At 42.5% G+C, this 72,089-nt stretch overlaps 1 non-coding gene across 1 annotated transcript; it reads left to right on the forward strand.

Moving 5' to 3' along the window:
• The first annotated feature begins 21,925 nt into the window (after positions 1-21,925).
• TRNAK-UUU (transfer RNA lysine (anticodon UUU)) lies at positions 21,926-21,998 on the forward strand. The gene has a single exon. It is a non-coding gene; the product is annotated as a tRNA-Lys (tRNA).
• Positions 21,999-72,089: the final 50,091 nt, after the last annotated feature.

The following is a 72,089-nucleotide window of genomic DNA, read 5'->3' on the forward strand; positions in this document are numbered from 1 at the left end:
CACAGCACATTTTACTTTGGCACTTCTGGTCTCCAAATGTGCGGAGGTTTTTCCCCACATCAAGCAATTCTCTGCAGCACCAGCTGGGTGTCCTACAATTTAACTCAGTTCTAACCCTGTCTACCTGGAGCCAGCACCAGATGCCACAGGCGAAGGGCTCAGTCCTACAGGAGGGCATCCCCACGCCCGTGCTTCAGATGCCAGTCACACGCCCATGTTGTCACCTGTGCTTCTGACCAACTGGCTAGAGATGGAAGGTTTCCACAACCCCCTCCTTGGGTTGGATTAATTTGCTAGAGCGGGTCGCAGAGCTCAGGGGAACGCTTACGTCTGCCCGTTGATTAAAGGATATGATAAAGGATACCGATGGACAGCCAGATGAAGAGATGCGTAGGGCCAGGTCTGGGAGGGTCTTGAGGGCAGGAGCCTTGTCCCCCGAGGAGCTGGGGTGCGTCCCCCTCCTGGTGTGGATGTAGACTCACCAGCCTAGAAGCTCTTGGAATCTCGAGCTTCTGAGATGTTTGTGAGGGCTTCAGCACGTAGGCATGATCGACCATTAGCTCCATCTTCAGTCCTCCTCCTGCCTCGGGAGAATGGGGGGGCGGGGTGGACTCTTCCAGTCTTCTGACCACGGCTTGGTCTTTCCGGCAACTGGTTCTCCTCCTGGAGCCGTCCCACCATCCACCAACCATCACCCCATTAGAACCAGAAACGCTCCTGTTACAACGTTTTCAGGAGCTGTGTGTCAGGGACAGAGGACAGAGACCAGTACATACAGTTTCTATTATCTCCCACTATGGGATAGAAAATGATTTGTTATTTCCTCATTTATGAATGCCAAAACTCATTTGAGCCTTATACCAACTCCGTTATATGGATAAGTCAAGTATTATTATGCCCATTACTAGGTACTTTCTGTGGGCTTTATTTTATTTTATTTTTTTAAACTTTATTTTATAGTGGAGTATAGTTGATTAGCAATGTTGTGTTAGTTTCAGGTGTATAACACAGTGATTCATATACACGTATCTATTCTTTTCCAAATTCTTTTCCCAATTAGATTGTTACAGAATATTGAGCAGAGTTCCCTGTGCTACACGGTCTGTGGGCTTTACATATATTCTTTCCTCATTTAATTTTCTCATCAATCATATGAGCTAGAAACTCTATATGATTATCCCCATTTTAAAGATGAGAAAACTGAGGGTCAAAAATGTCAAGTATTTTGCCGGAGCTCGCACAGCTGGTGTAGCTGTGCTGAGGCCTCCATAGCTCAGACACTGCACGGACTGCCTTCTGTTAGCCAGCTGCAGGCTCAGAGGCCCACCCACAGTGACCTCATCTCATTCTGGGTCTCACTTGCTTCCTTTGCCACGTCCAGGGAAACGCATTCAAGAGCCAGTTCATTAGTCCAGAAAGGCCTTAAAGCTGACTGTCTCTGTCTCTGGCTCACCATTTCTGCAGCAGTTCCTAAAAAATGTGAGGTTGGCTCCAGAATCCTATTCCCTAGCAGCTGTCGCATTCACAGTGGACCCCGGTGTCATCTCTGAAAGACCTTCACAGCACCTAGTAATAATAATATACTTAATAATGAGCTTATCTCAAGTATTTACTATAATTCACTGGGGGGCAACATTTTCCCACAAAGCCAGGGGACCTAAGAATAAAGAAAATTTACTTTCTTCTTTCTCCTTAGCTATTCTACCAGAATATTTTTCTGCTGTTCCTTCCCAAGTTCATGTATTAAATCTTTCTTGCTTGTAGGACTGGTTATTGAGGTTAATAACATCCTACATTTCCTTTCCTTTTTTTCATCCAGTCCCCCAAGTAGATCTGTGAAGTAAACTCGGCAGTAGTTGTTGGAACGTGACACTGGCTTTCTGAAGTCTTCTTGCTGGGGCTGAGGGCCTGAGTTGGGGTTTCCTATAAGTCAGGAATTTAAGAAATAATTTAGCTGCCCTTGATTCAAGGAGAAGGCATGACTTAGGCAGTCAAGGTTCTGAATTGAATGATGACACACAGCCTGGAGGACTGAAAAAGAGACAAGCCATCTCAGGAATTAAGAATGCAGAATTCACTGGTGCATTCCAATTAGCTTTGTTAAGATAATTGAGTGTGATAATTAAGTATATACATGGAGAGATCTTCTCAAAAACATGTCAGCAAAGTGTGCATTTTGAATGATTATGTAAGAATCTGGATAATTACCATATAACTTGTAAAAGTCATAATAACCTTTTAATTGTCCAGTAAACAAGATACTGTGTAACTAAGGAAGCCAAGTATTTTACTCGTTAGAGCAGGGCCTATATAACCTAGTAGATTTGAATAAACACTAGACTTAAGCCTCTGATGTTTGGAGAAATGAGGAAAAATAATCATCCTTGTGAATGAATGAATGAATGCACGCATGATCCTGGGTCTATCTAAAGAAGAATTTGGGTGGCAGCCAATATGGAGGAACATTTATGACTCTTAAATCAGGGGTCTGCTCCTTTAGCCTTGATTTTAAAAATGAGATGGAAGAAGTCCAGAGGCCCTTAAGCCTAAGTGAAATCTCTGCAGCTTATTTTTCAAAGTAAATCCCATAGAAGAAGGAGGCATTGTGCAAAGAGATGTAGTGAATTGAAGGCATGTGTACAGAGTGACTTGCTCCAGAGGGGTGGGATCGAGGATGGACCTAAGAATGGCGTGGAATAGCAGAGGAGCAAAGACTGAGGAGTTGGACCAACTTTTGAATCCTGGCTCAGGTTTTTACCGGTTCTGTGACCTGGATTAACGACTTGACTTCCTGACCTTCAGTTTTCATGACCCAAAGGGTGTGGTAACATCCACCTCTCTGCAAGATGGCTCTGGGTACCAAATGAAGTTGTGTATGTCAAGTGGCCAGCAGTGAGTGTGACTCTGTCCCTATTAATAACTTTCTTCATTTCCTTTTCATTTTCTCTTGTGATTGGAGGTTGCGTCTTAATCAAAATTATATTCCATTTTTGTATCTAGCTCTGCTTCTGGTCCTTAATAAAGGGTTCATTGAATGCTCGCGTTTGAATGAATGACCCAATGAAACCACGTAAAATGACCGACAGTGATCTCGGGAGTGTGACACTAGGTATTGGGAAAACTGGCTAAGGGCAAACCTGCACCACTTAAAAGCTGGTTCCCTTTTTTTAAAAAAAATATTTATTTTTAATTGTGGTAAAATACCTATAACATGAAATTTACCATTTTACGCATTTCTTTGGTCTTTTTTTCCCCTTTTTAAAGAAACTGAGGTATAGTTGATTTATAATATGTTTCAGGTTTTCAACCTAGTGATTCCCAATTTTTAAAGGTTATACTCCATTTATAGTTATTATAAAATATTGACCCTATTTCCTGTGCTGTACAATATATCCTTATAGTGTATTTATTTTATACACAGTAGTTTGTACCTCTTAATCATTTTACCCATCTTTAAATGTACACTTCAGTGGCAATAAGTATACTCACATTGTTGTACAGTCATTACCACCACTGTTTCCAGAGCGTTTTTCATCTTTTTGCAAAGCTGAAATTCTGCCCTCGTTAAGCAATAGCTTCTCATTGCCCTGGAAACCACCATCCTTTCTGTCTTTGCAACTTTGATCAATCTAAGTATCTCCTATGTGTGGAATCATATAGTAATTGTCTTTATGAGACTCTTATTTCACTCAGTGTAACAGCGGCAAGGTTCATCCACGTTGTAGCATGTCAAACTTTCCTTCCTTTTTAAGGCTGAATATTATGCCATTGTGTGAATATACCATGTTTGGCTTATCTATTCATCCACCATCCATCCACCGATAGACATTTGGGTTGTTTCTACCTTTCGGCTATTGTGAATAATGCTTCTGTGAGCGTGGGTGCACAGGTATCTTCCAGTTCTTGTGGGTATGTGCCCAGAAGTAAATCGCTGGACCACACGCAGTTTATTGAGGAGCCACCATGCTGGTTTCCAGAGTGGCTGCAGCAGTTTGCATTCCCACCAGCAGCGCGCAAGGGTTCTCATTTCTTATCCTTACTGCCCCTTGTTGCTTTCTTTTTCTTTTTTTGGAAGTGATACCCATTCTAATGGATCTGAGGTGATATCTCACTGTGGTTTTGATTTGCATTTCCTTAATGATTAGTGAGGTTGAGCATCTTTTCTTATGTTCCTTGACCATTTGTTTTATCATCTTCTGGTTCACTTTTCAAAATCCAGAAATTCAAACAGTACTGTTTCTTCTCTTTTCCCCCACCTGTTTCCATTTTCTCCAGAGAAAGCAAAAACCACTTGCCTTCAAAGTTCTAGGTAACACAACATCGTAAATCAAGTATACTTAAATCAAAAAAAAAAAAAAAAGTTGTAAGTGTGAATGTAGCAGCCAGAGCCACTGAATGGTCTCCAGCCTTGTTATGCTGCACCAACATAAGTAAACTCACACAGTTGACAACCAGAATGTAGGAGCAAATACTCAGCTACATCTCCAAACCCACACGGCTCTCCATCTTTCAGCTTGAGCAGCTTCTTCAAAGGATCGCAACTCCATAACTCCCCTAAATATGAATCACTATCAATACCTAGGCTTTTATATATTCTTTCTGTCTTTGTAATTAAAACTCGATATAAGATCCTTTTTTAGTGAAGTCCAAAAAAATCGTCTCAGTGGAGGAGGGTTCCCCCCAGGTATGTGAAATGTTTTTCTGATAAGGATAATGTACAACTTAAAAAACAAATCTACACTGTAGAAAGTGATTTTTAAATGCAGCAGGAGAGATTTAATCTTGATATGAGAGATGTCTCTCCTCCAGAAAACGCTAAATACTGAAACAAGTTTAGGAGAAAAGTTATAGACTCTTGTCCTTGGAAAAGATGACATCTATTTAAAATCTATTAAAATGTAGAATTTCTATTGCCCTCTGAACAATGGTCTCTAACAATTTTGATTCAGCACACCCATGTTTGAGTACGGGGCCCTGTTGCAGAAAGCATAACGCTGCTATCTGTTTGCCACCTCAGGAAAGTGCAGATAATCAAAAATAATACAATGTAAATAATAAAAGAAAAATATAAACAATAAAAGAGAAAAATCCCATGCCTTAAATTTAAATTTGACAATTATTTTAAATAAGGCTCAAAACAATGAGAAAGACTCTGTGTGATATAATATTTTAGAAGTATTTGCTGTAAAAATAAGCACATTGATGACATCTGGTTGCACTTTGTACATTTTGACTCCGATTTCTTTGCTGTGAATCTATTTTAGGTGTCATGCTATCTTTGTAAATTTACTCTGGGATCTTTCATTCCATTCAAAGCATCCTCTCCCTCAGTGTTTCCTTATGCAGTATTCTCTTAAGCTATTTTTAAAATTTGAGTAGTTATTTATTGTTGAGAATATACTTTCTCAGTTACATCTTGCCTTTATTGGTTCAAAAAGTATATTTTATTATTGAAGTATAATTTATCAAGTACATGTCTAACTGAGATCTGTTAGTAGTGGGGGTTTTTTTTCCATTCAACCTGTAGTAAATTTCTCTAACAATAATCTAATAGTAATTTCTTCTCATCTTTAGCAAAGTTTTTCTGTGTATATCAAAAGAATTTTCTGATGAAAATGCTTCCCATGTATCATTTTAACCGTTTTTACCCTGTTAGAAACAACACTTGTATTCCCGTGGAATAGGAGTCTTTTATTATTTGCCATCACATGAAAAGGCCCACGTGGGGCCTCTGAACGTTCATCATCAAGTTTCATGAGATTTTTGTAGCGTTTGGATTGCGCATTGTATGACTTTACACACACTGAAAAAATGCAGGTTTACCTTCTTATTCCAAGTGCTTAGTGTTTTTCTCTCTCTCTCCCTTTTTCTCATACATATATATATACACACATATATAAGAAACGAGAGTTTCTTATCACATCGTATGTGACAGGGAGAGACTGATACACAGTGAGATTAAGTAACTTCCCCAAAGTCACCTACTTAGTACGTGGTAGTGTCAGGAGTCTGAGCTCAGGGAGTCTGGCTTCAGAACGCCTTTCTTACCCTGTGCTATCCTTTTCCACCACTGCCAGTGGCCGTCGTTCTGTTCTTGTGTTTGCATTAGCAATACAAGTTGCTAATGCAACTTGGTTTCCAAACCATGATGGATTGTCTAACCCATCTGTCCATTTAGGGAAAGTGAGTTTAAACTAGGTAATAGAATCCATAATTCCAGTGCATGGGGTGCAAGTAAACAGTAATAAGCTGCAGTGAGATGAAAGCACAGGAAGATGAGGGTACCCATCCCCCTCCCTCTGTCGCTGTAGAAAGCCTCCTCTTTCTCTGGGAATCCTTGCATTTCCTAGCTGAGATCAGCACTTTTTTTTTTTTCCCTGTAATTATTGATTGATTGATTTTTGGCTGAGTTGGGTCTTTGTTGCTGCACGCGGGCTTTCTCTAGTTGGGTCGAGCGGGGGCTGCTCTTCGCTGCGGTGCACGGGCTTCTCATTGCGGTGGCTTCTCTTGCTGTGGAGCACGGGCTCTAGGTGCACGGGCTCAGTAGTTGTGGCGCGCGGGCTTCAGTAGTTGTGGCTCATGGGCTTAGTTGCTCCGCGGCATGTGGGATCTTCCCGGACCAGGGCTCGAACCCGTGTTCCCTGCACTGGCGGGCAGATTCTTAACCACTGCACCACCAGGGAAGTCCCTGAGCTCAACACTTTTTTGATATAAGGCATCACAGAGTTTACCAAAGTCTGTTCTGTATTGTGAGTATTACTAAAACTTGTTTCCTTCTTATTCTTAGGTTGAAAATAAATATAAATACAGCTTCTAATATTTTCTTTCCATACTCACAATGAATTATGTTGGACACCTTCTGGACTGTAAGTAGCCCACTGGGGAGACCATTACAGTACTGCAAGACGAAAATTTAAGTGAGATTAGAGAACAAATGATCACTGAACTCTGGACTGAATTTTTAGGGAAGAGTCAGAATTTTAAAACATGAAAGAGGTCAACTAAGATTAACACTTTAAAATCTCCTCTGGTCTCCATAGAAACAGCAAATTCAGGCAAGCAGTTCAGCTCTCCAAGAGTTTTGAAGGATAAAATGTCTCTAAATGTCAAAAACTATTATCAGCCTCAACTGGAATTGGCTTTTGCGCCTCAGCCTGTGGTTACACAACACTCATCCTTCAAATACCCTTTCCGCAAGTGGCGGCTGACACTTGAACCTGTGAGAACTCCACTGCTCTGCTGGAAACTCAGATTCAGTGGCTCTTTCAGAGGGTCAGTATTTGCTGGTAATGGAAGGCTCGTACGTGGAGTAACATGAGGCCGAATTGTTTATTAAAGTTAGTTCACGGTTAAAACTGTACGTTTTTCCATTGTTGAACCTTTTCTGTTTTTTGGATATGGAAATAGCTGATAATTTTATTGACCTGAACATTCACTCTCATATTAAACAGCTGAGAGATTTAAGGGGTATTCAGAGAATTACAGTGTCTCAGCGTAATGAATGTCTTATGTTACTGGGTCTGAGCCAATACACCCAGTACCTTATAATTTTTTCCCCTGATTACTTTGCTTCAAGCCCTTTTTGTGTGCGGCTAACAACAACTGGATTTCACTGCTTGCTCCAGTGGGATGTTTCAAAAATTCCTGGAGGCCATTCTGGCTTACTCTTTCAAGTAAATCTCCCCTTTCATAATTTATAGCTGTCTGTAGAACTTCTGGTCTTACCGATGACCCACTAATCTGCCTTACCAGGGAACTGGGTGCTAACAACCATCTAGAGACTAGTTGGAGAGACATTCAGTGATGTTTAGACATGCTTAGAGTAGGCCTTGGTAAGTCCAGTTGACTTTTCCATTCCATTTCCATTGCAACTTTCATTACTAATTAACTCCTTTTGGAATTGCGAACTTTTTTCCCTTCCCTCTCATTCTTGGTCATCCACAGCATAATCAGCCCATGGAACTCAGCTCTGTGAGTTTTTGTTTTTATTTTTTAAATGTTTTTATTATTTTTTCATAGACTGGATATGTATTAGCGTCAGCAGAGTCATGGGAAAGTAATAGTGATCAAGAGACACCATTTTCACAAAGTCTAAAGTCACAAAGTAATGAGATTGATTTCCATGATTTGCACGAAACATCAGCTTTGGTCCTGTCTAAGTATAGTTCATAAATCTCGGGGCACATGAATGACATACTGCATTCTAAAGAGAGCTTGGTTTATACACACGCATTTTGTGGGTCATATCTGATATTTAAAGTTGATACATTACTGGTGTTAATCAACGAAGAGCCTCAAATTTTTTCCAGTGAGCATTTTAATTGGATGAAGACTCGAGGGTCTGGGGTAAACTCAACCCCAAACTGAAAGACGCAAAGTCTGTGAAAATGAAATAATAATGATGTAATTTTGAATTGTTAAAATGCATTTTTACTAGGTGTTTCAAAGCACTTCTATGTTGGGACTCATTTAAAAGCAGTAATATAACAATGGTATAGTGCCTGTTACTTTGTAAGTACTTGAAATACTCAGTAAATAATTTGGATGCGTTATGTTATTGAACACTCCTGCTTATCTTAGGAGATTGATGCTATCAGGTCCCCATTTTAAAGATGAGAAGAATAATTAAATCACTCATTGCAGTGTTGCACGGCTGGAAAACAGGCAGGGGGGGAAGTTTTAAAGCAAGGTCACTAACCTCAAAGCCCCAGATCCTTATCCCTCTGCCCCCTTCTGCCTCTCCTTCCTTTTGGGTTTCTGGCAGGAAATCAGCAAGCACCCCTTGCTTTTTCCCAAGGGGAAAACAAGTGATTTGTTTCAAATCGCAGTTTATGGAAAGCTCAGGTTAGTGTGCGATTAACAATAAGCCAAAACCAATTCCGTTTAGAAGGTAAGAATTTTCTGTATAGTTTTTACATATAAGAAATAGTAACTAGTATTTTTACGGCACTAATCACCTATCAGGCACGATATTAAGTACCTTACTCTTCAACTCTTAATCCCCACTTAATCAACCCAATGAAATAGGTACTGTTACGAAACTCATTTTATAGGTAAAAAAACTGAGGCACAGGGAAATGAAGTAAGTTGCCCAAGATCACACTGCTCGGAAGTAAGGAAGTTGCCCAAGATCACACCTTTACATCCAGGTGGTCCTGCTCCAGAGTCTGTGCTTCATTGTACCTTTTACTCTCTTACCTTTCCCCTGACATCTAGGTAGCTGAATACCACACCTCTTGCTGAAACTCCAGGGCTTTAGCTGAAGTCCCTTATCTTTTGAGTAATACAGACCAAATAAATAATGCGTGAGCTCAGCTAATAAGAGATCATGGAAATACTGAGTAGCAGACAGAATTGAAGACGAAATTAGTACTTTTATCATGAGAATATGACCTAATCTGGAGCTACATATGGTTCAGATTGAATCCAAACTCACAGAATTTCAACGGATTCCTTCCCCCCCACCCCCTCTTTTTTTACTTTCACTGTGAAGTCTGTTGGTGAGACAAGTATTACTCACTTTGTGTGTGTCTGTTTGATGCCATTCCCTTCCTTCTGTTCTTTCATGCCAGATTCATAATAGAGAACTGCAGGTACTCAGGCAATTTCTTGGATCGTTCTGAGTAGAATTTTGTGGTTGATGTGCTTCTGTGTGGTCAGATTTGGAATTCGAGATTACGAGTATGGAAAAGACCACCATATGTTCATCCTGATACCAAAAAAAAAAAAAAAAAAAGATGGTTTAACAACCTTGGACCATCTAAGCTGCAGATACTGGGTGGGTGAGACTATGCGATAGACTTGCCTGGTGTAATAATAAGGCAGGTCAGAGCAGCCACAAGCTTTCCAACTTCTGGGCGACTCATTTTGTCCATATGGCTGTGCAACTGACCCAGCACTATTTGGTGATAGGCTGTTCTTCTCCCTCTGCAGTGTGGTTTTGCCTTTGTTGTTAATCAGGGAGCATATATGTGTGGGTCTGTATCAGTACCACTCTGTACTCTTTAGTCATTTGGTCTGTTTTTATACCAGTACTATATTGTGTTAATTACTATGGCTTTATAATAGATCTTTCAGATCTTTCTTTTCGTTTATAGCTTTCTTGAAATGGACAAGACCACTCTTTCAATGCCGAATATAAATAGTGTATTTATTGTCTCATTTTTGCTAGTGGGGAAAATTCTCCATATTTACCATTAAACATAATGTTTGTTTCGTGGGTATTTTATCGGTTTAAACAAGCTTTCTACTTTTCCTAGTTTTCTATGAGTCTTTAAAATCATAACTATTTGTGTTAAATTTTGTAAAAATTTTTTCTGCATCTATTGATATGATTACATGATTTTTCTACTCTTAATGTAGTGAATTACATTAAGTTTTTAATATTAATGTACTCTTGCCTATCTGGAATAAACCTCACTTGGATTTAGTGTATTATTCATTTTCTGTATTACTGGATTCAATTTAGTATTTCCATAAGAATTTTGACATATAAGTTCATGAGAGAGATTAGCCCATACTTTCCCTTTTTTTGTAATTTTATTGTCAGGTTAGGGAATCAAAATTTTGCTGCTTCCTCCACCTCCTCACCCGCCCACCCCCACAAAAAAAAGAGGAAGTATTTCCTTTTTTGTCTAGTCTCTAAGAGTTTATGTAAGGTTGGTATTATTTTACCTACAAACGTTTGGATGAATTAACTAGTGAAATGCTCTGGGCCTGGATCCTTCTTGTGGGAAGGTTTTATAATTACACATTTAATTCAGATTTTCTGTTTCTTCTTTTTATAGTTTTGGTAGGTTGTGATTTTTAAGAATTTAAAAATTTTTACTTTATTGCTAATTTCATTGGCATAAAGCTGTTGACAGTTATCCTCTTATTATTATTATTATTTCTAGTATCTGTAAGATCTGTAGTGATGTCCCCTTTTTCATTCCTGATATTGGTAGCTTGTGTTTCTATTTTTTCCCCTTTGATCAATCTTGTCACTGTTTCGTCAATTTTATTAACCTTTTCAAAGGAAACACTTTGGGCTTTGTTGATTTTCTCTATTGTATGATTGTTTTCTATTTAATCAATTTCTGCTTTTATTTTTGTTATTTCCTTCCTTCCACTTTCTTTGTATTTATTAGGCTGTTCTTTTTCTAGCTTCATGGTGTCTTAGAGCACTGATTTCACTTTTTTTCTTTTCTAGTATATTTATTTGAAGCCACAAATTTCTCTGTTAGGACTGCTTTTGCTGCACCTCATAAGTTTTGATACGTCATATTTTCATTATCATTTGGTTAAAATATTTTCTAATTTCCATTGTTACTTGTTCTTTGATCCATGAGTTGTTTAGAATTTTGCTGCTTATTTTCCAAATACTTGGGAGATTTTCAAACATTTCAAAACATTTCTCTGTTATTAATTCCTATCTTAATTTCACTGTTTTGAAATATTCTGCTTAATTGTTAATGTTTTGAAATTTGTTAAGACTTGCTTCTCTGCTTTTTATCTTGTTAAGTACTACTCTATATGCACTTGAAAAAGAATTTGAAACTCTGCAGTTGCTAAATGCAGTGTTTTATACGTCAATTAAGTTAAATTGGTTAATTTGTAGTGATTATTCTAGAAGTTAAAATGTGCATCCTTGCCTTAAATGACATTCTTTCTTAATTTAATGCTTTCACCACTTCCCGAGCAGTGTACGAGCTCCATTGATCCTGTTCTCTTCTGTCTTTTGAGCTGTTTTGTCATATTCTACTTCTGCATATGTTGTGCACCTCACGAGATATTATTGTTGTTTCAAGTGGTCAGTATTCTTTTATACTTGACCTGCACAGTCATGCTTTCTTGTGCTCTTCATTCCTTCTTGCTCTTCTGTACTCTCACCTTGGATCATTTTCCTTGGTTTGAAGAACTTCTTTTAGAATGTCTCATACTGTGAGTTTTTAATGCATTAGTTCAGCTGGTGTTTTTCTGAAAATGTATTTTGTATTTTCACTTTGTATAAAATTCTAGGCTGGCATTTTTGGTTTTGCTTATTTTTTTTCTTTCAACAATTTATAAATGTCTTACATTATCCTCTGGCTTTTATATCAATATTTTGTTGAAAATAGTTTTTGCTCCTTTTTAAAAAGTTAATGTTTCTTATTTCTCTGGATTTTTTTTAACTTCTTTTTGTTTTTGATTTTTAACCAAAGTTTTCCTTATTCGTGTGTGTGTGTATGTGTGTGTGTGTGTGTGTGTGTGTGTTGTGGGGAGTGGAGAGAGAGAAAGAGGGAGATTGCTTACCTTGTTTGGGGTTTTCAGATCTTTCAAATGTATCATTTAATCCCTTTCATCAGTTTCAGGGTCTTTTGGCATTAGTTTTTCCAATTGGTCCCCATTCTGTCTCTACTCACATCCTGGAAGTTTAAATACAGTATGTTACAGTTTGAATGTTTCTGTATGTATTTTCTTTTCCTCTTTGTTGCTTCCTTTTTTTCCCTCTTCTTCAGTTTGGATATTTTTTTATTGTTTAGTCTTTGCGTGTACTATTGTGGGTTTTTTTTGCATTGTCTAGATTGCTCTAATGAGTAATTCCAGTTATAGTATTTTTCATTTCTAGAAGGTATATTTAATTCTTTTTACAGATTCAAGTTATTTATTACATTCTCCATGTTTTTATCCATTCATTTATTTTGTCCATCTTTTTCCTCTATTTTATATACTATACTTACATAGTTATCTTAATGTTCTTATGTACAAAGTCCAGTATCTGGATAATCTGAGAGTCTACTTCTGTTGCTTAATTTTTTTCTTGATTATCAGATAAATTATCTATTTCTTTGTTTTTAAATTTTAACTTTATGCCAGTCTTTTTGTAAGAAAAGAATTATAGATATTGAATATAATGTTATTTTCCCCCAAAGAAGTGTTGCCCTTTCTTTTGCTAGGCAGGTGAGGGAAAGATCATCTAAGTCTAGCAGTAATTGCACTTATGTAGTAAGGGCTTGGCTGTGCTTTTAGTTAGATTCAGCCCTTATCGCTGCTGCATCCTTAATCTTCTCACTGAGAACTTGGTGGATTTCTGTCTCCTTAGTCCTTCTGCCAGCTCACTCCATCTGAGGTGTAAGCTCCAGCCCCAGACAGCTTCAGTATCTGGCACACGTACTGAGGAGGACGTGGGCCATGCTTTGATGCAGGTCCTTTTACCCTCAGAACCATGAAATTGAAGTACCACCCAGCCCCATCCCTCCCTTTTGGCTGTGGTCCTCCACGGGTTTCATGAAAAGTCTAATGAGTCTCTATCTCCTCAGGAATGAAATTTGTGCCTCCCAGAGGCTTTAAATTACACTCTAACCTTCCACCCCAAAAGGTTCAAAATATGGCGGGTATTTGTGTTTACTGAAGGATTTTGTCTTATTGGCGCTACCAGCAGGTGAACCCCACCGCCTGCACGGCCTGGGCACTCAGCAGCCTTCCTGTGGGGTCATGTTTTTGGGCTCTTTCAGATCCCCGTCTGTCGTGCCAGCCTGTGTGGCTCTTGGGGGCACTGTTAGTGCCAGTTTTCTGCAGTGGCATCCCAAGACTGCCAAGTCTGACCCTCAGAGTTTCCCAGGTGGCCGGTGCCCTCAGGGAGGAAACGACCATCGCTCGGTTGGCAGCTCTCTCAGGAAGTGCTCTTCTCTCTTTGGCATTTTAGTTGATCCAGTCCTCATTGCGTCCAAAGTTTTCTGATGAGTCTGAAAGTATAATTTTGTAATGTATCCTTTTCTTCCCTAGTTGTCACACCAGGAACAAAGACCTGCCACTATGTACAACATCTTGTCTGGAAGTCAAAATTTCATTATTATTACTGATATTATTATGATGGATTATTTAGAAAAGCTTCCTCCAGTTTTCTAATTATTGGTAAAGCCCCACACCTTTTCAGACTTGTTATACTGAGACAAACTCTATCAAATTTCTTTCCTATATGAGCTCTATGATTTGGAAGGAATTTCTACAGTCTGTCTTCTGGCTCTATTCTATGCCATTTATCTTTGTGTGATAACACTGTGCGGTCAGCAGATTGGACTGTAGGAATTGCTGTGGAAGCCGTTCCTGTACCAGGCTGGATGCCGCGCAGTAATGTAACCATCCATGACAACCCTGTGAGTCTCCTATATATACCCACTAGCCCACATCAATTATATTTTGATTTCAACTTCTCCTCACTTGGATTACCAAAATGCCTACAGACATTCCAATGGCAACTGACATGAGAGGTCAGAGTGGAAAGGCAAACCTGTTACAGTTAAGACGTCTGAATCTTACAAATTTTAGGAAAGTATATGACCAAGTGACCGTATTCCTAAAAATTTTCCCAGGACCACAGAAAAGCCCCATGTAAGTGAGGGGCCCTGAAATATAAGCTCTTTTAGCTTCACAGAAAGTCCACCTCCATCAATAACATGTGTACATACAATTACCACCACAATAAATAAACAAATAAGCACAACAAATGAAAACCGAGAACAGAAACAAGGCTAGCTGATATCCACAAATGGGTTTCTGCTAGTTTGACTTGTCCCTATATTTGATAGAACCTCCTAGGAGGATAAAACTTAAAAGATATTATACTTGATTAAGTATTCAAGAAAAATGGACACTTCTAAAAAAAGGAAGGCATCACGTTAGAGTGACTGTAATGCCTAGGTTTAAATCCCAGCATCACAATGTACTAGCCGTGTGACTCTGGGCAAGTTTGTTAGTCTTTTTACGCCTTAGTGTAGTATCTTTACCTATAAAACGGAGATGTGTGTGTGTGTGTGTGTGTGTGTACACACACACACACAAATATATATACTTACACATATTGATATATCGACATGTATTATATCTCTCCACATTACAACTCTTTCTACATGTATCTGCATCTGTATATGAAAAGAGCACCGAGCATATCGTAAGTATTCTTTAATGTCTGTGAGCATCATTGTTTGGATCTACTCTTAAGTAAATATTACACTGGTATTGCTTACCATGTTTAATAGGGAATTCATAAAGCTTACAACTTTTTAGGTAAAAGGCATTAGTCACTAACCTTCAATATACTCTGGAGTGCGTGGAAGTACGTATGGGGAGGAGTAAGGCCTGCCTTTAAAGACCCTCAACTGTATCTTGGAGAAAACTGCCTGGGAGGACAGCTCTCCAGGCCACCTGAGGTCAGGGGCCGTGTGTGTTTGAGGCGTCCACCTGCAGGACAGTGTGATTTCCTCCCAAGAGCGTAAGGCAGAAACTGAAGGGGGAGGGGCTTAGTGATGGAGACAATAAAGGTTGGATCTTCTGGAGAGAAGTTCAGGTAAAGAGGTGAGAGCGCTGAGAGTTTAGGAAGCTGGAGCGAGAGAAGGTAAGATGTTTACGTGTAGTGTCACGAGGGATACATGTGACCATGGAACGAGCAGCAGGGAAAGGAGACCCAAGTTGAGGACTGAGGAATTCAGAGGACGAGGCACTGGAGGCGGCATCCGTGTGCCTACTGAGGCCTCCCAGAGTGACAGCAGGGCTGCTTGGAGAGGAAGGCTGCAAAGCCCTGTGTCACTGTCCTTAATGGATGGAGGGGAGACTGGGAGGTTGACTGGGGAGACCCTCTCCATAGGGTGGAGGAGAAACTTCACAGGGAAAAGAGGTCTTACTTGAGGCTGACAAGCAAACGGATTTAGGAGAACTCCGGATGCCAGGCAGTTGGCTGGCAGGGCGCCCTCCAGTCCTGCAGCAGAAGGACCCCATGCCTGCCCCATAGGGGGTAGTTACAGTAGGGGGGTTGGCCAGGTGCCATGTAATGTACATACTTGACAAAGGACACACATTGCACCGGGAGCAGGGAAAGATGTTCCACCCAAGGTGAGAAGCTCAGCACCGGCTCTGTGGGCCTTTATCTCTCGGTAGGAAGTGGTCCAGGCCCAGAGCTCCCTCTTACGCGCGGCTGAGTGGTGGTCCAAAGACTGCATGCCTGAAGCTGCCTTTGCCAGCATACACGCCAGGTAGGAATGAGGGCCCTGAATTGTGGCTGTGGTCGTGGAAATGGAAAGTGGATAATGACATTGAAAGGAAGCGCTTTGGAAGCACGGCCTGGGGCACACTTCTTCCGAAGTGAGCATCAGAGGAGCGCTGGCTCTGCCTGAGGCTTAGAGCAGCTCACCTAGAGTTTCAGGAGCTCCGTGCCCCAGCGGGCGCCCAGAGCCCCCGTTGCAGCCACGTGTGGACGTCTCGTGGCAGCGCGTGGCCGCTCCCCCCATCCCCGCGGGCCTGAGTGGAGCGCGCCTGGCTCCTGTGACTGATGCTGGGCCGCTGGCCCTCTGCTCAGAGCCGGGCTCCTGCTGGCTCTCTGTCGGGTCCTTGGAGGCAGGACTTGTAATTTCCTGGGACACAGTGCCAGGTGAAATGGGTCATTGTATCAACAAGAATGACACAGTAACTTAAGCCTGGGAATGCAGTGTATCCAAGCTTGTCGTTTCCTAGATGAGGTCAAATTACAACAGTCCCTTAAAGGACAGAGAGGTTGAGAAATGTTGCTTCTTTCGGTTTTTTTGTTTTTTTTAAATTGTGAGGCACCTATGATGGTAGTGGCCATGGGAAGGAAGTGGAGGAGGGACCTTTCCACAGCTGTGACTTAAAATGACTGAATCAGGAATTAGGACCAAGAAACAGAAATTTCCTTGAGAGCGGAATGCGAAGGGTTCTGTGTTTCGCAGACAAGTCCAAGCCTTCCCGTTCTTTAGGCCCTTCCTTCCTTCCTTCCTTCCTTCCTTCCTTCTTCCTTCCTTCCTTCCTTCCTTCCTTCCTTCTTCCCTCCCTCCCTCCCTCCCTTTCTTTCCTTCCTTCCTTCTTTCCTTCTTTCCTTCTTCCCTCCCTCCCTCCCTCCCTTTCTTTCCTTCCTTTCTCTTCTTTCTTTCTCCCTAGGAGGCACTGCTTGTGAAATCCAGAACAATTCCCAGGCTCGCTTTGGGGTTCATTAACCATCTTGAACTATTTTCCAAATGTTTTAGGTTCGAAAAAACCCAAACCACACTGGGCCAGCCACTTTTTTTCTTCTTCACTGTCAAACCTATGTGTATTTTAAGGGAAATGTGAGCCATATGTTTCTGATTCCTTTACACTTAACTCATCAAGCAGGATTTGTTAAAGCCATTTGATGTCCTGGATGCCTTTTGAGCCGTTTCCTTGTGACTTGCAAAGCCCTTTATTCTCTAGACATAGGAAGTTGCATTTTATGAAATGTAAATGAGCTGAACCCCCAAAGGTCTGATCTGGGTCAGAATTCTGAATAATTGGAATTAGTTATAAGCATGCGCTATGCCACTCTTTCAGAAGAATTCCAGTGCAAGGAATAGCTCCCGTATTTTTCATTAAAATTTCATAAAGTTGGCTAAACCTTAATCAGAATATACTTGGGAGAAAAAAAAGGTAAAAAATACCTTATAGCAAGGACATATATAATTAATGAAAATGGATAAATATTTCTGATTAAATAAGAACTACCTCAGCTAAATTAACCTTAAAATGAAATAAAATAGAACAACCAAATGAATCTCCGACAGTCATTAAATTTGATCCCATAGGTAAGTGGCGGCTTTTATTTTATGGCCCCAAAGTGAACCTCAACTGAATATATTTTTTCCTCAGTACATCTCACTGGGACAATCAAGAGAATTCTCTAGAATCAAAGCTATTTTCATTTCTTCGAGAAATATCCTGTTCTCTTAGGCCGTCTTTTCCAGCAGCAGAAATTTTAAATAGAAATAAAGAGATACATAATCTAAGAGTATATCCTCTCCTCTATTTCTGGGAAGAAATTCTGTGTTCAGTGTGACGGAATAAAACAGGTTCAGTTCTGAGCCTTTGCAGTTGTTTCTCCTTCTGCCTGGAATAATCTTGCCCGAAATGATCATGAGTCTGGCTCATCTGTCCTCTCCTCCCGGAGGCTGGCTCGGACTCTCCTGGCTAAGGTAGCTCTCCCTTTCCCCTTCAGTAACTCTCTGCTCCATTTCTCTTTTTTATACTCTTCTGCAGGAATTAACACTATCTGCAGGTTACTCATTTATGCCTTTTGTGCACTTCGTGGTTCCTTTCACCACTGGAAATCTAAATGTATCCCTCTATCCCAATACCTAGGATGTTGGTGGCAAAATAGCAAGTACTCAGCCAGTGCTTACTGAATTTAATTGCAATCATTCGTTGAACCAACACTTGACAAACAACACCTATTGACATGTATTTTATCTCAGAAGAGGTCAGTTTATATCTAGTGGCTTTGATGAATGTGTTCTTAAGCAAACTTTGTCTTACCACACACATATGAATTTTAGGGTTAAGTTTCTACAAAAAATGGTGGCTGAGACTTTCATAGGGATTGTGCTTCATCTGTAGATTAATTTGGGGAGTATTGTCCTCTTAAAAATATTAAGTCTGCCTTTCCATTTATTTAGGTGTGATTTAATTTCTTTCAACAGTGTTTTGTAATTTCCACATGAAATGGAAGGGACCCAGAATAGCCAAAGAATCTTGAAAAAGAAGTCCAGAGTTTCAGGACTCAAACTTTCCAATTTAAAAACTTACTGAAGACTACACTCAAGACAGTATAATACTAACATTGGATGGACATACAGATCGGTGAAATAGAACTTAGAAATCGTAAATAATATCTTGCATTCATGATCAACTGATTTTTGACAAGAGTGCCAAGGCAATTCAGTGGGGGAAGAATAGTATTTTAAAATGGTGCTAGAGCAATAGAATACCCCCATGAGAAAGCATGAAGTTGGATTCCAACCTCATGCCATCTATAAAAATTAACTCAAAGTGAATTAAAGTACTAATTATAAGGACTAAAACTATAAAACTCTTACAAAAAAAAGCATAAATCATTTTGACTTTGGATCAAGCAATCATTCCTTAGATATGATACAAAAAAAACAGGCAAAAATGAATAAATAAATTGAACTTCATTAAATTAAAATTGTTATATTTTAAAATATACCATCAAAAAAAGTTTTAAAAAGGCAACCCACAGGACAGGAGAAAAATACTTGCAAATCCTATATCTGATAAGGGGTATGTATCCAGAAAACGAATCCTAACAATTTAACAGTAAAAGAATAAAAAACTGAATTAAAAATGGACACATGGACAAAGGATTTGGATAGACATTTCTACAAAAAAGCTATACGAATAGCTAGTAAGTACGTGAAAAAAATGCTCAACATTATTAGTCATTAAGGAAATGCAAATCAAAACGAAAATGAGATACCACTTCAGACCCACTAGGATGACTATAATAACAATAATTTAAAAAACTAGAGAATAACAATCAATAAGTATGTGGAGAAATTGGAACACATGTATATTGCTGGTTGGAATGTAAAATGATACAGCTGATGTGGAAAACACGTTGGTAGTTCCTCAAAAACTTAAACATGGAGTTACCCTATGACCCAGCAATGTCACACCTAGGTATATACCCAAGAGATGGACAACACATGTCTACACAAAAACTGGTACATGAATGGTTATAGCAGCCTTATCTGTAATAACCAAAAAAATGGAAACAACCCAAATGTCCATCAATGGATGAATGAATAAACAAAGCGCTACAGCTACATGCTACGGCATAATGGTCCTTGAAAATAATATGCAAAGTGAAAGAGACTAGACACAAAAAGCTACACGTCGTATGCTTCCAGTAATATAAAATGTCCAGAATAATCCAGTATTGAGACAGAAAGTAGATTAGTGTTTGCAAAGCACCAGGGATGGCAGGGAAAGATAATTTACTGCTCGTGGGTACAGTGTTTCTTTTGCGAGCAATGAAAATGTTCTGGAATTAGATATTGGTGATGGTTGCGCAATTTAGTGAATATACGAAAACGCACTAAACTGTATACTTAAACAGGTGAATTTTATGGGATGTGAATGATGTGTAAAATTATAACTGGTTTCACAATTACTCAATTCTTTTGTGAGTGTATCAGTTCCCATGGGAGAAATGGGAAAGGAAAAACGATGTGTTTGATTTGAGAATTAGTCCTACTCGTTGTTCATTGTCTTTCTTCTGGGCTTTCTCAGTGCTTAAGCATGAAAGGTGGAGAACTGAAGGAGCAATGCTTCCTGACAGAGAAGAGGTGTTAGAGAAATGTGCTGCCGTGGTCTGTGGATGGGGTTCTTTCCAGATTCACCCTTGTTGTGCCCTGAAAGGGCTGGCTGATGTTTAGGAAAGGAAACATAAGAGAGAGCTTTTTGCCTTGCTTTTGTTACCTCACCAGCAATATTTATTTTTGGAACCGGAAATCTATAGATCGATGTGTAACACTCTCTTAGTTCAGGACCATGATGAATGACGGGCTACTGAGAATAGAACGTTTTCCTGTCAACTTACTGGCAGAGTAGGAAGCTCTCAGGCAGCAAAGGTGAAGGTTTAGAATTCTGAGAAAAGAATGGTGTAAGTATGACCTCATCAGAGACAACGACCTTTTTGATTTGTGCTTTCGAAGTAAAACTATGTAAAAATTATCCATGATAGTAAAAGATGGGTGGGAGGAGAATTGCCCATGGCACGTGTAATCTGAAATAGCATTTTAAGTGCTACTGGGCTCTTTTTTAAAAAATGCTGTTGTGCTTTTAATGAAAAAGAGAAGAAAAAAGGAAAATTTATATTCGGCCTTAAAAACGCATTTGCATGTGTAACAATTGAAGGGGCAAATCTTCCTTGTGAATTGTGTTTTCTCACAGTTACGTAGCATGAGGCCATACCTTCCAATGCTGGAAGACTGGTAGGGTATTTGCGATATTATTCTGCTGAGTGGATGTTACATGGAGGTAATGGAAAGATGACTGCACTTAATTTCTGTCTGCTGGTGACTTAATGCTGAAGGTACATGATAATTAAAGGGAAAATTAAATAATGATGACTTCCATCTTCACATCAAGGTGGAACTTGTTTACATTTCATGTGGTTATTCTGTTATTTCATCTGGTTTATACCTATCTATCTATCTACGTATCTATCTCTATAACCCCATTTTGACAAAATAGGATCATATTGCATGCACTTCCGTCTCTCACTTAACTGTCAGTGCATGTTTGCAAATAAGTATTTATTTCTACTATGACTACAATATTTGAGGAACTAATATGTCCAGTGTACTGTGTCTTGAATAATTAGACATCATCTTTGCGTTCAGATTTTAAACTCTGTGGCGTAAACAATTAACCAGTTTACTGTTACAGTAAATTGATAAGAGATGAGATGGATCATAGGGGGAATACCCTAGGAAGTAAGGCAAATGGGAGACTTACAAGACAAGGCTAGCAAGTAAGGCAGAACCCAGATTATGCTGGATTGTTTTAAACCAGGTCAGGTTAGTGAGACTATTGCGAGGGCTGGTGGAAACCATTAAAGGGTTTTAGGCAGGACGTGGCATAATTGGATTTGTAGTTGTGAGAGGAAATTCTACTTATATGTGTAGTGATCAGATAATTTATTATCCAAATCAGGAAACTTTATGCTGGGACTACAGGTGTAAATTTTGGCTCTTCTGGGCAAACTAGGATGTATGGTTATCCTGTTGACAGAAGACTACAATGGAATTAGAGCGGTACGTGAAGCTGAGTTAGGAGAAAAAATGATGGTTTGGACCCCGATGAGGCAGTCCATAAAGAGAGAGAGAGGGAGTTAGATAAACATAAGAGTTATTTTGAACAAAGAACATGAAAAGGTGGTGACTGAATGTGAAAGGGGAGAGAGAGAGAAGTTGAGGTCTAGCAGGCATCCGGCATGAAAAACCGAATGGATATTGGAGACATTTATTGAGATGAGGAAGGTTGGAGGAGCCTTAGAAGGAAGGTGATAGTTTTCGATAAGGACGTGAGTGGAAGGTAGCCGTTAGGCACTCAGAAGGCATCAAGATTCATGCCAGGGAATTCCCTGGTGGTCCAGTGGTTAGGACTTGGGGCTTTTACTGCCAAGGGCCCAGGTTCAATCCTTGGTCGGGGAACTAAGAATCCTGCAAGCCAAGCGGCGTGGCTAAAGGAAAAAAAACTAATAAAAGAAATAAAAAGTAGAACATTTACATTAAAAAAAAAAAGATTTATGCCAGCCACTTCTTCACATTTTCTGTATCATCCGAGGTGCTCATCTGGCCTGAAGGACATTGTGGACCTCAGAGCACTAGCCATGGCCCAAGTCTTTCTAGCACATTAATGACTCCAGAAATATCAAATACTTATTATATTCTCACACTGTCAGCAATTTCTCCTGATCGTTTGGCTCAGAGGTTGGAAATGTAGTCTCATTCTGTATTTTCATGCTGATTCATCGGGAGAAATGCCTTAAGAACCTCCTATTCCAGGCGAGCTGTTTGAAGATGCCTGGTGTGATGAGTGGTTGAAAAAAAGTTTTAAAAACTGCCCTTTGGGGATCTGACAGTCTTGATAAATTAAGGGACAGGGTGCTTGATGACCCGAAATGATAGGATCTGATGCCAGTGGAAGGTGTATTTTGCCTTGGTTAAACTCAACTCTGCAATAAAACCTGTAAAGATTTCTGGTGTTTAGAGAAGTGATTAAAGGTTCAATATAGGAGGCAAAATAAAATTTGAATAATGTGGGCTAAAAAATAGATGCCTCGGGCTTCCTGGTGGCGCAGTGGTTGAGAGTCCGCCTGCCGATGCAGGGGACACGGGTTCGTGCCCCGGTCCGGGAAGATCCCATATGCCGCGGAGCGGCTGGGCCCGTGAGCCGTGGCCACTGAGCCTGTGCGTCTGGAGCCTGTGTTCCGCAATGGGAGAGGCCACAACAGTGAGAGGGCTGCGTACCGCAAAAAAAAAAAAAAAAAAGATGCCTCTGTGTGTTTGTGTGTGTGTGTGTGTGTGTGAAAGAGAGAGAGAGAGGGAGTATTGGATAGGAGTGGAAGTTCACAACTTATATACAGGTTGGCCCCCAAAGCTACATCACTATCTATTTTTCTCACTTCGTCTAGGTAAACTTGGCTCCTAAATCTTTTAATTAAAGTCCATCTTGCATTTTTTAAATGAAAGGTGGACCCAACTCAATTACACACATACAGGTGATATACTTGGAGGATTATGTGAAGTACACCAAGAAGAGCAGATGTGCCTTCCTGTGAGAGAGATTCCGTTTTGTTTTGTTCTTCATTCCTCTTTTTGATGTTGGTTGACTCAACTTCCTTTAGTCCTGACCTCTGCATTGATGGATCATTAGAAACTTGAAAGGATCTACACAGATATGAAAGTGCATCCCCATTTGTGTTCCTTTGAGTTGCAACAGTTTTATAGGTAGATCAAATGTTACTATTGCTCATGTTTTAAAAAATGAAAAAAGTGAGATATGGAAGATTGCAACTTGAAGTCTCAATATTAACTGAGCAAAGGACACTCAGAAGGGGCAGCTATCCTGGGTCTTATATTTGAGACACGGTCTTGATGCCAGAGGTGTTGGCTGAGAGCCTTTCTGAAGCCCAAGTGTGGATCTTGTTAACATGGATTTAACAAACCTGAATGGCTAACCTTGGGAATGTACAAAATACAACTGCACTTACCTTGTATGTGAAACCGATACAGAGCTGCTGAGTTGGAGAAGAATTCCCCTGCTTTCCAGAATCAGATCTGTCTTCTGTTACTTTGCTTAAAGTATGCAGCTGTTCCGGAGAATTAGTGTTGCTTCCTTTCACATTAATAGCAGAATAACTAACTTTCCACTGTATTTAATAACAATGTCAGTCTCCTTTAGAGTACTAGGAATCTTTGCCATCCCCTTTTTATGAAAAAAAAAAAAAAACCACACAATTCCTTACTTCTAAGCTTCTCGAAGAAAATTTTCCGAATTTGTTTCACTGTGATTCAAATTTCACCGATCTAAAAGAGTACAGGATAATTGACTCAGTGCTGTACTAAAATGTCCATATCTTCAGCAATTTATGGAAGATGAGTATCTGTTGTATAATCTCTAACATGAAGATACTTTCCACGTTCCTTCCAGCTCTGGAAAAATTCTATCAAAATTCAAAGACTTATGCTAAACCTTCACTAGGGTTTCACCTTATAAGATTACCTGAAGGCTATTAAGAAGTAAACTCCCCTTTCTCTCTTTTTTTCAGATTAATTATTCTATTGCTAGTATTGCAGGCTAGGAATAAAGTATTTTTATTCTTTTAGTCTTGCAAAGTGGAAAGTTTTAAAATAGTGATGTTGATACCTCAAAAAGAGGAACTCTAAAGTGATATAGTCTTGGAAATTATCATTGGTTAATTGAAAATTGGAAGGTACTGTGTTTGGTCACTTGTCCTTGTAGAGTCACAGCCAATGAAGCAGATGGAAAAAAAAATTATCTGGCTTCATAGTAATTGTACTTCATTCATAAAAAGAAATTGTGCCCTGAGATTTAATTGAGTGGTTCCAGGGCCATGCCAGCAGAAAATCAGCTGGTTGGGCTCCTATATAAACATGATGACATGTTGAGGGCAGTGTTTACTTTTTTCTAATTAAAGCAAATTAGAAATTCCGTTGTATTTCTGCAGTGCATTCCGACAGCAGCATGCCCTGGGAATTGCTCATGGCCCCTCTAGAGTAAGGCTTTCCTTCATTCAACTTTCATTTGTTCCTTTAAGTCTTAAATTCATTCCAGGCACTAAGTGTTTATGCCGGCTCTGAGACCTCGGTTTTTCAGGATCATTTCAAAACAAGACTGGAGGATGCAGCGGAATTCAGACCAGCCGCTCATGATGACGTTACATGGTTTCGGCCTTGATGCTGGTTCGCTTTGGGCGGATACTCTGTTTTCTTCTCCTTTTTCGGTTCTGTCCGTTTCTATAACACTGAGGCAAACCTCCAATTGACAGCAAGAGATCATTTGTAGGGACCCACACTGCTAAACAGAAACAACTAAGATGCCAATGAAAATATATCAACCGCACAGCAAACATGGGTACTTTTCGTACACAGTAATAGGCTCTTTTGAGTTTTAATTTGACACAGGGCTATAAAACCTATGAGGATTTTGTTTTTCATTAATGATACCCTTATCTTATTTTTAAACCAGGAAGCAGGTATGTCTGAGTTTTGATGTTTTAAGAAAAGGAAGGACCATCATGCATTTATATCATAGCTGTAAGTTTTCAAAATTCAGTGCCACTTCATTAAAACCCTGTTTAATGAGCAGCACGTTGAAAACAAAATTTAATATATGGAGCTCACTAAACCATTGTTCATTTCTGAAATCATGGTCACATTTTATCGTCTTGACATTTTTCTAACTTACAATTTCAAGGTTAAATTTTAAGTCCCAGAAACCTTCTTTCAAGGAAGGTTCTTCTTAGGGGATCGCCACCCCAGAGTTGCTGACAAAAGAGGTTCAAAGAAAGACACAAGGTTCAGGTCAAGTCACCATGAGGTTTAGAACAGCATTTGCATGTTTTCATATTCCTCTGAATTGATACTGAGCTCTGGATCTTAATGAGCTCATTTCTGGAATCACCGTCAAGTTCACGAGAGGGAATGAAGGACACCTCTAATGAATGAACACGGAGAAAACCACGATGCATTCTGAGCCTTTCTAAAGTAAAAAGAAAAGAAATGAGCAGGTCTGTGACTGTAGCAAGAACTTCATGTTTTTGGTAACCATGGTATACTAAGAAAGTGGAGGTCACGTGTTTCTCTGATATTTGTAATGGCCAGTATCTCCCAGACCATTTAAAGCACAAATCATATATTAAAAACAAAAAATGGATGTCAACTCTAGCTTAATATGTGTAGGAGTGATTCTAAGACCCTTTCTCTCTTCTGGTAGGCCATTTTTTTTTTTGTATCTCAGCTCGTGCATTGGAGAGAGCAATGGGAATAATAAAAGGAGATAAAATTTTGCTCAATTAGATGTCTAAATGTTGTAACTTTTCAGTCGTTCTTGGAGAATACTGGCAGGGAGAGAGACTGAATGGGATTTTGAGGACTTCAGTTTCTTCGTTGTTCTCGGTTTTGTCCTGCATGTCAAAGACAGTCAAGAATTGGCTGTAAATAAAATTCAGTCTCAAGGAAAGATAGCCCACCCCTCCCCCAAGTCCCCAGCCCACCTGTTCATGCAGTCATGGAATTTCTCCTTTGCCTAAAACGAGCTATATATAGTCAGATATCTCATAAAGTGGGGGAGGGGATTGTGAAATGACAGGAGCACTTAGTTAAAGGGTCTGACTTAAAGGAAAGTGCCCAGATGAGTTTATCCAATCGGGGTCAGTTAAGCCTCCCCTGACACCATCCATTAGTAATATTTTCCATGCACTAAGTAAAGCAATGGAAACTCCATCACATCTGGTTGCGCCTCCAATACCTATGCAGGCTGTAATAGTTTTTGAAATCTTGATGTGAAACAGCACCGTGGCACTCCACGATAGATTGTTAGCAAGCAAAGAAGGCGCACTTGTTCCAAAACAATGAAGAGTTGCTTATTCCTGTTCCCCTTAGATGCCTCCCTCTGGTTCATATTGCTAGATTATTTCATCGTGATCCAGAGGGAATTTGGGGTTATTTTCCTCCCCTCTTTCTTCCCCTGTCTTTAGAGCCATCGGCAGCAAGCCTCCAGGGAAACCGTCGTATGTGTCTTGTGGGCACCACGTTTTCCCATTGAAAAGTTTTGCTTGGCGGGTGCCTTTCTTTGAAGGTAGAAAAAAGAGCTTTGGAAGACTGGTAATTCCAAGAAATATTTGCTGCCTTAAAATCTTGTTATCACCTTGCGCTTTCTGTAAGTACTTCAGAGATTTACAAAGAGGACGTTGACTATACCTGAATATCCCTAAACCACTTTCATGATGTTAACATTGAATAAAGATGTTATAAAAATCCCAAAGTACCCATTGCTCTCCGAAGAGAATCAATAAATAAACTTCTAATAGGCTATTGGAGCTATAGCTCAAAGAGGGCAGGGTCCATGCCTACCTTGTTCACTTTTCGCATCTCCAGCACTCAGCAAGCCATGGCAAGACCTGAGTTTTCTGAAAACAACTACATTTGCAGGTTTTAGTGTTAATTGAGCCAATGTATATCGTATTTGCCAATAGGAAAGATACAGGAGTAGGTGTGATATTTAACGCTAATAACAACAGCAGGGCCTCCCTGGTGGCGCGGTGGTTGAGAGTCCGCCTGCCGATGCAGGGGACACGGGTTCGTGCCCCGGTCTGGGAAGATCCCACGTGCCGCGGAGCGGCTGGGCCCGTGAGCCATGGCCGCTAAGCCCGCGCGTCCGGAGCCTGTGCTCCGCAATGGGAGAGGCCACAACAGTGAGGGGCTCGTGTACCGCAAAAAAATAAAATAAAATAAAAACAGCAGCAGTAGCAACAACAATAATAATAAACATTTGCTGGGGAGATGCTCTGTACCAGGCTCTGTTCCAATCATTTTACATATATTAACTCATTTTGTACTCCTAATATCGTTGTAGAGTAGGTAATCTTACTGCCAGTTCCAGTTTTGAAAAGAGGAAACTGAGGCATGCACAGTTAACCATCTTGCCCTAGATCACATAGCTAGTACGTAATGAAGACAAGATTTGAACCCAGAGCCTTTTCTCTTAACTATTATGTCTTGCAACTAAAATAGTTGTTTTGCTAGACAAGTCTCTTGGTACCTTTGTTGCCATTGTTATAAGATTAGCATAATGATTCTTACCTCAGAGGAGCAGTAGAGATGGGAACCCTCAGATGGGTACGTTTTGGGTATATTTTCCATCGTGAACGTACACGAGATAGTTTACTGTTCTCATCAGATGCCCAAGGACTCGGGGTCAAGACAGACATGATTGAGATCTCTTTTTACCACAGTTCAAACTCCCAAGAGCACTGGGGACAAACAATAATCTTCAAAGCAATTGAGGCCACTTTGTGGCATCAACTCTTGGAACAAAGTAACATATAGTGAGATGTTTCTGTTTGTAAAAAATATCCTTCCACACTCAGTTTTTATTTTTAGGTTCCATCTGGGCCAGTGATTTTCCATTTCCTTCTTAGGAAGGTATTTTTTTAATGAACGCACACACTCATTCTCACACACATGCGCACACTCCTGTGTACACCCGTGTACATTCACATGCACACACTCGCACTCACAGGCACCTACACCCACAGATTCCTTGACATTGTGACATGTGCCTGCCTGCTTATTGGTGGCAGACGGTGGTAGAACTTGTTACCTCGGAAGGCAGGCCCAAGGGTCCCAGGTGGTTAAGGAAAACTCCATAGTTTTATCTTCTGAGGTCATCGGGTAGTTTTCTTTCTCCCCTCCCCCAACCCTTAGCAAAAGAGAAAAAGAAGAATATTAACTAGTACGGTTTCAACAATCAACAGGGACAAACCCTGAAATCAGATACATTTGAGCATAATTGAGGTGATAGCGTTTAAGGACAGTACTGACGTTCCTGCCACACTTGGCTGATGAACTTTTTGCACATTTTGCTAGTGAATTACTTAGATGATGTACCAGTTTGGAGGGGTGTGTGTGTGTGTGTGTGTGTGTGTGTGTGTGTGTGTGTGTGTGTGTGTGTGTGTGTGTGTGTGTGTGTGTGTGTGTGTTCTAACCCTCTTTGAACCCCTTAAATTGTGGGTGAGTCTGTAATACAGATAGGTTAAGTCACATAATTTACCAAAAGTGTTAAATTAGCTTCACATCAAACATTAAGCATGCAACTAGGGACAGACTGATCCCAGAAGTTCCTCTGTGACGTGGATTTTAAAGCACACTCACCACAGTACAGGTATCGTGCCTGACTTCCTTCCCCCTGAAATTAGCAAGCAAGAACACAGGACTTTCTTCTCCGCGGGGGCCAGAGACTTTCAGATTTCTGTGACCTTCATCATGTCTCCTGACTGCCTGTCCATCGGCTTTTCCTGGAATACCTGGCTTTTTTCTTCTCTGGACCGGCTGTCTCATACAGCATGTCCTGAATCAGTTGTGTGTGTGTCAGTGAGTTGAACAGAATCTTCACTGTCAAACGATCACGTCTTCTTTCTTTAGTACTGAGATCAAAGTTTAGGATGACAGATTCTCCTTTACCAAATAAATTTGATTCCTAATCAAGGCCACACCTTTCCAAAATCCGAGCTTGTGTGTGTGTGTTTGTGCATGTCTGTCTGTCTGTGTGTGTGTCTGTGTTGTGAATAGGAATCTGGAGATTAAGGTAAAGGTGACAGTTAGTAATTCACTTCCATGGTGGGTGTCCTTTCGTCCTGGTTGACCTTCAAGGCTTTTGCTTCTGCCTTCCAAAGACTTACTTTACCTTTGATGCCAGCGAACAGGTCCTCCCAGAACTTACCTTTAACGTCAGGTTCTCAGCTTCCCCCAGTATATTCTGACCACATACAAGCTTAATAAAAATGCAAACGGTGTTTCTTGGAGTTGGGAGGAACATGGAGTGGCAAAGAGAGAGTGAGCTCTGGGCTTCGAATCAAGGGTTCTGCCCTACTTTGCACACCTGTGTTCATATTTGCAAGTCTTACAATGATTATAATCCTCAGCAAAATCAGAGGATGGGAAACTATGCCCTGACCATCAATTCTAGTTTTACCAACTTGCGAGTCTAAGTTCTAACGCAGCATGTCCAGAGTGTGGGGTGTTTGGTTCGCCATCAGCTTTGCTGTGTACATCTGTGTGTGAGGCAGGTTGACATCTATGAGATGGAGGTATATGCCCACACATGAGCAAACGCAGGGTCCGCTGAGATAAGCTAATCAAGCACGCAGCTAGAAACAGGCACATTGAGTGTGGTTAGCTTTCTGTAAATACACATCATTCAGCCACTTCTCAGTCTTATTTAGCCATTAATTTCATAATTTTGTTTCTCATGCTCCCAGAAATTTGTCATGAGGCTCAGGACACTGGGAAACGTACGTCCTACTAGTTAGACTCACAAATATTTTTTTTAATTTATTTTATTGATAATTAATTGACAATATAGTGTTAGTTTGTGCTGTACAGAAAACCAATTCGGTTGTGCATACATACATTCTTTTTCATATTCTTTTCCATTATGCTTTATCTCAGGGTATTGAATATGGTTCCCTGTGCTCTACAGTAGAACTTTGTTGTTCATCCATCCTGTATATAATAGCTTACATCTGCTAACCCCAAGCCTCCCACTCCATCCCTCCCCCACCCCCTCCCCCTTGGCAACCACAGTCTGTTCTCGATGTCTGTGAGTCTGCTTCTGTTTCATGGATAAGTTCATTTGTGTCATATTTTAGATTCCATATATAAGTGATATCATATGATATTTGTCTTTCTCTGTCTGACTTCACTTAGTATGATAATCTCTAGGTCCATCCATGTTGCTGCAAATGGCATGATTTCATTCCTTTTTTATGGCTGAGTAGTATTCCATTGTATATATATATACCACATCTTCTTTATCCATTCATCTGTCCACGGACATTGAGGTTGTTTCCATGTCTTGGCTATTGTAAATAGTGCTGCTGTGAACACAGGGGTGCATGTATCATTTCAAATTATTAGACTCACAAGTATTTACTTAGCACCAATTAAATGAATATCTAAAGTGTGAGAAGTTAAATGCTTAAGAAATAAGTGAATAATATAAATACAGGGTCCCTTTCATCTAGTAACAATTTCTTTGAGGTAGGAATATATGAATATATGAATAGTAATACATGCTAATAATACATGAATACTTGAAGTACAAAATAATGCAAGAGGGGAGTGACGGTTGGCTACAAGAGCAGAAGAAAGGGACAGAGGAGGGTTATAAGCCAGTGCCATACAAACCAAAAACAGCGTCTTCAGAGAAGGGAGATTCATCTGGTTCACCGTGAACCAGAATGACGTGGGAGGGGCAGCGTCTGATCTGGATCTAGACAGCTAGGGGGTTATTTTTTAAAAATTTTTATTGGGGTATAATTGATTTACAATGTTGTGTTAGTTTCAGGTGTACAGCAAAGTGAATCTGTTATATTTACAAACACATATATCCACTCTTTTTTAGATTCTTTTCCCATATAGGCCATTAGAGTATTGAGAAGCGTTCCCTGTGCTGTACTGTAGGTCCCTATTAGTTATCTGTTTTATATATAGTAGTGTGTATATGTCAGTCTCAATCTCCCAATTTATCCCTCCCCCCTTACCCCCCAGTAACCGTAAGTTTATTTTCTACGTCTGTAACTCTGTTTTGGTTTTGTAGGTAAGTTCATTTGTAGCCTTTTTTAGATTCGATGGGGGTATATTTTTTATGTGGGAAGAGAGGAGAGATTGAATCCGTGAAGGGTGAATGGCATGAACAATGCATTTGCAGAATCGAGTGTTTCAAGGAAGTGAGGAATGAAGGATAATGTTGGAAAGGCAGGCTGGCCCTGGGCTCTAGAGAACTGTGCATGGTGGGCTTAGTCCTGTGGGCAGCATGGCACTGTCCACATCTGGGGTGCAGAGAGTGGCGCTGTACTCCAGGAAATGAAGGGACCGGAGGCCAGTGACTGCAGCAGAGTCTGGAGGAGGTGATAGTTATGGGAACTAGTGGCAGATGAGCAGGCAGAGAGGGATGTGAATATATTTTGAAATTCAAATACACATATGTTATGTCCTATCAGGCCATCAAAACCTAACACACTTTTGCCTTAAGTTTCCAAATATCTCTTCTTCTTTTTTCTTCCTTGATCTTTCCTCCTTTAAAAAATGTAAGTGCATTAGAATAAGGTGAATATGGAAAAAAGTAGGTGCAGATGCCACAGGTTGAAATTAGGATCAAGAGGATTTCAGTTCACAGACACTTCGTCCTCGCTAAGAACCAGGTCAGCTCAAGGGCAGGTTAAGGCAAATAGGTGGGAACCTATGTGTCCAAGAGCAGAAGTGAAAAACAAACCTAGGAGGCAATGACCAGCCACCTCAGTTTCATTTTTAACTCTTCTGCCCTGCCTCTTTTGTAAATATGCATTGTCTTTGTTAAAGGAGAATTGCTTTGCTCCTGCTTGAGAAAGTTCTAGAATATAAGCAGAAACTGAAGCTGTTAGACCAGAGGACCGGATCTCAAGAAGCCAGACTCAGTGGATTCCACCTTCAAGCCATCCTCAAAAGACCAGAATTTCACATCATAATAGGGAGCTAAGGGCAGTGCTACCCAGATTGGCTTGAATCCCAAACTAAAGAGATCCTGAAATCCCAATCGCAATCGCAAAGTGACCAGGAAGGATGAGTCCAGCCCCAGAGGTGCCTGGCTACCCCCGATATAGGGTGACAGTAGGAGAGTGAGTTTTGAGCCTCCACAATGTATGCACCTTGGTAAATAGCCAATGAGATTTTCACCAGGGTTCGGTTTTTTAGACAACTTTTACACACTTCTATTTTGTGAAGGACACTGTGTTAATTATCTATCTGTTGTGTCACAAACGATCCCAATATTCAGCTGCTTCAAACAACAAATATTTATTCTTTCACATTTCTGTCTGTCAGGAATCCGGGCATGGCCTTGTTTGGTGCGTCTGGCTCAGAGTTTCTCATGAAAATGGTGTCGGCAGGGGCTGCAGTCTTCTTCTGGCCTGGCTTGGGGATGATCTACTTTCAGACTCGCTTCCGTGGCTGTTGGGATGCTCAGGTCCTCTCCGGCTCTTGGCCAGAGATGTCCATTCCTTGCCACGTGGGTGGCTATCCGCCTGGCTGCTAGCTTCTCCCAGAGTCGAGAGGTTTCCAACGGAAAGAGGATGAGAGAGAGAGAGACAGCTAGACCGAGGCTGCATTCGTTTTGTTACTGGCCTTAGAAGAGATGTGCCGCCATTTTGTTTGCCATATTCAGTTGTCAGATGTGAGTCAGTAGGTCCAGCCCAGCCTCAGGGGGAGGGGATTTACCCAAGGACCCAAATCCTGGGAAGAGAGTTGATGGGGAGCCTTCAGCCACACAGGATGAGATGGCTGAGGAAGAAACCCTCTGCACTCCTGCTGTCTCACCAGCGGCCCATCCACTAGCACCATCTGACCTCTTGAGGGCTTGATAGAAATGTAGAATCCCAGGTCCCATCCCACCCAGACGTACTGAATTCAAATCTGCATTTCACAGGGTCCAGAGTTCCCTTGTGTGCGTCTCAGAGTTGGAGGAGTTCTAGCCTCTACAGGATCTTCACACATCGAATCTAAACAGAAACCAACTTTAAACTGGTCATCACACGTGAGCATCCTTGCCTCGGAGCAGACAGTGATAAGGTAATGAGATTCTGCTTTCTATGTTCTTCAGAGAAAGGCCTGAGCAGCCTAACCCATGGTCTTAGAATGCACACACAGTCACTGTTTAATGGCTTAAAGATGAGGTCTGCGCTTTTGTTGGCTATCAGACATAACAATGACCACATGGACGTCTCTGATTCCTGCGTGGCATTTATAGGGAAAACCAGATCCTTTGAACTCAAGAGAAACCCCAAACCCATCATCCAAGCATCTTTCATTCCTGGAGATTATCAGACTTTTCATTACAGGTTAAATTCTTTGTAACTTTTTCATGTGGAAACTATCCCGTTACCTCCTGTTAGCTCTCCTCCTGCTGAGTACAAATGGAGTGTGCATTCTACTTCCTACAGCTGCTTTGGATTTTGTTACATTTTCCAGGTTTGAAAAAAAAATGTGCTGACAGAACGTGGCTTCATCTACAACTCTCAACTGATCTTAAGAGTATAAACAGAAATATGTTTCCTGATTGTATGTACCAGTGAAATCAAAATATTATCCCTACATCCAGAGATTCACTAGCCACTTTATTTTTAGAAACTTGGCACTAAAGAGGAACAGAAGAATATGTTGGGGAAAGGTCATTATGACATAAAGACGGCAAATATGGCTAGACAAAAAAAAAGAAGCACGCTTTTTGGTTTGCGCTATTTTCAATGAAAGATATTTGCTTTTTAAATGGAAAAAAAAACTTTCCATTCGCATCTGGGCAGAAAGTCAGAATCAAATAGATATAATTGGAAAAGCTTACTAAATGATGGACTTATGTTACATTTTCCCCCCAAATGATCCTTTTTGTTTTATTTTACATAATGGAGAAAAATCCTCTTAGATAAATATATCTGAAAGCGCAACGTTCAAAAGTCACATTTTATTGTAACAAGATGAAGCAAATAAAGACTTAAATCTGAGCACCAAGAGGTAAACAGTTCTGCTTGGTCTGCGCAATCACACTCCGTGGGAACGGCATGTCTTCCATTTGGGTTTGCAGGTAGGAGGCTGTGAGTCATAAAATCACGAGCAATTTTGGGCTCTCCCAATTGGTAAAAGTCCTCAAGGTGTGTTTTGTCAGCCCCGCTAGACTGAATACCTAAGGGTCCAGTAGAAAGGGGCTGGGGGACTGCATACACTGGGATTTTAGAGGCAGGGGGCTGGGTGGAGGCCAAGCTGTAAGGACCAGCTTAGGACCTGTGAACTGAGAAAGGGCAGATGAGCCAGTGAGAAGGAATTGCTGGATAGACTGATCCCGGCCACGGGAGCCCAAGGTCTGAGCTTCAAAGGACGGACAGAGCACCTGGGTTATAACGCAGCAAGTCACACCAGAAAGTCCACTCTGGATGGTGGAGCACAGCAGGGGACTGTCTAGGGAAGTGGCAGGTGTTGCTCTGGGAAGCGGGACCTTATGTGGAGACTTTCATCTCGTGTCAGGGAATTGACAAATCCAGGTCACGCAGGAGGCCCCGCTGTAAGAGTCAAGGTTTGGACTGGGACCCTCAGTCACAAAAGGCAAATGGAAGAGTTTGGTTCAATTAGTACAGACCCAGGGCAGCAGCTCAGCACCATGGCATGAACTAGGACAGGGGCAGGGAATTTTGTGAGTTGGCGGAACTTCTGGAGGGACCCAGCTTACCCCTTTGGCACGCGGGGTAGGTATTTGATTGATAAAGGAAACTCAGGGTAGGGACTGGGGACTTGGAAAACATAGGAGTCTAGCCGGCTATCCGGTTTGGGGCCTCAGAACTTGATTTACCTTGATCCCCTCGCTCACCTCCCTAGAGAAGAGTGGGTGCCTCTGGCCCAGTTGATAAGGTGGTATGTGAGCCCATCCGGATCCCTCCAGACTTGGGATAGATGAGATGAAGGAAAATGAAGATGACGCTGACATCACATCCCTTCACTCTGGTCACTCTCCTTCCTTAGGTAACTTGCTTCCAGTCGTGCATGTGTTGCCAGGCCAGGGCAATTAGCTGGAGACGTCCTTACAGGTTTCTGTTGTTTCATTTTATGTGGTTTCTTATGAGCAAGAGAGAAAGTGCTGATCTTGTGGCTCTGTAATCAAGAGGACGCCCTTATTGGATCCCACTCTGGTAAACAGGAGCAGGATCTGATCTCCTTTGGAAGCAAGGCTTTCGTGGAGAAAGCGCATCCCCCCATGAAAGGCAATCTCGCCTGGAACCAATGTGTTTGAGTATTGAACTCTGGGTCACACTGAGTTTTTCCCAGCAATGATATTCGAATACGTAATTACTCTGCCCTTCATGTGGTGTTGGTAGTGCAAAGAGCAAGTGTGTGCTTTGTATGTATTTCCCAGATTGCCCATTTATTGTTCCCCAAGCCAAACGACGGGGCAAGTTTTATTCCACCACATTGAAAGATAGCTGCTCTTGGCTTCCGGAACCTTTTTTATGCCTTTCCTCTTATTCCTGTCTGATCTTTCTTCTGATCCTTTGGTGGGTGACTAGGTACCTGCTGATGGATCATCTTGTTCCAATAGCACACCTGCCATCGGGTCACATCCCAATCTAGATATTTAACAACTGGTGTGGCTTAGGTACTCACCCAGTGGAATGGACACTGGCCATGTTTCTTGAGCAGAAAACTAAGGGCCTACTGTGGGATCATGGTAAGGTCAAGGCCCCAAAGAACAGAAAGTAGCAGGTGGGGTTCAGGGCAGCAGCTGATTTACTAGCTGGTATGGAAGCATTTACATCTTTCAGTTACTCATAGGCTCATACCAGTGCGTACTGTTGGGTTATCGCCATTGCTACTGAGTGATCAAGATGGCGGAGCAGTAGGACATGAAACTCACCTCCTCTCGCAAATACATCAAAACTACATCTGCATGTGGCGTGATTCTCACAGAACATCCGCTGAATGCTGGCAGAAGACCTCAGACTTCAGAAAAGGGATTGGTACTTATTTGGGAGAACACTGTTACAGAAACATAATGTTTTAAATTACAAACTCTGGTAACTAACAGATCCTTGGGAGAAGAAGGAAAGTAGGTAGGAGGTCAGCTCATATAAGTCATGATTGAGTTGGGATTTTAATTTGTGCATGATAGGAAACCACTGGATAATTAGGATCTGAATTATGTTTGAAGAATATCACTGTGGCTTCATGTGGGAGACATGAGTAGAAACATGGAGGCCAGTTGGGTTTTTTTAGTTTATTATATATTTTTTAAGATCAGGTAAGAGGTGATTCGGTGAGGTTATTGGGGCCCAGAAAGCTTGCTTGGCTGGTTCCAGTTCATGCTGTACAAGCTCGGTCCCAGTTTCCATGGGTCTCGACGCCTTGGTCAGTGTTGGCTGCGTTGTAAGTGTAGGGAATGTGGCACCTTCTCGCCGAAGACCTGTTACTTCCCCAAGCCTTACTTCTGCTGTCCTCTCGCAGTCGTCCCTTTGAACTGGGAGAATTTTAACATTGGCTGATTGGTCGCAAAATTGAAACAGCATGTAAATACCCTGGTGCTTAAGAGAATAAACCCAGGTCTCATATCATTTAGGCTTCATCTCTTTTTAAGAAAACTGTGAGTCATTGATGAGAAGATTTTAAAACAAAGTGTGGATGGGGCCATGCAGAGGAAACAGAGTGGGGATGAAACAGTTTTCCTTCCAAAAGACATGCAGATCAGACAGGCAAATGGCAGCTCCTGAGTTTACACGGGCTGCAGATGGGTTCTGAAATCTGCTGCACCAGGAGGTCCGTCCTTCTGTTGTGTAAGGTTCGGCAGTTACCACAATGTGCTGGCTTGTGATATTTACCTTTCTCTAGGGATGCACCTTTCATCCGTTCATGCCTAATGCCTAAGGTGATTTGTTGCATGTTGTGGGCCCTCCATCGTCATGTATCACACAGTGGCTGCCCGTAAGCCACCTGTACCCCCTCAGGTTGGTTTGGCCTGCAGAGTGTTTCAGAAATTTTGAATAAGCCGTTGTGTTCATTTTCTATCACCATCTGACAAGTTACTGTACACTTAGAAGCTTAAAGCAATGCAGCTTTGTCATCTCACAGTTTCCAGGGGTCGGGGTCCAGGTGTGGCTTCGCGGAGTCCTCTGCCTGCAGTCTCATCAGGCTGCAGGCAAGGAGCCGGCCAGTCATCCAGAGGCTTCAGTGGGGAAGAAACCGTTTGCAAAAGCTCATTCAGGCTGCGGGCAGCGTTCCTTTCTGTACGACCTAGAACCCAGGTGCCTGAGCTTCTGGCCCCATGGGCGTCTCCAGCACGGCCACTTCCTTTGTTAAGCCCACAAGGAGCACCTCATCTCAGAGAGAGACCAGTCCATGTTTCAGGGCTTTTCACCTGATTCAGCCAGGCCCACTCTCAGCATCCACTTTTCAGTTAACTCACAATCAACTGGTTTGGGGCTTCGATTACATCTGAAAAGTAGCATCACCTTTGTTCTACTCTCCTGGGTCGAGTGAGTCGCGGGTTCCATCCACAGGCGCGGAGGGGAATCACACAAAGCCGTGAACACAGGGCAGCGGGAATTGCAGAGGTTTACCAGCGGGGTCAGCTGTCTACATCTACACGTTGGCATAAGTGCACATAAGAATCTAGATTTTTGGTTTCTTTTGGAATAAAACCCCCAAAATATCTAGTAACACTGGAGCCACACTCCCACCTGGCAACAGCCAGCAGGAGTGGACGGTTCACAGCCTCTTTCACTCAAGACATGCCTGCCTGCGATTCTCTCGTTCCGTTTTCTACCCCTGTCTGTTTTCTTTACTCACCTGTGCTACCTGCCTCCCTGTGACCATTGATGGTTACCGGTCCCACGGTAAACCTTTGCTAAAGTTATTTCAGTATAACTCTTTTATTTATATTTGTGTTGCTTCTGCCTGTGTTTTTGGGAAGTCATAATAGTATTCCAGATGAAAGAGATATTGGAGATTACTTAACTTCTTTTACAGAAAAGGGGTAAAAAACGTCTAAAAAGGCTCTTTGGGAGGGCAGAAATGAAGAAGGTAAAAAAGGATGAGAAACACTGTTTTAGGAGAAGAAGAACAGACTAGCTTCATAATTTGCTGGGCCCAGAGCAAGACGAAAACATGGACCCCTGTTCAAAAAGTATGAAGAATTTCGAGCTAGTGACCATGGACCATTAAACCAAGGACGGGGGCCCTTCTCAGCAGGGGACCTGCTCGTGTGCTGCAGAAGCCAGCCCTGCACGGGAGCATTTGGTGGCAGCTCCTGTGGCTGTTCTGAGAGCTGTCACAGGAGACCTCATGCTTATTCAGCCCCTGCGCCCAACGCCACGTAATCAGGGTGATGGTGATCCACAGACGGGGAGGTTTGCTGAGTGGAGCCTATGCTTCATAATTAGAAGCAAACTCTGCTAACGTCTGGCTAAAAAAAAAAAAAAAAAATGAAAGAGGTAGAGAAACTCAGTGAGTATGTCAGTAGTTTTGATTCCTCCATTTCGTCTATTAATTTGGCTTCATTGTTATCCTCCCCCAAAACATGCAAGTTTTTTTTTTTTTAAATTTCATTTCAGATCCTTTGAGATGAGTGTGGGTAAAGTGAGGGGGAAAAAAAATTTCTGGAGGAAAATGAAGAAATCAGCTTCCTCCGTATCTGCCTCTGCCCCCGGCCCCCGAGCTTCTGGTGCTGCCTGAGCTGGGGATTTGAGAGAGGAAATGACCCTAGCGTGCTCCAGGGCTGACGCAGAGGCCCGGTCCACACGGCCCAGTGGTGCAGATGGTGAACTCAGTGCCTTCCCCTCTCATGCCAGCTCCCAAAATAACCCGGTGGGAACAGCCCAGCTGCTTCTCCCTCAAAGCCTGTACCTCAAAGCCCCGATTAGGTCCAAGGCTGGGAAGCATGGCTGCAGAGCTGCCCGGGGCACTCCAGTGCCAAGGGCGTGGAAGCCTTCCTGCTCCCTCTGGGGCTGGGATGGAGCACGAGGCCAGCTTCACTCCAGGCACCGCAACCCTCTCTCCGTGTCCTTGAACTTGCTGGGGAGCAGCGGCGGCCAGCCGGGTTTCCATAAGTCCAGCAATGAACACTGTCCAACCAACACATGCAAGACGTCCAACCAAGGAAAGCCCGGCCTTTGCTGGGGATGCCTCGCTCCTGGGGAAAGTCCCTCCCACCGGCCCTGCCCGACGTTCATTGAAATCAGGCCACGGAAGAAGCTGCTTCTGCGTTTCTGATGGGGCAATAGAGCAGCCACTGGTATCACTGCGGATGTCACCTTACAGGTTGGATTAAAAGAATATGAAGGGGCTTCCCTGGTGGCGCAGTGGTTGGGAGTCCGCCTGCCGATGCAGGGGACGCGGGTTCGTGCCCCGGTCCGGGAAGATCCCACATGCCGCAGAGCGGCTGGGCCTGTGAGCCATGGCCGCTGAGCCTGCGCGTCCGGAGCCTGTGCTCCGCAACGGGAGAGGCCACAGCAGTGAGAGGCCCGCGTACCGCAAAAAAAAAAAAAAAAAAAAAAAAGAATATGAAGTAGTCTTTGCCCCAGAACTAGAGACTTTTTATTTGGATGGCAGAGAGGGGATGAGATAGAGCAGAACAGGGAGGGGAAGTGCTGAAGTAAGACAGCCTGATGGCCGATCTGGCCTCCACCTGTGTTTATAAACACACCTTTACTGAGACTTTCTTTATGCCGCGTGTTCATTTACGCGTTCTCTAAGGCTGCTCTCATGCTACCATGGCAGAGCTGAGTAGCTGGGACAGAGACTGTGTGGCCTGCAGAGCCTGAAGTATTAACCTGCCCGGCTCCTTACAGGAAAAGCATGCCAACACCCACCCTGTAGTCATGACCGCGTGTGCGGCGCTCACTGCTTGTGTACGTACGTCGCGTGGAGGTCTCGCGGCGGTAGTTCAAAGTGGTCCCTGTTCTCCCCGCTTGACAGATGGGGAGAGAGAGGTAAAGTGGCCGGGCCCACGCGGATCATAAATGACAAGGCCGGGTGTGAACCCACTTCTGTCTGATTCCGTGGACTTCTTTCTAGCGCCCTGCACTGCCCTGTGGCTGACTTCCCATCGGCGTGTCGGTTTGAATCGCTGGTAGGAAAGTCAAGCATCTTCAGGGGCCGAGCAGGTAAGATCTGAAGGGCGCAGCTTTCAGGAAGAGGGGGTGGTGTGTGTGTGGCCGAGCTGCAGAGGACCAACCCAGCCTCAAGGCACTCAGACATGACTTGTTTTTCCAGAGCTTCGAGGGCCAAGCAAAACATGGCAGCGAGCCTTATTAGGCCAGCGGGTCCCTGGTTTGCGACCTTTGGACAGAGCCTCCGTCAGGCTGGGCAAGAAGACTCATGATGCGCTCAGAGTGGAAACCAGAGGGGCTGTTTGTCCATCCCTCTTCTCCGTTTCACTCTCTTGGGAACATCCCAGACGGCTCTGTAGAGAATTATGGGCCTGTAGGCCAGGCGGGCCTGCTTTTCCATCCTGACTCTGTCAGCACATTGATGTCTATGAGCTTCAGATCTTTTTTCTTTAAAACAGGGAAGGACTTCCCTGGCGGTCTGGCGGTTAAGACTCCGCGCTTCCAACGCAGGGGGCGGACGCAGGTTCGATCCCTGGTCGGGAAACTGAGGTCCCGCATGCCACGCGGTGCGGCCAACCAACCTGGGATTTATTTATTTCATGTGTATTGCTGCGTGGCACATGCCAGGCCCTGTGTGAGTCTCAGCCTACCCCAGGGCATGGCAACTGCATGCTTCCCCGGGCTCAGTCCCCTCTTTCTTACCCCTGTGCAGACGGCACCCTGCTGGCTCTGTAGTCAGTAACCATTCAGGAGCTGCTGACCTGCTGCCTCTATCAGGACACCTCGTCCAAGCCTCCTCCCTTGCTTCCCTGTACTACGCCAGTAGCCTCCTGACCACTATCTTGGGGCCTTCGAGTCCCGTCTCAACCCAGAGACTTGAGGGAGGCTGTTAATACGTAAGTCAGATCATGACATTCTCCGTGGTTTCTCGTCTTAGAGTAGAAGCCAGAGTTCTCACAGCGACGCTCGAGCTGCCCGTGGTCTCCCTACCACCTTCTCCCGTGGCCCTGTGACTCCACCCTGTACCCTGGCCTGTTGACCCTCCTTTGGCCACAGCCGCCTCCCACCCCTTCCTCAAGCACATGGGGTGAGTTTCTGCCCCAGGACCTTTGCACGTGATTCTTCTGCCTGGAACGCAGGTGACTCCCTCCTTTCTTCATGTCCTGCTGCATCTCCTCAGGGAGCCCGTCCCTGAGCACAGAATCCAAACGACAGCCCACCTCCACCGCCCTTCTTTCCTTTATCTTTCTGCCTCGGATTTATCACCACATCTTATATAATGGACTTATTTGCATCGTTTATTGGTCACAGTTGCATCTCTAGCATGAAGTCCTCTACCCACAGCACAAATGCAGTACTTGTGAGTTCCTTTTCTTCTTTCTTCCCCCTTTCTCATCAGAAATAAACTTTCCTTATTCCCACAATTGTATTTAGTCTGGTACGATTAAAGCAGGATTATTTAAATTTCGGAGATCTGTGGCCATCGATAGGAAGTTACTCCCAACTGGAAGCCAGTGGTTATGGCAGTGGGGTCCTCCGGATCATAGCTTCAGCATCACGGCATCCCCTGGGACTCCTTAGAAATTCGAATTCTTTGTCCCTAGCCCAAATGGGCTGAGTCAGAAATACTGGGGAAGGACCCAACAATGATTAGACAAGCCTAGAGATGACTGTGATGTGAGAGCAAGTGTGAGCCACTGCCGTGCTAGGATTGGTTTATAAAACAGTTACAGGACAAAAAGGCAGAATGAGGTCATGGAAAACCCCCGTGGGATGAGATTCGGGACACTTCTGCCATTGGGGGATCCTGGAGGCATCACTTCTCAGACCCGGAGCTTGGGTTTCCTGGCTTCTGGGTCAGGACATGATGGTTTCTTTGGATATCCAGTGAGTCTGTTTTGACCTTGCTTCTTTCTTCGGGCTCTAGAACCATCTCCCAACAACTTACATGTCAATGCCGCCTCCTTTACTTTCTGTTCCTAGATCCCAAAGACATGTGGCTGTGATCTGGATGCCCCTTGTCTCCACACATTTCATTCCCAGCAAAAAAAAAAAAGTACCCAATATCTGTTTTATTTATTTATATATTATATACATGTGATAGTATGTGAAACACTTTTTAATACATTATAAATCACACACAGAATGGAAACTCAAGCTGAGATCAATAACAGAATAGCGGTTCTAACATTTTTTCCCCACACCCCTTAAAGATCAACTTCCCCAACACACAGGTGGATTCACTGCACAGAAACCACTTGTCTGGATAACTCAGGGCTGACTTCTCCCCAGCTCTGTCCTAAACAGTGACCTTTTCCCAGCAAAGTACTCGTGTTCTTTGAGAGTTGAGCTTAGTTACTAAAAACCACTGCTCAAGTAAATTCGTAGGAAACCAACGTCCTCCTTTTATCGAGCACTTTACTACCCGTCAGCCACGGTGCCAAATGCTTTTCAGGTTCATACGTCTTATTAATTATTTACCTTAAGTGGCGGTAATTATTGCATTTGACAGGTGGGGAAACGGAAGCGCAGCCTGGCTAAGTAACCTGCTCCAGTTAACTCTGAGGGACAGCAGTGGAGCTCGGACACAAGGAGAAGTTCCTGCTGCAAGACACAGATGGATGTTTGCCCTTAAGGAGGAGTTCTTTAGCACAGTGGAAGTGTATTACTTTCTAGTTGTAGATTTCCAGTGAGATTTTTGTTGTTGTTGTTTCTGTTTTTGCGGTATGCGGGCCTCTCACCGCTGCGGCCTCTCCCGTTGCGGAGCACAGGCTCCGGACGCGCGGGCTCAGCGGCCATGGCTCACGGGCCCAGCCGCTCCGCGGCACGTGGGATCTTCCCGGACCGGGGCACGAACCCGCGTCCCCTGCATCGGCAGGCGGACTCCCAACCACTGCGCCACCAGGGAAGCCCTCCAATGAGATTTTTGGTGAGGCGCCGACAGCGCCATCCAATGAATAAACCTGAATTGTTTCTGTTCCACAGAGAACTAGGGCTGACATTGAGGAAGGGGGTATGGTTTTCTTGTGGGCTTTGCCCGCCTCTGTGGCACTGCCCTGGCTAGCGGGTTGATGGGATGGACTTTCAGTGGAGAGTCAGACCCCGTGCTTCAGAATGGGCACAGGTAATTAGTACCACGATGGTAGCTGGAAAGAGAGAGGTGCGTCTGGAAACAGCCTCAGAGTGTTCACATCACATTTAACACTGTCACCGATGTCCCTTGTGGAGCAGCTGCCGCGCTGAGAGCGTGCTTGCTTTTCATCATAACTGATTTTCTCCACAGTGAGCGGGGTTCCCGAGTTTGCATGCACTTTATCAGACACACATGCAGTTGACATACGATATGGAAACGCTCTCATTCGCGTCTGTTTATTTGCTGCATCAACTGACAGAATGTGGTTGCTTTTGAAGTCTCCGAGGAGCTGAAAAAAAAATCTCGGAAATCTGACTTTATGAAGTTAGGTTTTCCACCACCAAGACGTATCTTCATGTTAGGTTTGTTTACAAGGAGTTGCTGTTTCCACTTGCTAGAGCAGCTCTTAAACATTAAAAAAAAAAGTTGTTTTTTCCAACCGCGAAGTGGATCTAAACATTAAGTGTTTCTACGGTTGGTGTTTCAGCTCCTGGGCTGCTATTAACTTCTGCTGGGATGAGATGGAAGGGTGCCTTCCACTCAGCCACCCGTCACGTGGGAGTGTAATATTTGGAAGATTTTTTTTAAACGGCTCATTGTGCAATATTTATATTTCATTCACATCAGCGCGGGACACTGCTGACACCAAGTTCCTCTGTGCTGTTGGCTGCGCCCTCGCTGCGCCATCCCTCCAAGCCCGGCTCCAGGCCTGATAAAGTGGCTTCTACACGGGGCCGCCCCCTCCAAGGGGAAGGGCAGGCACAGGAGAAGTGGAGGGATGCTTCCACGGCTCTGCTCGAAAGGAGAAAAGATCGGACACGGTCTCCCAGCCTCAGAACTGAAACACTGGGAAAGTTAGACGGATCTTCCCTCTCCCCCTGAAGGCAGAAAACACGAAGTGCGCTGCGGTTCTGTATAAAATGTACATTTCACACTTTCTTAGGATTGCCTTTACCAGATAGTCTCAAAGACTTTCTCACATTTTGTTCCCTCCAAACCAGCTCCAGACCATGAATTAGGAATCCCAGGAAGCATCCTGAATAAAGGGACCTTTGCAGAACGGAACCCCCCTCTCCCTTAGGCTAAATACCTTCTGTTAGACTCTGCTATTTCAGTGAATGGTAAGGATGGATCCCCAGGGAGTGAGAAAAATTTTCTATCACTTCCTCCCTGTCCCTGCCCTGCACCACACACACACACACACACACACACACACTCACCTAAATACTCTTCCCTTTTGTCAGCTTTCAGCCATACTCTTTCCCAAATTCACAGCCAGCTCCTGCTGGCAAGAGTACAGTGAGAAATAGTCCATATCATTGTCAACGAAAAAGAAATTTCCTCAAAATTCCATTGCCGTTCTGTCTTGAGTTTTAAATTCTGCTTAGCTCTGGGCATTTAGGAGAGAGAGAGAAAGAGAGAGAGAGGGAGGATAAATGAATCAATGACTTTATGAATATTTACTGTTGGATTCTCTGAAATCAAGGTTAGTATTCAAGCAATAAAGACAGAATAAAGCAAAAGTTAAGCCGTGTGTCTGCATGAGACTAACCTGGATTTTCATGACTTCTTTTCCTGCCCAACCTTTTAAAAAGCTGGTGACAAAGCAATGAAAAAAAAGACCAAGTGCAGGGCAGATGCTATCAGGTGTTTTGATTGTTGGAATGTCACCTTGCCAGTAAGATACCGGCCCCACTCCAGGTAGGCATGTGGTTTTCTGGCTCAGCTGAACCATGACTTAGAAATGGAGAAACGGAGGTCCATGGATTTCCAAGTCCCCGTGAACCCACCTTCCTCCCCCGCATGCTGTTGTCAGCGTATTCCTTGTTCAGCCTTCATCCCACGAGGGATATAAATTTAGAAAAGAAACCTGTAGGTAATTAACAGTCTAGCGTGTCTGTCATTCCTTTGATAAAATGTGTTGGGTGTGGTTTCTCGACATGCAGTTGATAAATGCACTGGTGGTGTTCCATTTCATTTGACTTTCCATTAGTTTTTTTTTTTTTTTTTTCCAACGAGAATGTCTTAATGGCCAGCTTCTGTTTTCAATCATGGAGGCCATTTCTATGGATTTATTTATTTATTTATTTATTTATTTTACATTTTCCAATAAGGAACATATTCTGATCCTTTAAAGGTTGGGAGTAAAGTATGGAAGGGTGGGTGATACTCAGAAGATGAGCTTCTCTGCTGCCTTAAATTAGCAAGTGTATACGCATCTGGGTGGGCGGGCACGTGTGCATGTGAGGGCCTTTTTGAGGTCTTCATTGAGTCCTGACTCCGACAGAGATCCTGCCACATGCCCTATTTCTTCAGTGTCTTCACAGCTTTAGCAACTCGACGCCTGGAGGAACGGCACCTCACCTTCATTTATCTATTTGGCTCCAGTGTCATACTAGTTAAAAGTGCAGAAAATGCTGGGGGCCTTTGAACGCGGAATTGCAACTTGCATAACCAAATAAGTCTGTGTGATTAGGTTTTATATAGGACTGAGCTGGCGAGCATGCAGATGGAAGGAGCACGGGAGTGAGTTCCAGCTCACAGCTTTGAAAAGCTGAGTCATCGGGATAAATCACCCAGCTTTGTAACTACAGAAGCCTCAGCAAGTAAATATGTGCGATGGCCACTCTCTGTGAAGAGTCAGCAGAGAGGGAAGGCTCTTCCCACAGCCCCCGTTTGCTCTCCCAAGGAGCCCACGCAGGCAGCCTCGGCAGGCTGGGGCAGGAGGACAGAGCTCCAGGTGTACGTTACTGTGTCGGTGTACCTGGATTTGAACTTGAGATGCTGTCCCTGCTCTGCATCGTCTTCTTCACTTTCCTCCTATCCAGTGAAGATCCCGAACTTTGGCCTGTGTCTCGTGCGCTCTGGCCGGTTTTTAGATCTCTCGGCTTCAGGCTTTTGACTGTCACCCATGAGCTGTTGCCTCCCTGAGTTCTGGCTCTTGGCTGCGTCTTGAGCCTTGCATACCATTAAGGCCGGTTGCCTGAGTGGTGCCTTTAGCGCCCCACCTGTGATACCTGGCCCGTGGGCTGCCGTAGCCCTGTGTGATGCGCCTCTTGGTTCGCCCTTTCCCAGGCTCTCCACACCCTGTGAGAATCCCGTTCCTTCACTCGGAGACGTTTACACGCGCAGAAGGGAACTGGCTTATACTGAAAGGCGAATCTCACTTTCATCAGTCTTGAAACTGGAACCAGAGCTCTAGGTCTGTTCCCCTTGAACTGTGACTTCGATTAGAGACTCCCATTTACGTGTGGCATCTCGGTCCACGGTTGCTGCCACTGTGGCCCGGGTCACAGACCTCTGCTCGCAGCTGCTGACACTGGGCACGTGGTCCTGGGCGGCACACCCCTTGAGCTGCTCACTCGACAGCTGTCGCTGCCACCCCTGCTTCTTGTTTGCAAACAGCGCCCTGCATTTTACTGCCGCCCAGGTGGTGAGCCAAGTCCCAGGGGGTGAGTCATTGTTTTGTCAGCCAATGAGAGTCATCTGAATGCTTTTTGCTCCCTGTTTATTTTCTAAGCCTCCCTTGCAGCCTTACAGCCATGGGGTATTGTTATCATATAAGAGAAAGTCTGCCGGGAGTGTTTAGAAAGTGCTTCGCTGGCAGTAAGAGAAGCAGATTTGTGTGGGGACCTTGCTCGTACAGAAGGATGTGGAGAGGACGCAAGTGCCACGACACCGAAGTGGATTCCAGAGCCCAGCTGCCTGCTCTGAATTCTGGCATCCGCTGCCAGCTCTCTTGCTGCTAGCTAAGTTAATATGTCTCTTCGTGCCTCAGTTTTCCCATCTAGGAAATGGGAGTGATAGTAATAGCATCTATTTAATAAGGTTGTTAAGAGAATTAAATTAATAGTTATTAACTACTTATAATCGTGCCTGGTACACAGTCGAGTTCTGAAAGTTAAACATATGAGCACAGGCATTTTTCAAAGTGAATTCGATTTAATAAACACTAAACATAGCATTTTTCTTCCATGAAACTGACAATGATGAAAAATGAACAATGAGGTTCAACATAGGCTAGGCCATGAGGAGATGGCTACTCTCCTGCCATCCTTTGGAGTGGATAAATTATATACCTTCTGAACCCGAAATGTCTCTTCCAGAAATAAGGATGGACAAGGAGACTAGTAACAGTAATGACGCATACCCAATTTTTTGACATGAAAATTGTTCAGGGTTCGTGAGGAAATCAGGTAACAGAATATCTTCGATACAACCGCACCATTTATAAAAGAAATTTGTATGCAGTGTATAAAAGTGCATCGAAAACATCAGGGGAAAGAGATATCAAGTATTGGAGAAGTAGATGACTTAGAACATTTTCCTTTTTGTTTACTTAAGTTTTCTAACTTTTCTACAATAGTCTTGGGCCGCTGGTGTAAGAAACAAAGTTCCTGTATTATGATTCCATTTTTGTAAAACAAATACAGTGACCTATAGCAATAAACAGCAACACCTAGATGTTGATGCATATAAAACTATCTGGAAAGACGTGCACCAAGATGTGAGTAGTTGGCATCTCTACGTTCATGGAATTCGTTTATTTTATTTGGTTTTCATTTTTAATATTTATACTTCCAGATTTTACTGCAGTCATTATGTAACATTTTGGTGTTTGCAAAATGAAAAAAAGAGCTAAGCAGCATGTCCTTTTTGCTCTAATGGTCCTAGCGATTTGGTTCCTCTGTAGATGGCCAAGTTGGAAAATTCTGTATGTGCCAGATATCTGAGCTAATAAAGATTCTGCGAGAATCCTCCTTCCCCCTTCCCCCCCAGCCCCACACGTTAGTCTGGAGACACTTATATTTTCCGCCCAGTACCTTTCCCAAGTCATTCTGTGTGGCTGATACCTCGTTAGATTAATAGCTCCCAAGTGACGTGAATATGCTGATTTTATGGCAGACCTCCAGAGAGGGCTCTTTACGAATAAAAATGGCTGTGATGAATTACGTTTCTTGAGATCCTGATGGCTCTATTTAGAGGATTCTGTAGGTGCTCAGGCCTTTATGAAAGGTGCCTCCAGATTACTCTAAAATCCTTGCACTCCGTGTTTCTTTCCCGCTTTGAGAACAGAGTCAGGGTTAATCTGGGGGTAGGGACTTCTGCCCTGTCTTGCGGTTTGTGAATTCCTTGGCCCACCTGTGAACGTAAAGCATTCTCTTCTGATTCAAGTTCATCTGTCAGTCCAGGAAAATGCTTTTCCTTTTCAGAGGACCTGGACTGATTGGTTGGAAATATAATTTAGTTCCTGTGTTTGTACTGGATCAGAGATCAGAAAGCCGTTTCAGACTGCGCTGGCTGGCGGGCTTTCTTTTAGTGGTGAAGTTCAGAAGTGCAGCAACAGACAGGAAAATCAGAGCTGCTTATACAGTCGCTTTTCTTTCTCTTCCTGAAGTGTTTTAAAGAGGAAGACTGGTTCCCCCAAACTTCTAGAGTTGGCAGTAGTACTGTGGCGTGCTGTCAATTCTTATTTGTTTCCCGATTCTTCTGTCAGTTGGAAGAGAAAAGACAGCTGGTGGGAGGGAGTGTAAGCGGAAAGGATCTTCCTCTGGGTATCGACTTTGTAGCAGACACAGCTCTATACCTCGTACATGTGTGATCTCACTCAGTCCTCTTATTTTTCAGAAAAAAAAAAAATGATGTCGTGAGAGACATGCAGATAAGCGGCAGAAGTGGGTTCAAATGCCACAGCTGCCTTCTTTGAACTGGGGGTGTTTGCACAACGCCGTGTGTAGAAATGAGCCTGTGGCTTCTGTGATCTAGGTGAATCACTCACCACCTCCAACTCTTCAGCATCCTGTCTGTAGATCAAGGATGACGTGATGATAATGGGGGGGGCGGTTATGCTGGTGATGATGCTTCTTACCACAGTGTTACCATGGTGACTGCAAGGATTACTGTGAGTGAACCCCTGTAGGCATTAGATTGCTAGCCGCACTAGCCCTTCTCTCCTTCCTCCTGGCCGGAGTTGCCCTGGGGAGGAGCAGAGTGTCCGCGTCAGCTGCATATTTCTGTGCAAACTGACATGAGAAGATGCTCTTCTCATTTCATCCCAGCGCATGTTATGATCTGTGTGTCCCCCAGTGCAAAGCACAGATACAGTTGTAAGTTTACATCTTTGTCCACAAACTTCATCATGACTCTGGTGACTATGAAACACATCCTGATGACAACGGCATTGAGAATCCTTGCCAGATTCTGAAAGTATTTGCTTAAAACAGCTGCCGCCCAAGTGGCCCTTGGATCTGTTGGTTCAGAGAGTGCCCCTGTTCACATCGTAACCAGACCAGGACCAAGAGGAAAGACACAGTTTGGTCACAGCACAAAGTCCTAGGCAACAAAGGGGATCGTCCTCTTCCTGCCGTGGCCTCGTGTCGTTCTCCCTCTTCTTCATTTTTCAGTGGTACGTGGAGCCTGAGCTTGAGAACAGTGGGGCCGCTTTCTCGGGCACTCCTCAATGCTTTTATTATTATTTTTCAGTTGTTATATGTTGGTCTTATATGCTATATGTCTAAAACTCTAAGACCCTTCTGAGTCTTCTGAAGCCTTTTCTAGAGAATTGGTTTGGGATGAGGAGAGGGGTGAGGGCTGGGTATTCAGAGAGGAAGGGGGAAGCAGGTGGGCATGGAATCAGATGGGCAGCCTCGTTTGGGCTCATCTCTGTGGTCACTTCTTTTTAAAAAGATTCTTGGATGTAGACCGTTTTTTAAAGTCTTTATTGAATTTGTTACAGTATTGCTTCTGTCTTCTGTTGTGGTTTTGTGGCCAGGAGGCATGTGGGATCTTAGCTCCCCGACCAGGGATCGAACCCGCACCCCCTACGCTAGAAGGGGAAGTCTTTACCACTGGACCGCCAGGGAGGTCCCTCCTTGGTCACTTTTAAAACCACCTTTACTGCACATAGATGCCCAGAGTGGGTGGCAGGCGTGTAAGGAAAGGATGGAGGGAAGTAAACGCTCACATTACGCTGTTGCTCTGGTGCCAGGCACAACGTTAGATGCTTCCCTTTGCTTTACATCATCTTCTCTTTCACTGTCACATGTAAGTTGGGTATTTTATCTATTTTTACTGGAAATAGGTTCAGAAACAAAATGATTGGCCCAAAACTCCAACTGTATCAAAGGCAGAGCCTTGATGAGTATCTTTATCTCTCAGTCCAAAGCTCAGGTTAGAACAAATGAAAACAAGTAAAATTCGTAGGGCAATGTACAGCTTCTTCAAGGGCTACGGGCGTGCCAACCCCAAAGGTATTCACAAAACATGACTTAAAAACCAGCACATAAAACAAGTGAATTTGTAAAGTTATTTGAAAATAACTGGGGGAATGGACAGCTTGTACTATGATAGGTGGTCTCTTAAATTTTTACTTTTGTGAGTTCTTTTTTTTTTTTAATTATTTATTTTGGCTGTGCTGGGTCTTAGTCTTGGGCCCCCTGGACTGGGAGCACGGGGTCTTACTAACACTGGACCACCAGGGAAGTCCCTTACTCTTGTAAGTTCTTTGAACCACGTAGGGTAACTTGAAATAATGTTTGAGTGCCGCCATGTTTTGTGGGCTGTCTTTGATCACTTCATAAGAGATATTTGAAAACGAATCATTTATATGCAAATTGTCGCTGCTGGGTTCTGGAGAATTGCTATATTTCCTTAGCTAGATTAAACTCCAGGAAATCATTCTAATAGAATTCACTTTCTTCAAAAATTCGTTCTCCTTAGATAACAGAAAAGTTAATGTAAGCCCAGCCTGTCTCAGTCAAATTATCACAAATTCCAAACAAGCCGGCTCTGAATTAATAAGATTTCATTGCCGTGCAGGATGGGTATATTTACACGAAGTGGAGACAGAATGAAGGAGCAATCAGGATCAGATGCAATTAAGATGGGAAATACCCTAAGTTAAAAAATCCTTTGATTTTTCATGGATAAAATGGAAATTCTGTCTTGTGACATTTGATACTTTGTCCTAATCTAAACAGGCTGCTAGTCTCTGAAAAGAGTAAGGCTACATCAAGGTGACTTGAGTGTCTGCATCAAGTTTCAGCTTCAGAGCAGGCTTTGGAATCACACCGACTGACGGGCCAGTCCAGGCTTTGCAAATTACGTACGGAGTTGGGTCAGTTGCTTTAATAAGCTCTTTAAGACTCTGTTTAACCCTTTTTAAATTAGGGGGAGTATTGGAGAAATAGAGCAAATATATGTTGAGTAGGTTCACTTTCTGGGATGAAGTAGTACACAAAAAGGGAGTTATTGTTACTATGTTATTATCTTAGTGTTTTTCAAGTAGGCTTTTTTTTTTCATTTGGTTTCGTTGTGGTTAAGAACACATGTGATCTACCCACTTGCCAAACTTTTAAGTGTAGAATACAGCATTATTAGCTCTAGGTGTGACGTTGTACCGGCGATCTCTGGAACTTACTCATCTTGCATAATTGAAACGTTACGTCTGTTGATGAGCAACCCCGCCATTTCCCACCCTCCCCCCCGTTATCCAAGTAATTAAAAAATGCAATGTGATGAAGACTTAGCTCCATGGAACAATTTAAAATAATGATATATTCTCATTCCCTGGGTACTTTGGGAGGGATGATAACCAAATTCTGTTATTTTCTTTTTAAAATACCCAGGTAGGGGCAGGTGTGAAAAGATGGGAAGCGGTGGATTTGGTTGGTCATGGAAGGGCAGACACACGCTGAGGTGATGAGGGAATGCCAGTTCCGTCACTGTTACTCTTGGTAATAGTGATGGAATTGACGTGACTGAGACAAAGAGAAATCCTGAAAAGCTTCATGGCTCAGTTACATCTGCTCTAACGCTGGAAAGAAAGGCCTTGCTGACATAAAAAGACACTTCCACAAGTACATTTTGGTTGTAGTACCAAAAACTGGACAAGGCCCTGGGCCATTCAGTCACCAAAACTGATTCTCCTCTTGCCAAAGTGGAACATTTTCCGTGGGCTCTTGTTTGGTGCGTAACGGGGACAGTAAGTAAGTGAAGCTTTTTGCGAACCCCTCAGCAGCACCAGGTGCGATTTTCACTTCCCCACAAGCACTTTAGACCTTCCTTCCTGAAGATCGTTTAATGCAGTAATACTACTGCCTTAATAGGATATCCTTTTCTCTCATCTCCTCCTACCTCATTTGGAAAGAAGTAATTTTGTACCAAAACAAAACAGAAAAACCACCAACAGCCCAACGTAATTTTCCAGGTTCAGTCAAATATCAAAGTCCAGTAGTAACTAGATACAATGTTTCTCACTGGCATCTTCAGAAATGTTGTGAAACGTTTTCTTGGTTCTACTCTATTATGGCTTGCAAAGGAAGTTGGGTGGAAGAGCCAGGGAAAGAAATGCCCAACACATATGAAGGGATATCATTCGGAAGGGTACAGGCTACCTGTAGTTTATAATATTTCTTCCCGGTTGAGTTCCATGCCTCTGGCTGTTCTCTCTATCACCAAAGTATTCCATTTCTGAAAGGAGAAAGCAAAGGAGGGAATATCTAAGCTATAAAATGTCCAGTTGCTTTCCAAACTTGTTACAATTTCCAACCACATCAAGAAGGTTGTCTGAAAAGACAATCGGCTTTTGCACTAACCAAATACATACACAATTATGTACTTTTAAAAAATTTTCTTGGAGAATGTATCATCAAAGAAATGTTCAGGGTTATTCTGAGGCTATTTGCCTCCAATCTTTTAAAAACTAGTTTTGTAACTACAGTATATTTGTCTTTTTTTTTCCTTTAAAAATTTTGTAAATCAAATCAGCCACAATTCAAGTTATTTTAGAAAAAAATACCAAGAGCTGGATATATTTTATTCATTTTTCTGGGAATAAGATGCTGGTGACTTCCCAAAGAGCAACTTTAGGAGAAATAATCAAAACCTTACTTTTTCCCCCTAAAACTAGATGGGAGGAGGGTAAAATCTTGATGAGATATATTTCACTGAGATGTGTCAGTAATAGGTCTGTTGAAGGTTTGCTTGTTCATCTAGTCACTTTCATTTCCTAAGACATGAAGGATAAAGTTGGAGCTCTGCTTGCATCTTTCAGAACTTGGGTTTCATAAAGAGATAGTAAAACGTTGTCTTTTGGACCTCAGAATATTCAAAGGGTTTTAAAGACGTCATGGCTGACAAATTGCCAATCAATCAATATTTTTTGATGAGCCGAGTGTAAATTTCAGTTGCATGAAATATTTCTGATTCTAAGAACAGTTGTAAGTGGAAGGGCTGGTGGTCTGTGTTTGGATTCAGCACGTGTTTCTGGTCTTGCATTTTCTCTCCTCTGTTGGATCGTTAGCTCTACTAGATTTGCTTTAAAATTTTGTCGCTCCTTTTCCCTCTTCTTTCTTTCCTTTGTCTTTTTTCCTCTCTCTTCCTCCCTTCCTTCCTCCCTCCCTCCCTCTCTTTCTCTTTCTTTCTTTCTTTTTTTCCTCATGTTTGGTGTCAGAACCTCAGTGTGCATAATTAATTAATCCTGATCTCTTATGAATTATTACCACTTCACTGTATATTGCCATTTACCTCACTTCTGTGCATTCAACTACTGTCATCATTAATTTACTTCTTATTTACTTACTTATTTACTTAATGGTTTTACTTTATTTACTATGGTATAAATCCCACAGTAGTATGCTACTCTTTTTGCTTTATAACAGTCAATTTTCGTTTAAAGAAATGAAGAAAAAAATAAAATATCTTTTTAATATTTGTCCACATATTTACTATTTCCAGTGCCCGATTTTCCACAGGTATTATCCTTGAGCCTGAAGAAACTCATTTAAGCGTTTTTGTAGTGAGGTTGACTGGTGAGAAGTTTTCACAGGTTTTGTTTATGTGAGGATGACAGAGGTTTTTGTTGGTTTGTTTTCTACTCTTTTATTCTCCAGCACTTTAAAATTGCTGTATCATTAATCTTCTGCCCAGCTTTGTATCTGATGAGAAGCAGTGTCGTCATTTTGTCAGTATGACCCTATATGTTGGCGTAGATTTTCTTCCAGTCTGTGCCTTGTCTTTTCGTTTTCTTAACAATGTCTTTCAAACAGCTGACTTAAAAAAATTTTAGTGATGTCCCTTTACCAATTTGTTCTATTATACATCATGCTTTTAGTGTTGTATCTAAGGAATCTTTGCATAACTCTCTAAGGTCTCAAAGATTTTTTTTTCGTCCTGTTTTCTTCCAGAAGTTGTATAGTTCTATGTTTTACATTTAGGTCTAATGATTCATTTTGTGTTAAGCTCCTCAGTGTTTTAAAACAAAGATGTATGTGAGATTGCTGAGTCAAGCTAATGTTTTTCCCACTGTTTTGAGCTACCTCGGTGCGTGACCTGAAAGCCCCTGCAATGAACATCACTCTCTACCTAGAACTTGTGATGTTCTTGGAAAAATTTCTCCCAAATTGCAGTTATAGCCAATATATGTGTCTGATTGGAAGATGTGTTCTCTCATTTAGCTCAAAGGTTACAGAGGTCTGAGTGAGCTGATTTTCATCATTTCACTCCAAGAATAATCTCACTCATTACCTGGTGAAGTTAGGATTTGAATACCCAACAGAATTTAATGGAGGGGGTGGCTTGGTTTTCTGTAAGAATTAAGGTATTTTGCGTCTTCTCTTTGCTTTCAAAACAGTACGAGAAGACTTAAAATAAAATACCAGAGAATTAAAAGTTTAACACGCATCCAGAAACCTCGAAAGAAAAATAGGTGTGTCCTTATAATTTCATAATTTGCATTCCTCTGCGCTGAACCCAACTAGTTCCCAAAGATGGGCCTGCCTGAACATCTTGAAGGTCAAAATAACCTAATCCAAGAGACACAGCTGAATTTTATATGAGCTCATTTTACCAAATGTGAAATCTGCTATCTCTTATGTAGAAATATGGAAATGCTAAAACAGGCCTCTCTGATGGTGACTTCAAGGCTGGAAGAAACAAGGGGGGCCAGGGTGGGGAGGTGAGATTAGGCAGTTGCCGGCTCTAGCAGGCTGCATGCCTTCCAGAACTTGCCAGGATTCAAGACCATATGCAAGTCAGATGACGGAAGGAAAGTCAGGGGGGACTGTGATGTGTTACTAAAATAGCTGCTCAGCAAGAAACATTATTTCACTACATATTCTCACTCACACATGTATTCATTCATATTCATTCAATATTCGCTGAGTACTTAGGTTCATGTTAGCCCTTGAAAAAGATAACCATGTACTGTCTCTGTTTTCAAGGAGCTTTACAGACTCATCTGAACATTGAAACTACATCCGAAAAAAAGAAAAAGGAAGGAAGGAAGGAAGAAAGGAAGGAAAGGAAGGAAGGAAGGAAAGAAAGAAAGAAGTGGAATTCAAAAGTTGGGAATACAATATATGGCCTCTCAAATGAGTCAAAGATTTTTTGAGTGAGAGAGTTCAAGTAGATATTAATGGAGAAGTGAGTATTTGAAGGGAACCTGAATGAGTGAATAAATGAATAATCTATCCAGAGCTGGTAGGATAACGTGTTCAAAGCCTCGAGGAGAGAGTGAATGAAAATATACAGGTAGGAGAGCCCAGAGAGTGTATGGGGAACCCTGAATTATTCAAATTTTGTTTTATCTAAGAAGAAAACCGACAAAGAAGATGAAAAAAAATCTGAAAATGTCTGTTCTATTTATAATGTTCTGTGCTGCCTACTGGAATGTAAATGGGCTAGCTCGTTTTCAAGCATTGATATTTTCTAAATATCCAGAAAGATTGTTTAATGGTGTGAGTGGCTTCATAAACGCGGATTGGCTACAATGCGAAAATCAAAGTTCCATCAAAGGTCAACCAGTTTGCATTAGAGAACACTTTGCATTGGGCCTAGAATATTTAATTGGCAGCTCAGCTGGAATTAACCCTGTGACGGTTAATTGTATGTGTCAACTTCACTGGGCCACAGAGTGCTCAGATATTTGGTCCAATGTTATTTGGGGTGTTTTCTGGGAGGGTTTATTTTCTTTGGATGAGATTAACATTTACGTTTGTGGATGAGGTGAAGCAGGTTGCCCTCCTCATGTGGGTGTGTGGGTGTGCCTCGTCCAATCAGCTAAAAGCCTGGCTGGGACAGCGGTCTGACCTTCCTCCAAGTGAGAGAGAATTCTCTGCCTGGAGGCTTTCAAACTATAGCTCTCCCTGCCTGATGACCTTAGCGCGGGGACGTCAGCTCTTCCTGGGTCTATCCTGGCTGACCTGGGACATCAGCTCTGCAGACTTTGGACTCGCCAGCCTGCGTAATTGTGTGAGCCAGTTCCTCGTCGTTTCTTGTAATGTATCTCTTTATATGTACAACACACATACATGGGATACATATATCCTATATATGTATGTTGGAATATATACTGTTAATTGGGCTTAGAGTACTTAGAGCCTGTGTACAGGATGTGTATTGATGTGTATAAAGCACAATCCTGTACGTGTATAGGAACATATATATATACACACACACATATACATTATACATATACCCTACCCATAGGGTATTCTGTCGTTCTGGAGAATCCTGACTAATACAGACTCTGTGGGATTCCTGGTTAACCTATAGAAGCAAAAGTAGAATCTCCTTGAGTCCCCTGGTATGAAGAATAGTGTTTCAGAATCCCTGCCATTCTTGCAGTCCAGGTAGGAGCTCAGAACCCTACTCCCGCTAGCGATGACCATCTCTCAGCATCAGACACAGCGACCTGCCAGAGCAGCTGCTGGCTTTCCCAGGGCTGAGGAATGAGCCTGGTCCACTCGCTCCCCCAGACCGTCTCCATCCCAAGGCCACGTCGTTGGTTGCTAAAACGTTCACTGCGCTCGCACTGGCAGTGATTTTGTTTCCCTAAATAGGACCTGGAGTCACAAATACCTGCATGTAGCTCAGCTCTTAAAAAGAAGCTAAGTAGCGTCCCGCAAAGTACATACTTCCCGCTGAAGCCTGTGGTGAAACCTGCGGTGCAGCAGGCCAAGGTGGGGAGAGCCGCAGCGGATCCGGGAACCCCGCCACTTATGCGTAGGAATGAGCACGAAATGTGTCTAGACCTGGTCAAGCCTTTTTAACTCCTCCAGGAAACGGAGCTTGAAGGGAGGAATTTGGGCTTTTATTTTTCCCTAGTGGGAAAATACTTAGAGATAATTCATACGATACCGGATGATTATGTGTAAAAAAATAATGTTTTTATTTCCCTTCCTTGAACTCCTAGCGTTGCTTTTCTCTTTGGAACCCCCAATTCAGCTTTACTTTCCTAAGCACATTCGTTCAACAAGCACTGAGCACCGCTCGCGTGCCTGCACCGTATAAGGTCCTCTTGCATCACCGCTGAGTTCCTATTGATCCACGTCATCTTTGCCATCTCCTCCTGCTGCGGGTCCAGACTACATCCCTCTGATCCCTTGACTGTGATCTTACTCATCTCCTTTTCTCTTCTCTGGCTTGATGATTGTCCCCTTTTCCCTCTGGTGGTCCCTTGACTGTGATCTTCCTCATCTTTTCTCTTCTCTGGCTTGATGATTGTCCCCTTTTCCCTCTGGTCCAAAGGAGCTTGGCCTAGTGTGGCAGCTGTTGCCTTTGCATAATGATGGGTTGCAGGGGAACAGGTGGGTTAACTCTCCTGGCAGAGTCACGGCAACTGGAAGAAGTTACCTCCACCATGTCAATTGGCCCTTCCCCTCAATCTGGATATTTTTTTAAGTATATGGCAACAGGGAAAGTCTGTGCCTTTCCTAACCTTTTTTTTTTTTTTCAAGTAAATAAGTTAAGAAGGATTCTTAATGAATTCCTCAGGCTTTTCTCCATTTGTCTTGCAGATTTGATGGAGAACACCTGCTTTTTTCTTGGTCATCTGCTAGAGAAAAATCTGTTTCTCTTGCCCTTGGATTTACGGCTCATCAGAAGGTAGGAAAAGGAGATAATGTAATTTATTTAAGCACTCATCTGGCAGGCGTGGCTCAAGACATCATGAATGATACATTTTTCATGAATAAAATACATTTTCATGCACTCATTGAATCCCAGAAGCTGAACAACTCAGACGATGTTAGATACAGAAAAGCATTTCTAAATTAATCCGTGGTCCACACTTTTGCCAAAGTCTGGCAGTAGAGTCATTTTAGGACAGGGGTTGGCAAACTTTAGCTGTAAAGGGCCAGACAGTAAATATTTTCTGCTTTGGTTGGCCACACAGGCTCTGTTGCAAATACTCGATTCTGCAGTCATGAAAGCAGACATAGATGATGCACAGGGGTGGCTGTGTGCTAATAAAACTTTATTTGCAAAAACAGGTGGCTGGTTTGTTTTGGCCCAGAGTCTCCTGTTTTAGGGCAGTAGGTTTAAAGCAACAAAATAAAAGCCATAGATAACATATAGAAACATAATTCTCAAAGGAAGCAAAACAGAAACAATGTGTATTAGAGAAACCTAGAATGAATGCTAAAAAGGCAGATTCGGGGCTCCATCGCAGACCTACAGTTTCTGAATCACTGGCAGGTAGGACCTGGAAGTCTGCGTATTAGTCTATATCCCAGAAGATTGTTTTGCGTAAACCTGACAACTGATACCTCTCTGGAGCCATAAATGTATAAGTTAGCTCACCTGGGAAGGAGCCAACTTAGGAGGATGCAAGTCCAGCGGTAGTCAGGGCGGCGCTTTCATCCTTTCCGTGCTGTGTTCTCTCTTCATTCCGGGCACAGTAAATTCACTGGTTAAGAGAGTAGGATTTTGAATCAAGTAAACATGGCTTCAGATGCAGGAAATGCCACCTACTAATTGGGAGACTTTTGACACGCTGTTTTCTTTCGATTTCTTTGTTGGTGAAGTTGAGGTTATACCTCTAATGTTGGGCCAAAGTGAGGTACAAATGCAGTAAGGACTGCAAAGTGCCTAGCAGCCTTTCTGGATACTAGCAGTCACTTTGAATAGATGTTTTGATGCGGTTGTTACCTACTTTTGATTCTGTGGCTAACGGAAGCCCATTCTGTTCAGGATCCTAGCAAAACTCTGCATTCATGCTGGTGAGGGGTGCCCAGAGTTCCAGCCTCTGGCCCACAGATCACCTCGGTGCAATCAGAACCAGCAGCCTTCTCCTCTGTGCTCCAATAGCAAGTCACTTGATTTCAACCCAGATCATAGAAAGAAACAAAGATGAGTCGTTTCAGGGCCTCTGAGGACTGGTCTGTTTACCCATTTTAGAACTAAATCCTTTACTTCTAAGAGAATATGGACAGAGTGAATCTTAAGAGTAATAATGACATTGGCCCAGTGTTATGTGACAGATGTATCTTGCCTTCATCCTTAAGGCACCACGAAGTGGCAAAGACCACTTACGCTGCATCACGGGGGGAAAGGGAAAGTCAGAGGATTTATGGGTTTTCTCAGCGTGTGCAGTTGGTAATATCAGAGCTGAGGTTTGCACACAGAACCGCCTATCTCAAACCCTCTCTCCGCCATCATTTTCAGCACTTGCCGTCCGTAATAACCAACCCGGGAAGTTTGAAAACAGTGCAACTGCTCCCTCCGTCCCCCAGGATTCTGACTCAGTTGGTCTGGAGTGGGACTCGGCATTTGCATTTTTCAAGGCTTCTCTTGTGTGTCAGGGTTGAGCACTACTGCTCTTTGTACTAGTTTGTTATTTAAATCTGCCTGTTTTCTTCTTGTAAGTGACCCCCTTCCTTTTATGTGTCAATATTATTAACTACAATTATCTCTAAACATCTCTAATGCTAAGTTGAGAGCTAGCCAAATACTAGGATATTTAAAAACCTTGTCTTGACGTCAAGCGTGGAAGATCAAATACACTAACTTTGTGGTTGCTAGTAAGCGTTCCCAGTGTTTGTCTAGCTCCAAAAAAATCATTGTTTTTTTGGCATCTAAAACCAGTCCATTCCACAAACCACGTTTGCTTCTGATCAAAGGCAATTTTAGGTCACTGACTAAGTGGAACTGGTCCAGCTAGTCGTGCCCAATCTGGTGGTGTCATCCACTCTAAAGAAGGTGAACAAAATTAAGCCGTGTTAGGTGAGTTGATATTACTGGACTAATTAGGGACCTGGCTCTGGTAAACTTTGATTTTCCTATGCCCCTTGAGCCCGCAGACTCTCAGAGGGCATGGGCTATAGAAGAGCAACCTGAGGAGCTGAGGGAGGGTGAATAGATGGGTACCCTTCCGTGAAGTACTGATGCCAGGTGCCAAGACCACCTGCAGAGAGGGCCGTGGGAGAAACAGTATGGGACTTGGGTCTAAATCTAGCTGGAGTCGATTTTCCTTCCGTGTGACCTGTGGCATGTTGTCTACCTGCTGGAGGCTTTTGAAAAAATCTTAACCTGGGGCTTCCCTGGTGGCGCAGTGGTTGGGAGTCCGCCTACCGATGCAGGGGACGCGGGTTCGTGCCCCGGTCTGGGAGGGTCCCACATGCCGTGGAGCGGCTGGACCCGTGAGCCATGGCCGCCGAGCCTGCGCGTCCAGGGCCTGTGCTCCACGACGGGAGAGGCCACAGCGGTGAGAGGCCCGCGTACCGCAAAAAAAAAAGAAAAAAAAGAAAGAAAGAAAGGAAAAAAAAAATCTTAACCTGGAGAAAATAATACCTGCCTTTCAAGGTTGTGAATCTCAGTTGTGCAGACCACGAAGAAGCACATGACGAGAATTCAGTAAGGAAGGTTGCTTTTGCTTATGCACATCAGGCTTCTTTACTGTGTGAGCTGTGTATGTGACACATGATTACTTACTGCCTTAGCAGTTGTGTTAAAAGAACTGATCTTTAGTCCTTGAATTCCCTTGGCATCAACAATTCCGTTTTTGTCAACTAGGGAATACAAGTTTTGAGTAGTTCAGGAGGTGAACTGATGATATTTAGAGCAAATACCTTAGTCTGTCACATCTTGGATAGGTTTAGTTCAGAAGTGGGGTTGGTAGTATTCTATTTTAAAACGGGATTACTGTATTTTTCACGATGTTGACATTTCTAGTTTCTTGTGCAGTCTCTTCCAGGTTTGTGGGGAAAGTATATCTTTCTTGTATTTTGATAGGCCTTTAAACCTATAATTTATTTATCATTAAGGGTAACAGAAAATGCAGCTAATGTTAATAGCAGTTTCATGTGGTGTTGAAGACTACCAGGAAATCCAGTGGTGGTGCGTACACCCGGTGTTGGCGATTGAGATTCCTTCTTTTATGTGAGCATTTATGTGTGTGGAATAACATACTGTGGTTCCTCATTAGGGATGAAACTGGACCAAGCAAGGTGATTTGGGATCCGCTGAAGGGTCTGGATTGGAGTCTACTTAAAGCAGTTATACTAATTTATCCTGAGTGGATCTCAAGGGCCATGGAGCTTCATGGGTTATGGTTACTTGTGTGTGAGGCGACCAGAGCTCTAGGTAAGAGTTTCTCAACCTGGACACAGTTGGCGTTTGGGGTTGACATTTGGGGCTCTGTGTTGCTGGTGTTAGAGGAGAGCTGTGCTGTGCACTGCAGGGTGGTGAGCGGCAGCCCTGGCCTCTGCCCACTCGATGCCAGGAGCACCCCTTCCCAGTCGTCTCCAGACATGGCTACACGGTTCCTGGGAGGCAGAACTGCCCCCACTGAGAACCACCATGAAAATGGAGGTGCTTCTCCATCGCTGGAGAAGATGCTCTTATCTGTTTTCATGACTGTTTGGGCCTGGGGCAAGGTAGACCTTTTCCTGAATAAGTTCATAACCAGGTGTGAGGGTTCAAGGACTGCTGAGTAGTTTTACATGGTTTTCAGAGACTCTGTTAAAAGGGGGATTGGATCCAAGGTTAGAATCCGAAGTGAGAGGAACTAAGTTTTAGAAGCTAAGTGTTCTGCAGTGGGGGCAGTGCGTATCAACGAGAGGCAGCAGTTCCGGGACTGGGTCCTCGTCCGTGGTCTCAGTGGCCCTAAGACTTCTCTGCTTCCTGGTCCCCCTGCATGTCCGTCGTGACTGACTGGAGAAACTGACACTGGGCATTTTGCTGAAGTCAGCAGGATGCACTGCCTGGAAGACACGGGCTACACCTGTCTTGCTCTGCATTTCACATGAGTGGCTGGAAGAGGGCCCATCGTGAAGTAGCATTCAATAAATGTTTTTTCAGAAATGAATAGACGTACAAATAAATTACAGGGGAGATAAGTACGTCAAAGGATCTGGGAAAAGCTCTTGTTTTGTTTCCAATTTGTGAAGCAAGTCACTTCGTCTTCCTGAATATCCTGAGCTGAGAAATGGATAACTGTGTTAGGTGATCCTGGAGGATTCTTCCCGCTGTGAAATTTCAGGGTTTTTGGCGAGGTCACAGACAGTGTTACATAAGCGTTGCTATGAAAGTTCTTCGGAGCTTGAGCTGTGAGTGCTTGTGTGTCGGGCAACCTGGCCACACAAGTCAGGGTATGTTCCAACAAAGGTGATCAGAAAACTTCGGGGCAGAGTTACCCAAAAGAACACCTGCTACAGGTGGAGTTAAAGTGAGGAGCCGACAGAGGCAAGCTGCAAGACCACATGATCTTTTCATTCTTTTTTTTTGATATAAATTTATTTATTTATTTTTGGCTGCTTTGGGTCTTCGTTCCTGCGTGCGGGCTTTCCCTAGTTGTAGTGAGCGGGGGCTCCTCTTGTTGTGGAGCACGGGCTCTAGGCACGCGGGCTTCAGTAGTTGTGGTTCATGGGCTCTAGAGCACAGGCTTGGTAGTTGTGGCATGCGGGCTCAGTAGTTGTGGCTCGCGGGCTCTAGAGCGCAGGCTCAGTAGTTGCGGCTCACGGGCTTAGTTGCTCCTTGGCATGTGGGATCTTCCCAGACCAGGGCTCAAACCCGTGTCCCCTGCATTGGCAGGCAGATTCTTAACCACTGCGCCACCAGGGAAGTTCCAACCTTGGGACCACAAAAGGTGTTGGGCAAACTGAGGTCATGATTTGTCACAAACTCATCGGAGAGCTGAGGTTTCAGAGCGGTGAGCTAGCCCAGAGTCTAGGGAGAGGCAGACACCTGAAGAGAGAGCAGTGGTTCTGCCACTTGCTTACCTGGGGCCAATAATAACCAGAGACACAGGCGAAAGAATTCAGCTAGAATTGCTTGTGCATTGGGAGGGGGCAGGTGGGGGCTGGAGAGAGTGTGGAGGCCTGTGGGCTGCCAATACGGGAATAGTTTACACCTACTGGCAGGCTCTGGACTTCCCTGGATGCTCAAAAAAAGACGGGTGAGGGTCTTGAGAAAGCATCCCTAACTGTTCAGGGCTGTGGAGGGTGGGACGGTAGTGGTCACTGTGGGAGAAGCGTGAGCCCCCATTTCACCTACACAGTAAGAGCCTTACAGCCTGGGAGGCAGGATGGGTAAGGAGCTTTCTAGATGTTAGGTCACTGGTTAAAACTCATTACAGCTGGGGGACAGGAACAACAACAGCACATGTCCTCTAAGCCTGCGAGAGGGACAGGAATATAGACTGGGAGCAAGAGCTGGGCATGGGGCAGGGGCACAGCAGGCCAGATCCCCAAGGCCTGGGATCGTGGTGCTTGTCTAGACTGGGAGCAAGAGCTGGGGATGGGGCAGGAGCACAGCAGGCCGGATCCCCAAGGCCTGGGATCGTGGTGCTTATCTAAGCCTGAGGTTTATCCAGAATAACAAGGACGTTGCTTCCCGCCCCAAACAGTCACATCAGCATTGAGTAACAAATGCCGTGGAAAACTGCAGGAGAAAGACCCTCCCGACACACAGTGTACAGAGGAGACTTAAAGCTGGGAGTGGAACAGAAATTGAGGATAAGGAAAACCCTCTGGCAGACCAGTCACCACCCTAAACACTAGAGGAAGCTGACGCTTGTGGGACACTCCGGGTAACCATGGCAACAACAAACCCCAAACCCAGTTCGACTGACTCTTGCCCTAGACTGATTCCAACCCCAGACTAAAGACTCAGCAGAAGGAAACACAAGCCCATTTCCACACATAAAAATCTATTTACCTCAGTCTTTGCTGCCCTACACAAAATGTGTGGCTTTCAGGAAAAAATTACAAGGCGTACTAGAAAAAAAACAAACAAACAAAACCCGCATAACACACCGCCAAGACACAGCGCAATTAACAGAACCAGACTCAGATATGACACAGATGTTGGAACTTATCAAGGCAATTTAATAGCACTATGAAAGGTTATGAAAAAAGAGGACAAATGCCAGATTAGATGGATCATTTCAGCAAAGAGATGGAAACTAAAAGAATCAAACAGAAATACTAGATATAACACAGTGACAAAAATGACTCTTTAAAAATTTATCTTTGATTGAAGTATGGTTGAATTACAGTGTTGTGTTAATTCCTGCTGTACAGCAGAATGACTGAGTTATGCATCTATATACATTCTTTTTTATATTCTTTTCCACCGTGGTTTATTACAGAATATTGAATATTGTTCCCTGTGCTCTACAGTAGGACCTTGTTGTTCATCCATTCTGTATATACCAGTTTGCATCTGCTAACCCCAAACTCCCAATCCAGCCCTCTCCCACCCCACTCCCTCTTGGCAACCACAAGTCTGTTCTCGATATACGTGATTCTGTTTCTGTTTCACAGATAGGTTCATTTGTGCCATATTTTAGATGCCACGTATAAGAAAAATGTATGACAGTGTATTAGTTTCGTAGAGCTATTGTAACAAAATACCAGAAATGGGCACTTAAAACATCGGAAATTTACTCTTTCCTAGTTCTGTAGGCCGGAAGTCCAAAGTTAAGGTGTCCACAGGGTTGGTCCCTTCCGAGGGTGCTCAGAGGGCAAATCTGTTCCATGGCGATCTCCTAGTTTCTGGTGGTTGCGGGTGTTCTTTGACATGTGGAAGGATAACTTCAATCTCTTCCTCTGTTGTCACATGGCATTCTTCCTGTGTGTCTTCTGTGTCTTCAGATGGCATTGTCTTCTCTTTGTGGCTCTGTCTCTTCACCTCTTATTTATAAGTACACCAGTCATCCTGGATTAAAGGTCCAACTTACCTCAGTGTGACCTCATCTTAACTCTTTCCAAATAAGTTTACCATCTGAGGTTCTGGGAAGGACATGAATATTGTGTGGTTGGGGGGCATCTATTCAACCCAATACAGGCAGGTTAACCGTTGGACCTGACATAGTCAAGGAAAGAATTAGTGAGCCTGAAGATAGGTCAGTAGAAATTTCCAGTGCTGAAACACAAAGAGAAAAGATAGATTATATAAGATTACATACATAAATAGAAAGCAGAATAGAGTGTGGAAGAGCCACTCAGTGATACCAAGTGATGAAAAGTCCACATAATTGAAATCCCAGAAGGAAAGGACAGAGAAAGCGGGGATAAAAAATAAGTGAAGATGAAAAGGCTGAGAATTTTCCAAAATAACAAAAGGCAGCAAAACATAGATCCATGAAACTCAGAGAACATCAAGCAGAATAAATTTAAAGAGAGAGAGACATAGACACATCTAGGCATATCATATCCGAACTGCAGAAAACTAAATGTAAAGGGAAAAAATTGAAGACATTCAGAGAAAATGAGACATTACAGAGAAAGAAACATAAGGATTAAAGTACACTTCTCATCAGAAACCATGCAAGGTAGAAGGTAATGAATTGACATCTTTAAAGTCCTGACATGCAAAGACAGACACACCTGTCAATCCAGAATTCTTCATCTAGAAAAGGTATCTTTCCCATATTACGCTTAATACTACGTTTGATGGTGAAAGCTGAACTGTACACTCCAAATAATGAATTTTACTGTGTGACATTGGGATATAATTTTAAAAATTAAAGCTAAAAATAAAAAATTAAAGCTGCTTAAAAAGTGCAAAACATTTTCTTTAACAAAGTTCGCAACATCAAGATGACTGGAATCTCAACTGCTCTCAATTCCTCACTTCCCTTCCGAGGACTTTCAAGTGTGCACCCGCAGCACAACCATCTTCCAGATTCTCTCAAGGGAACCCTTCCTCTGTCATCCTGTTCAGGACCAGCTTCATGGGTCACCGGTTTCTCCCCTTAAAAAAATCCTCCTGCTTGATTTAAGGCTCTGTTGTTGATGTCGTGAATTCTTAGTCATTTTTTTAAACAGTGGTCCCTCCTTTTTATTGTGCACTAGATCCTGAAAATTATTTATCCCATCCTGCCCTTGACCTTCAACAAGCTGGTCCCAGTATCAACGTGCCTGCAACTCCTGTTTGGTTTGAATTCTTGCACATCAACTTAGATTCACCACAATGAAATTTGGAAAAAGAACTTCTTATTTGTGTTCTACTCTATTCCTAGGACCTAGAGTAGCATCATCTTTTTTTTTTTAATTGAAATAGAGTGGGTTCACCATGTCGTGTTAATTTCTGCTGTACAACAAAGTGATTCAGTTATATATATATATTTTCTTCATATTCTTTTCTATCGTGGTTTATCACAGAATACTGACTATAGATCTCTGCTGTACGGTAGGTCCTTGTTGTTTATCCATCCTCTGTATAACAGCTTACATCTGTATAGTAGCATCGTCTTGCCCTTTCACTCTCTTATAACATCCTAAGAGACCCAGCTCTTTCCTCAACTCTTTCAGTTCCTCATAGCTGCCCTCTCTATAGAAAACTGGTACCAGGTCCCTTGGGAAACTGGGAGATAATTTGTGGAATATCATTTTGTGTCTCCTTCGAAATTATTCATCCCTTCTGGCTTTTGTTAAAATCCCTGTAGCAAGTGCGTCTCAGTCCTGGTTGCACATTAGAGTCACCAGGGAGCTTTTAAAATTAACACTGGTAATAGAGCAACTGAACTCCAATTTCTGGAAATGGGCTGGTCGTTTAACAAGCTCTTCCAAGTTATTCTAACATGCAGCTGGGATTGAGAACCGTTTTCCCTTACCTAGCTTTTACATGCCCATGTTCTCGTCCTTCTAGAAGACTTCTGCCTTGTCTGTTATTTGGCCGTGTATGTGTGTGCGAGTGTGTGTGTGGGGGGGGAATTTTGTCAGTTAAGATGTACACCCTCTGAGATATATCCAGTCATTTGGAAAATGCTTAACATTCAGATTGGGCGGCTCCCGTGGCCTGCAGGCGCACTCGCCATGAACAAATACGCACGGCTTTTAAGGTTCCTTTTAGGGTCATAGTCTATGACCCTTTCACAGTTATTACAAAGTTGCAGCACAATTAAATACTGGAAACAATGTCAGTCCACCAGCTGCCTTCTGTTCCTCATTTGGAAACTAATTTAGTCAACTTGGAGAAGTTAGTTTATATTTACTTTTTTCCTCTTCTGCAAAATGGCAATAAAAGTAAAATTCTTAACTTCTAGAATCCTCATAAAAAAATGACAGAAGTTGGGGCTTCCCTGCTGGTGCAGTGGTTGAGAGTCCGCCTGCCGATGCAGGGGACGCGGGTTCGTGTCCCGGTCCGGGAAGATCCCACATGCCGCGGAGCGGCTGGGCCCGTGAGCCATGGCCGCTGAGCCTGCGCGTCCGGAGCCTGTGCTCCGCAATGGGAGAGACCACAACAGTGAGAGGCCCGCATACCGCACCAAAAAAAAAAAAAAAGAAGTTGACCAAAGAAACTGGAAGCATTCTGGAGAGAATATGTAATCATATCTATATGAATCATATAGAGATAGATAGATAGACATCCCGTATATCTGTATACCTACATCCATATCTGTATATACATGTATATCTACACGACTATCTATAAAACTGTTTTTCAGGATTCATTACAGTGTCAATATAAACATTTGTAATCCAAAGTAGCAGAACTATTATAATAAAGAAGTACAAGGGAAATATCCTGGTAAAAAGATCAGAGTTCAAATAAAATACTGTGGTCTTCTCTGGCTAATATATATTAGAAAAGAAAATCTTATTTAAACCAACAGAATAAATTGGCAATCAGTGTGTTAGCTAGTGATTATTAGAAGCATATTTTTTGAGCTTACCAATTACATCAGAGATCTATTTATTAAGAATCAACTGCATTCCTGGCAATGAGAAGGCAAAGAAAGTCACATCCTGCAGGTCCTACTTCGACTAGGTCTCCTTTTGCCAATTTAAGGTCATAGTCTACCTATAGTGAATAGGCTGCCAATTAGTATGTGTCTTTATTCTAAGGACATAGAAGTTAGAAGTTATTTGGTTTGGTTTAATTTAGGGAGAGACCTTGTTTCCCAGCTCACCTTCCTTTAGCTTCTTTGTACAAAGTATAGAGAAATAAAATGGACTTTGAAATTGTGTAGACTGGATTTATAACCCAAATCTACTATTCACTATTTTAGAAAAGTACTTAAACTTTCTGATCTTTGGTTTCTCCTTGAGGATACTATCTTACAGGGCTATTGTAAGTGTTGAATTATATTAAATAGAGTGTATAGAAAACCTAACACAATGACTAAGAAGTCACAGTCACTTCTTAAGATACATTAATCCCATTACTTGTGCCTTATGTTTTTTTAATTGAAGTATATTTACTTATTTGTAAATTTAGATTTACAATACTGTGTTAGTTCCAGGTGTACAGCAAAGTGATTCAGTTACATATGTTCATATTATTATTTTTTCAGATTATTTTCCATTGTAGGTTATTATAAGATATTGAATATAGTTCCCTGTGCTATACAGTAAATCCTTGTTGCTTATCGATTTTATATATAGTAGTGTGTATCTATTAATCCCATACTCTTAATTTACCCACCCCCCCTTTCCCCTTTGATAACCATAAGTTTGTTTTCTAAGTCTGTTAGTCTGCTTCTGTTGTGTAAATAGATTCATTTATGTTATTTTTTAGATTCCACCTATAAGTTGTATAATATCTGACTTACTTCACTTAGTATGATAATTTCTAAGTCCATCCATGTAGCTGCAAATGGCAATATTCCATTCGTTTTTATGGCTAAATAATATTCCATTATTTATCCCATTATATAAATATATATTCCATTATATATGAGACATATATATGTACTCTTTATCCGTTCATCTTTTGATGGACATTTAGGTTGCTTCCGTGTCTTGGCTATTGTAAATAGAGCTGCTATAAAGATTGGGATGCATGTATCTTTTGTTTTGTTTTGGTTTGGTGTGGTTTGTTTGTTTTGTGCATGTATCTTTTTGAATCAGAGTTTTCTCCAGATACATGCCCAGGAGTGGGATTGTGGTATCATATGGTAACTCTGTGTTTGCTTTGCTTAAGGAATCTTCATACTGTTCTCCACAGTGTTTGCACCAATTCATGCCTTACTTCTTAAGCAGTATGCTTAGTTTATTATTCAAAGGTCCTTATGTGTAGACAAAGAGAACAAAAATTGCAAATTGCAAGCATTTATCCTGGATTCTTGAAGAGACTTTGAACAGAAAACTCAAGCCCAGACCCTGGGAATGGAGAATTATGGTAAACTTGAGAAAGTCATAATGAAGAATATGTGGAATATAGCTAAGAACTGGAACAAGTTTGAACTGGTGCCTCTTAAAATGAGCATTTTCTTATAAGTATTCTGATAGATTTAAATAAATCTACATTTACAGATCTTTATAGTATTCAAATGTATTCAAAACAGTCATTTCACCTAGTCCTCACAATACTTCATAAGATAAGAACTATTATTCTCACTTTACAAATGGAAGAGTTGATATTTAAGGATGTTAATTTACATGCCTAAATCACATATTCTATAGGTTTGTGGGGAACAAAGGTAAACATGTGAAAATGGATATCTGATTATTGGGTGTCCTTTCAATAAAATGTTGGGCTTCTTTTTAAAGGAATCTGAACCTTTTATTGATTGAGCCATTTTACAATTCTGTAAGTTCTAAAAGACAGAGTGGAACGTAAATGATTCTTGTCTGATAGGATGCAAGCTAATGTCGTCTGGTGATTTTGCAATTGATTTCCACCCTATGGAAAAGGTGATTCAAATACTGCATTTTATTCCTGGTGGATACAGACCCATTTGCATCTACTAGCAAATTTACTCAGCATTCCTGAACGCCTGTATTTGTATCTCTTCATATTTTTCTTTTGAACTGATTTTACTTTATTTATTTATTTTAAATTTTTATTTATTTTATTTATTTATTTTTGGCTGCATTAGGTCTCTGTTGCTGCGTGCGGGCTTTCTCTAGTTGCAGCCAGCGGGGGCTACTGTTCGTTGTGGTGCGTGGGCTTCTCGCTGCGGTGGTTTCTCTTGTTGCGGAGCACGGGCTCTAGGCACACGGGCTTCAGTAGTTGTGGTGCGTGGGCTCAGTAATTGTGGCTCGCAGGCTCTAGAGCGCAGGCTCAGTAGTTGTGGCGCACGGACTTAGTTGCTCTGTGACGTGTGGGATCTTCCCGGACCAGGGCTCAAACCCATGTCCCCTGCATTGGCAGGCAGATTCTTAACCACTGCGCCACCAGGGAAGCCCTTGAACTGATTTTAACATCTAACAGCTTTCCTAATTAATGACTTAAATTTTTTAAATGTACACGTATTTATTGTATATCTGTATGAAAGTCATAATTTTACCCTTTTGAAAATTATAACAGACTTGAGTTCAGGTCTTCTGCTTCCAATCCCAGGACTAATTAACTATTGGAATTCAAAGGAGTTAGATAAATCTTGCTTCTGTCAACTGTCAGCTCCACAAAAGACCACCCAAAACACATAAACCAGATATATTGCAGTAAGGGAAAATGCTACTCTGCTAGCAAAAAGTATTTACACACATGCACAGTTTGGAAAGAAATAAAATGATCTTTATTCACAGATGACATGATTGCATGAGTAGATAATCCATAACAGATAAGGAATTTGCTTTAATGAGCCATTTTAGCAAGATCTCTGAATACAACAAACAGAAGATAGAGCAAAAAGATACCATTTGTAATTTAATCAAAACATGTAAAATACTTAGGAATAAATCTAATGATAGATGTACAAAATATCTACAAAGAAAACTGTAAAGCATTAGTGAGAGAAATAAAGACAGATATAAATATACATGCATTTAGAAGATCCAGTAGTTTATAGATTACATTTATCCCAAACTGATCAATGGATTGAATAGAATCCTTGGAAGTATTTCTGGAGACTGTCAGACTGATTCCAGAACTTATTTGGAAATACAAAGGGCCAAAATTAGCCAAGAAAGGCTCAAAAGACAACCAAGTTTGGGGATGCAGAATCCTAGGTAATAAGACATTTTAAAGCTGTAGTATTTATGAAAGTGTGGTATTGGCATAAAGTAGACAAATAGAACAGACTAGAAAGCATAAAAAAAGAAAACACATGTATGGTTACTTGATTTTTAACAAAGGTGAGATGCAATAGCATACAGAAAAGGTGTTCTTTTCAGTAAATGGAACTAAGTCAGTTTGGTATCTCTAAGGACCCAAACACACCTTTCCTCTTGTCTGCTGTCAACTCCTGAAAAGACCACCCCAAAACCTGTTGATTATGGAAACTAAATTCGTTAGGTCTACGTTTGACAAAAGTCAAAGCAAGGTATTTGCAGCTTTGGGATTTGGACCAAAGTGGTTAAAGATAAAATCTTTCAAGGCTGGGAACTGAATGAGATTAGAAAATTCCGTGACATAATAGTTTAGGATTGGCAGACAGAGAGAGCCTTAAAATGAGTCTAGGTTAAGTAAACTGATTCTTATAAGTGAACCGCTTGTTCAGGTGAGAAATCTACTGTCCTGACAGGAGAGACATAACTTTCCTAGATAAATAAAATATTTGCCTGGAGAAGGTGGTTTGCAGGACTTTCCTGGAACAAATAGTTGTCATGTCCCAGATAGCCTCTGTTCTCT

This window comes from Globicephala melas, chromosome 20, assembly GCF_963455315.2.
Source record: "Globicephala melas chromosome 20, mGloMel1.2, whole genome shotgun sequence".
Taxonomy (NCBI): Eukaryota; Metazoa; Chordata; class Mammalia; order Artiodactyla; family Delphinidae; genus Globicephala; species Globicephala melas.